General features: G+C 38.3%; 8 protein-coding genes and 1 long non-coding RNA gene across 29 annotated transcripts in view; 8 read left to right on the forward strand and 1 right to left on the reverse strand.

Annotated features, from left to right (window-relative positions):
- Window positions 1-2613: 2613 nt before the first annotated feature.
- On the forward strand, window positions 2614-4271 carry LOC122060026. The gene is made up of 3 exons (XM_042623159.1): window positions 2614-2897; window positions 3301-3365; window positions 3483-4271. The coding sequence occupies exons 1-3, from the start codon at window positions 2745-2747 to the stop codon at window positions 4120-4122; spliced, it is 858 nt and encodes a 285-aa protein (XP_042479093.1). The 5' UTR covers window positions 2614-2744; the 3' UTR covers window positions 4123-4271.
- A 989-nt stretch (window positions 4272-5260) lies between these two features.
- Window positions 5261-6811, forward strand: LOC122060130. Its single transcript, XR_006134265.1, has 2 exons — window positions 5261-5880; window positions 5986-6811. It is a non-coding gene; the product is annotated as an uncharacterized LOC122060130 (long non-coding RNA).
- Window positions 6812-10772: 3961 nt separating this feature from the next.
- On the reverse strand, window positions 10773-13585 carry LOC122059180 (calmodulin-binding receptor-like cytoplasmic kinase 2). The gene is made up of 6 exons (XM_042621861.1): window positions 13217-13585; window positions 12611-12837; window positions 12345-12513; window positions 12180-12269; window positions 11788-12083; window positions 10773-11279 (listed from the first exon to the last, which is right to left on the reverse strand). Exons 1-6 carry the CDS (start codon window positions 13467-13469, stop codon window positions 11013-11015), a joined length of 1302 nt encoding a protein of 433 aa, XP_042477795.1. The 5' UTR covers window positions 13470-13585; the 3' UTR covers window positions 10773-11012.
- Window positions 13586-20269: 6684 nt separating this feature from the next.
- LOC122060020 lies at window positions 20270-24631 on the forward strand. 9 transcript variants are annotated; one of them, XR_006134201.1, is made up of 12 exons: window positions 20270-20773; window positions 20909-21188; window positions 21305-21496; window positions 21626-21646; window positions 21759-22065; window positions 22810-22933; window positions 23028-23182; window positions 23304-23366; window positions 23870-23928; window positions 24034-24105; window positions 24235-24309; window positions 24468-24631. XR_006134201.1 is itself a non-coding variant. In XM_042623151.1 (11 exons), exons 5-10 carry the CDS (start codon window positions 21874-21876, stop codon window positions 24074-24076), a joined length of 636 nt encoding a protein of 211 aa, XP_042479085.1. In that variant the 5' UTR covers window positions 20280-20773; window positions 20909-21188; window positions 21305-21496; window positions 21626-21646; window positions 21759-21873; the 3' UTR covers window positions 24077-24105; window positions 24235-24631. The 9 variants fall into 9 exon arrangements, 8 of the variants coding, with proteins under 8 accessions (XP_042479085.1, XP_042479083.1, XP_042479084.1 ...); XM_042623151.1 differs by having other exon boundaries at window positions 20280-20773; window positions 24235-24631; XM_042623149.1 differs by lacking the exon at window positions 23870-23928 and having other exon boundaries at window positions 20313-20773.
- A 5829-nt stretch (window positions 24632-30460) lies between these two features.
- Window positions 30461-36924, forward strand: LOC122058683 (probable E3 ubiquitin-protein ligase RHB1A). Of its 7 annotated transcripts, none has more exons than XM_042621341.1 (7): window positions 30461-30671; window positions 30833-30901; window positions 31832-31891; window positions 34704-34833; window positions 35388-35820; window positions 35989-36098; window positions 36412-36924. In XM_042621341.1, exons 4-7 carry the CDS (start codon window positions 34768-34770, stop codon window positions 36430-36432), a joined length of 630 nt encoding a protein of 209 aa, XP_042477275.1. In that variant the 5' UTR covers window positions 30461-30671; window positions 30833-30901; window positions 31832-31891; window positions 34704-34767; the 3' UTR covers window positions 36433-36924. The 7 variants fall into 7 exon arrangements, with proteins under 7 accessions (XP_042477275.1, XP_042477273.1, XP_042477272.1 ...); XM_042621339.1 differs by lacking the exon at window positions 30833-30901 and adding an exon at window positions 34305-34465 and having other exon boundaries at window positions 34709-34833; XM_042621340.1 differs by having other exon boundaries at window positions 30462-30671; window positions 34709-34833.
- A 2349-nt stretch (window positions 36925-39273) lies between these two features.
- On the forward strand, window positions 39274-42446 carry LOC122059948 (G-type lectin S-receptor-like serine/threonine-protein kinase SD2-2). Its single transcript, XM_042623045.1, has one exon. It carries the CDS (start codon window positions 39433-39435, stop codon window positions 42130-42132), a length of 2700 nt encoding a protein of 899 aa, XP_042478979.1. The 5' UTR covers window positions 39274-39432; the 3' UTR covers window positions 42133-42446.
- Window positions 42447-46978: 4532 nt separating this feature from the next.
- Window positions 46979-53124, forward strand: LOC122060219 (protein DETOXIFICATION 35-like). 3 transcript variants are annotated; one of them, XR_006134281.1, is made up of 9 exons: window positions 46979-47466; window positions 48500-49125; window positions 49794-49850; window positions 50146-50384; window positions 50706-50824; window positions 50963-51049; window positions 51898-51983; window positions 52398-52633; window positions 52759-53124. XR_006134281.1 is itself a non-coding variant. In XM_042623411.1 (8 exons), exons 1-7 carry the CDS (start codon window positions 47146-47148, stop codon window positions 51976-51978), a joined length of 1530 nt encoding a protein of 509 aa, XP_042479345.1. In that variant the 5' UTR covers window positions 46979-47145; the 3' UTR covers window positions 51979-51983; window positions 52759-53124. The 3 variants fall into 3 exon arrangements, 1 of the variants encoding a protein (XP_042479345.1); XR_006134282.1 differs by having other exon boundaries at window positions 52762-53124; XM_042623411.1 differs by lacking the exon at window positions 52398-52633.
- A 587-nt stretch (window positions 53125-53711) lies between these two features.
- Window positions 53712-59339, forward strand: LOC122060220 (protein DETOXIFICATION 35-like). The gene is made up of 7 exons (XM_042623412.1): window positions 53712-54252; window positions 55302-55927; window positions 56712-56768; window positions 57072-57310; window positions 57698-57816; window positions 57956-58042; window positions 58917-59339. Exons 1-7 carry the CDS (start codon window positions 53932-53934, stop codon window positions 58995-58997), a joined length of 1530 nt encoding a protein of 509 aa, XP_042479346.1. The 5' UTR covers window positions 53712-53931; the 3' UTR covers window positions 58998-59339.
- Window positions 59340-65720: 6381 nt separating this feature from the next.
- LOC122058852 (AT-rich interactive domain-containing protein 2-like) overlaps window positions 65721-68857 on the forward strand; it is an 11769-nt gene continuing 8632 nt past the window's right edge. Inside the window, exons 1-4 of one of the 5 annotated variants that reach the window (XM_042621545.1) lie at window positions 65721-66183; window positions 66269-66458; window positions 67285-67353; window positions 67809-68753. In XM_042621545.1, coding sequence (XP_042477479.1) covers window positions 67324-67353; window positions 67809-68753 — 975 coding nt within the window. In that variant the 5' untranslated portion in view covers window positions 65721-66183; window positions 66269-66458; window positions 67285-67323. The other 4 variants (XM_042621546.1, XM_042621548.1, XM_042621547.1 and 1 more) reach the window with 4 other exon arrangements.

A 68857-nucleotide genomic window follows, 5' to 3' on the forward strand; every position in this document is an offset into this window, starting at 1 on the left:
TTTAGTTTTCTATCTTAAAATTCATATTTAAAATGATTTTAAAATATAAAAATGAAAACAAATGAAAAATCATATCATGTTTTAAGATCGAAAACGTATTGAGAATATTGTTGTTAGAGTGTGATGATTCATTTGATGTCCCATATTTTATTATTAGTAATTAGATCTTATTTTATCTTACCAAAAAAAAAAAAAAGATCTTATTTATATCTAAATATATAATTATAACACATATTTTTCTGGGGAAAAAAATATATATAATATTATAATAATAACATGAATTGTTGCATACTTGGATGCTTAGAGGCGGTAGATCATAACTTAATATAATATGATCATTGATGGAAATAATGTTTTTATATTCTTTTGTTTCGATTTATCAAGGTAAGATACTTGCATCATGGCTGATGATCTTCACCTTAATGGTTCGATTCTGATATAAATACCAACATAGTGATACCCTTCTGTGCCCAATTGTGAACCATACTTTTTTTTTTTTTGGGGAGTTTGGGGGGGGGGGGGGGTTGTGGTAGAGTAAGTTTTGAGATCACTTTGGCTATGCTGGATATCGATACAAGCCTGATATCCCACAATGAAATGACATCTCTATCTCTAATAAAAAGAGAAGAAAGATAGACTTAAGGAATGCCGACAGAAATTGCACTCCAAACAAGAAACATCAACATATACATATACAAAGGTTGACAGAAAAAATCATTTGCTTTAACCAAAATGTTTTTTACTTTAGAAATCGATGATCTAATCACCTAAGCATTTTGATTAAGCCTTTGGATGCTATAATTTGTTTCATTTGACTTTGATTTGTTTCAAATAGGACCACCAAAGTTCAAGTAAAAGTTATGTCGGCATGAAAAGTATGAGGACGAATTTTCATCCTTCCTAGCCTAAAAGTGACTTATTGTAAATAGTGTTTTAATAAGTAATGATTTTTTTTTTCTTCTTAACGAGTATCCAAGTGGTCCCATATCAATCGTGTGATTCATCATGTAAAGAATTATTTTAATTTTTCCTCCAATAGTTCGTGTTCTTAAATAACATTGGGGAAATGGATCCTTGTCCAGGAGCCTGCCTATGCTAGAGCTCTCTCTGCTGATTGTTTTTTCCCCTTCAAACATGGGACATGGATATGTTTTTTCACTGAAAAGAGGTAAAATATATGCATATGGGAGTTTTGGTATAAGTCCACACTCCCTGACAAAGTTCACCCCCACCCCAATAAAATTAACATTCTAGAATAATTTTGAAAGTATTATGTTGTATAAGGAATAGCAATTCGCATGTTATTTTTCTTTAAGTTTTCCATGACGCTAATACATTATCATACCTCATATAGATATTTTTAATAAATTTCCTTCTTTCTCCTATCCTAACCATGTGAGTCCCATATGGATCATAGATTCATAGATATGCAGATTGTTGTGACATGGGTAATTCCCTGCCCCCACTTTTGCTTTGTGGTAATTTTTTTTTTTTTAGTAATAAATTTTGGAAGTGCATGCTGTCTTTATTGCACATTTATTTTATTGGAGAGAGGTTTTTGTGCATAGTTGGATGCACACAACCATTAAATGGAGGTGAGGGGATGTAACGTAGATCCTCATCACTCAATCCAATGGTTGTATGCATGGTTTTTCACACTATTTTGTATGAAATTGTTTCATCAAGCGTCATTGATTCCCTCTCTTTAAGTTAGTTGCCTAAATTTCTACCAAAAAAAAAAAAAAAAAAAAGTTACTTGCCTAAATCTCTTCCTATATTTATTATTACTATTTTTTTTTGTTTTTTGAAAAAAAAATTTCCACAAGCTCGTGTGAGAAAGAATCTGTCTACCACTTCAATTAAAGAGCAAAGAATGATATCATCCACATAAAACCCACATGATCAAAATGAGAGAAATTATGTCAATGTGGACCACACATCTCATTATATATGTAAGAAGACACATGCTGAAATCTACGATCCCGCGTCATGTGTTTTTTTTTTTTTTTCATTTGTTTTTGTTGAAGGAAGTGGTGAAGTATTTTCATTTTATTCGATTAATTAAAGCAGCTCCGTTTTTCCGGTTTGATGGCCGGATTAAGCTGGTTCGACCCGATTCTAAAATTTATGCCCCCACCTGCCACAATAATTAGACCCCACTCTCGCCATGTAGGCTTCCTTAACCAGGCTCACCAGGGAATCATATTTCATTTTCAATTTCTTTCAGAGGATCTATAATCGCACGTTCTGTCCATCTTAGCAACTCGTGGATCTTAATCGAACATTAATGAGATCAGCTTAAAATGATGGACGGTCGGGATTGATAATCCATAAAGGGTCCCACTTTGCGTGACGTGGAACTACGCCGCACAGTTGCTTGATCCTGGAGCAGCTCACTCAGGTAGAAAGCCAGAAAGGTACATAGCCGTATTAATTAGTAAGTCCAAGGGTATTATAGGAATTTAATTATTTCCGTATTTTGTATTTGCTTAGTTAATTTATAATTTTCATTTACCAAAAAAGGGTTAATTTAGAATTTTCTATAAATATTTTTCGAATGAAATTCGAGAAGTGAGCAAATTAAGGTTATTATGTCGTCGACTATTTAAGGGATCTGAGACTGCAAGTCTGCAAAAAGAGAGAGAGAGAGAGAGAGAGAGAGGGAGGTAAAAAGGAAGGAGCGAAGCAGCGAGAGGTCTGGTGTCTGGATCTCTCTTTCTCAGTCTCAAGCGACGCCTTCGAATATGAGGATTCGAAAGCATGCCCAGAGGTCCCAGGCCTTGTGTCTCCCCTCTTCCGAGCTTCCTTCACCAAACCCACGCCGGAGCTGGAGCCCCTCGACCCGCGTGTGCGAGCTCAACCGCTCGCCATGGGATGTGATGTCCTTCACTTCGGAGGTACGACCCTTCTTGTCTTTCTCGGCCATAGCAATATTTCCAGGTCAGGAATTTGAATCTCTACGGCTTATCTCACTTTGGTCTTCTTCTTCTTGTTTTGCATGATCTTTTTATACTTCCAAATGATTAGATCTCAGAATACCCTCTCTCAACTTCTTCTTGTTACAGATAATCTACAGTTTTTTCAGTGTTTCCCCTCCTGAGTCTAGGGTTTCCGTATTTGGTTCAATCTCTTCCATTTGGGATGAGGTTTATTGAAACCCTAATTTCCTTCAATCGGTTAGGGTTAATTTGTTCCTTAGATTAAGAAATAATGGGTTCTTTGGTTATCGATTTTGCGGTAGCATTGCTATTTCTGGGTTTTGGTTTCAGTTGCGGTCGCGTTATATACTTTTTTATGCAGGCGATGAGAGATGATGGCTTCAGCGGCAACGAGAGCGGAGGAGAAACATTTGGTGCAGTGGAGAGGTGAGGATTAATTATATCCCCATCTTGAAGTTGTTAGAAATTTCGATATTCTGGAAGCAAATTAGGGTTCTTATTCTTATAATCATATTCCAACTCGTATCACATTATCGCCCGCAGCAACAAGGGAACCTGGGAAGAAGACGATGATGGTAAGCTAAACCTGGAAGGAAGGAACATTTCGGACATTTCATGGTCGTCATCATCTCCGACGGTGGCCATCTCGGTCTCAGGAAGGGAAAGGAGGAGGAAAGAAGGGAGCTTTATATGCTGCAATAAGACGGATGGGAAGGGATGGAAGTGTAAGAAAGAGGCAAAACGAGGGCATTCTCTATGTGAGCACCACCTGTTACAGCTCAAGTCTTACTATACCAATAACAAGAGTGGGAACAATCGTAGTAGCTTCTTGTCTGGCCGGGGAGGGAAATCCGTTGAAGCTCATCCATCTGCTGCGGCGGCCCATAACGGCTATCGTGGAAAGAAGTCTTCTTCGAAGACGTCGTCCTCCAATTACTATTACTACACAGGTTTTGGTCCTTTATGGGGAAAGGGAAGAGGAGAAGACAAGAAGAAAGATATGGAAGTCGATTCTGGACCTTCTTCCTCTACTACTCCATCACTATCGTCCCGTGGTGATGGTGGTGGTGATGATGATTATGATGACGACGATGACGATACTGAAGACGATGATGATGGTAAAGTTGATAAGAAGAGAGCTCGAAAGCCTGTCAAGACTCGATCTCTCAAGTCACTGCTTTAGTTTGAGGAAGATAGAAGAGAATTGCTAAGGAGGAAGAACTAAGAAGGCAGGAAAGATGATGAATTGTTGTAAACTTTGTCGAGAACTTTTGTTTTCTGGGCTTATTGAAGGATTTTATTAGAAAAAAAAAAAAAAAAAAAGGCTTATTGTAGGTTTAGTTTACACGTTCTATTTATTACTAATTCGAATTAATTTTAATAGTAAAAGTAGAACAGCTCCTTAAAAATAACCCTACAAGGATAGGCTACGGGGTCTTTGTCCTCAAAAGTAGTCTACCTACGATCATATTAGAACCTAAGCTATTATATATATATATATATATATATCTTTTTTTACCACTTTGACAGTCTTCTAGTTGCATCTAATGAATAATTTGATGATGAATCTCATTTAGGGTTTTCGAAACAGAAATGGGGAACTGGATTAACTGGCAAATATGGGTTTCCATATTAGATCTGCATGTTTAATATGGATTGGTTGATAGGTTAGAATCGGATTCTGCCCATCCGGAGTTAGACCGATTCTGACTGATTCCTGATTAAGACCGATCTGAATCGGATTCAACTAGGACCGATTCAGATCTTGACTTCATTCCTTAAAAGAAGTAGAACTAATAAACATTTCTTTCTCAATTCATTGTGGACTCTGAAGTGGTAATACCTCAAGGGCAGAATGAAAATCCATTCAAACAATTGATCATAAATTTCAACCACCTTTTGGGTTTTGAGTGGATAGAGAGAGGTATTAGATTTTTTTTGATAAATTATTTTTCATCCACATCTACCTTAGAATGGGTCCCACTAGTTCCTTATGGTAAGTGTGTCACATGCACAGTAATACCTCTTTGGCTCTTCCTTCCCTTCGCGATCCTCACAGATAAAGAACGTTCGTCAGATTGGAATCTCACGATCGAGGATATCAGTAAAACATCGTGAACCATTTAAATATCTTTTTTTTTTTTTTTGTTGGAGAACAGTTGAGTGACGTGTCTCAACGGCAGCTTTCCCCTATGGAACTATTTCAGTAATTTGGCAACGGACCAAGGGCAATTTAGTAAAAACAGTGGGGTGGGGTTTGGGGTGGACCGGTGGAGACGTGGAGACGTGGAGTGGACCTTGAGAGAGTAACAGAACTGAAGTTTAAGAAAGCTGATTATGGAATGGAAGGGATCTATCTCTCCATCTATCTCCAAGGAAGCAAGAGATGGAGATCGAGAGGGAGTGAGACTGTGAGAGTGATTGAGCCTTGGATTCCACTGAGGAGTCCCTTAGAACTAATATGAGGATCCAAAAGCATTCTCAGATCTCCCCAATCTCCTTCTCGCAGTGTCCCACCGATGTGTGCAGCAGCAGCAGAAGCAGAAGAAGAGTGGGTCTTGAGACATATGTGTGTGAGCTCAATAGGTCTCCTTGGGATGTGATGGCCTTCTTTCCCCAAACGGACGTCCCTTAGTCTTACCAGAAGACGAATACCTTTACCACCAGGTTTTCTTTCTTTAGATCGATCGGCAAAAATGCCCTCTCCTGAGTCCTGACTCATCCCTTGCGCGACGACCAAAAACGTCTTACTTTATCCGTCTCTGTATTATTTTACATTTGGCGTCTAGGGTTTCCGTGTTTGCGACTGTCTGTTCTCGGCCGCGTTGGAATTTGAGTAAACCCTAAGTCCCATTGTTTTCATATTAATTTCTCTTGGTTCACCTGAGGGTATCGTTGCAGGAATTGGAAGCGCGGCCCAATGCCCTGTCGCTGTGGAGAGGTCAGTATTCACATTATTCTTGCATTTTGATAGACTATTTTAGGGTTTCATCAATTTCCTTACCGTTATCTTCGCCGGATTTTTTTTTTTTTTTTTTCAAAATAGGAAGAGAGAGCAACAATTGAAAGAAGGAATGGCGAGCTGCAACAAGACGAAGTGTATGAGAGAGGCGAAAGAAGGGCATTCGTTGTGCGAGCAGCACCTCACGCAGCTTAGGTCCTGCTCTTACCACCACAATCCCATCCACTCTTCAACCACCAAGAAATCTTCTAACAGAGTTGTGGCGTCGTCGACATTGTCTGAGTTCTATTACTATTCTGGGTTTGGTGGGCCTCTATGGGGGAAGAAGAGGGGAGGAGCTGTAGCAGCAGGTGGAACAGTAAGAGTTGCAAGAACAGATAGCCAGAAGAAAGAGAGAAAGTGAGTTGTTTCTGGAGAATCTGTGCCTTCCCCTCCTCAAATCACTGCCCCATTATCTTCACCATCTTCATCCCATCTTGATAATTATCTTAATGGTAAGGCCGATGACGTTGATTCCATTTACGAAGGCGATATTAGAAGGAAGAGAGTTCGTAAGCCGGTGAAAGCTAGGTCGCTTAAATCTCTTCTTTGAATGATAGAAAGGTTTCTCAGAGGTGTGACTCGGGAATATAAAACTTTTTTTTTTTTTTTAAGATGAAATATATAAAGTTTGAGAAAGAAAAAGAAAATAAAAGAAAAGAAAAGAAAAGAAAAGGGCATTTGATGATGTACTCCACTTTTATAGTTTATTATTGTGGTCAACCTCAACCATCGCATCGTGTTTTGGTTGAACTATTCTAACTTTAGAAAACTATTATGATCTTTTTTTTTTTTTTTTTTTACGACGGGGTTAACATTATGATCTTTTTATGGTATTAGTATCGGACACATATCGGGATTGATACTGTTATATTTTATTGATACTGGATTGGTCATGTTCAGAACTTGAAAACAACTCTCTTATGAAGCTAGAACCTTGTGCATGGGGTGTGACTTTTTTTTCTTAATAAATTTTGTGAGAATATTGGGATGAATGGAAGAAAGAAAAAAAAAAAATATATATATATATATATATAGGAATACCTCAAATACATAATAAATGATGAGAAAATCGTTTGAGATGGCATGAATATATGCTACTGAGTCATTTAAATGTTCTAATACGAAATGGTGATTTAATTAAAATTGAAGGAACTATAAAAGAACAAGAAGTTGGTCTAAAGTGTCTAGCATAAGTAATGAGCACACTACCTGCTAGGGATTCGGCTCCTCTCCAACCACCATTCAAGCACTGTGGCATGTATACCTACATCTGACAACATCTTGGAGATGTATATTTTTACCCTTTCAATTTTTACATGAGTCGTTGGTATTAAGGAAGATCTTTTTTCCCATCAATGCTATGCCCAACAATATGTCAACACTATATTTGTCCTTCTCTCTTCCCTCCCTTGGAAAATTCTCCCCTTTCCCTCCCGTTGCAGTCCCCCCCCCCTCCCCTTGATGATTTGAGCCGGCAATGCTAACCTCTTCTCATTTTTGGAGTGAGTTATAAATTTTAATTTTTTAAATCAAATATCTTAACCCGTTTTTTATTTATTTTTATTTTTAAATGAGAGACGAGTGTGACTGACACGAGTGTGCGTTTTTTCTTTCTTTGTCCTAAAGACGACAAAACTTCACTGTCGCAACAATAAGATTGAGAAGGTCGTCTAAGGGCAAGGGGGTGAGTAAAACTGTAAAATCCAAAGACCTTTTGCTTGAACGTATTAAAAATTTTTACCTATTATCCATCACCTATGGGGAAGGGAGAATCTCCTCACCATTGCTGAGGTAACTTGTTATTGAATTCTTTGTGTCATCACTAAGACACTAACTCACACTCCTATATATGCTTTAAATTAGCTTTTCCCATGCTATTCAAATGGTTTAAAATGGTTTAGATGTCCACAGTGAGGAGTTTCTCTCTTGCAATTACGTGAAAAGATACTGGGTCAAGGACTGCCCGGAGGAATACTCTTTCAAAAATACAATAATTTAACTTAGGCCCGACTTGGCACTGTAACAGTGATTTGATTGAAGATGATGATGAAACCAGTGTTGATTTTGTCTCAACAAAGTGCCAATGTGGATGAGACGCCAGGAATGGTGCCCCAATTCCTCTTCTTGGACAAAGTAGAATATTGGTGAAGTCCAGTTGGGGTACCCGCATATTCTATCACTGATTGCTGCACAAAATTTGTATGTAATGAAAAGTTTTTTAATGCTTGATTGTAGAATTCTCTTTCTTATCACTATGCTTGTGATGTATAATTCCGTTTCACCATTTGCCATGTGACAATACATGAATTATTCAATGTGATAAGTACAATACAAAAATCTCAACCACGGTATTAATCAGTCCATTTTCATGTGAATGCATCAAGCATCCGAAACGGAAAATGCTGCAACTTTCCTATTTTTATTTATATGAATTTGTATTTACTTAAAAAAAAAGGAATTACTATTCACCAAATATTGGGTTTTCAGCTCAGTTGAAGTGCAAAATATTATTTGTTCTAATTTCAGATTTTATGTTTTTATATTAAAGTTCTTTTGATAGTAGTATAGTTTAAATGTGAGCAAAGTTTTGAGTTATAATTTTAGTTTGGCTTTGGTATGATTTTAATTTGAGTCCATATGCAGGGTTGATTCACAACATTGGCCAGTGCCACACTGTCTCTTGGTACTTATTTGTCGGTTCATATCTGGTTCCGTATTCTACTAATTCTTAACCACCCCCACCCAACCCAAACCTTAGTTTTCCATCATCTAAACCTAGTCAATTGGGCCTATTACCATACTAAAATAGGATGTTGATATAATCCACTATCATCACACTCTATGGGGGGATAGCATCTCAAAGGTTATAGAACAACACAGTAGCACCATCAATATTACAATCCAAGCTCTAAACAGTTGAAGTTGAACCTTCCCCCTCTCACCATGATGGGCTCTGGATCGACATTTCAATCTCATTAATTTAAAAAAAGCACATCCAATACACGAGGCTCTGCCCACAACTGTGGGCTCTTAGAAGGGTCACAATGTAGGCAGCCTTACCCCCTATTCAATCTAATCATTTTGCAGAGGGTTGTATGTCCTGTATTCCTTCTCTTAATTTATACTAGTAGTATGTGAATATATCTCATTTAGTTGTTTCTCTATATCTACTCTTATATTTTTCTCAAAATTATCATCTAGTTAACGTTACTTCCCAGCAAAGATCCCAATTAGAAATCACTTCTACTCTCTCCCTCCCCACAAATTTTTATTTCATATGTGAAAATTTTATTATTCCGTCTAACCAAACAGGCCATAAGGTTTATTATGATTGTGCAGATATAAATGTGGATTAGTACATATAAGTTTTCTTCACCAGATGGAGAGTTATAATTATTCTACCTCTACTAGACAAAGGTCTAAAATGTCAACCCCATAAATCTCATTTTATACCGGGGATTGATGAGGAGATTTTCTTTTCACCATGGGTGAAGTAAAACTCAAATCTACTCCTATGTATGTAATGACCAAAAGAAGCTCTATTATGGAAGATGCAGTTAGTGGTTCTTTACTTCAACATTTATTCTGTAATGAGAGGTAAAGCTGTGAGAGGTTATCTAATTGTCATTCTTTCGGGTGGATTTGGTGGGTATGGTTGGAATATCTTACTCGTCTTACCAAAGATTTAAGCTTTCAACCTCTATTTGTGGAGTTTCAATTCCAAATTAGAGTATAACTAACGTCTAATCTTTTAAGGTTAGGGTATGAAAAACAAAAGATAATATTGTCATATTTGTTCGGTACTCAGATGGGGAATAAGTAGAATTTTTGCAAACTTTACAAGGAACGGTGTTGTCTCGGCACCCACCCACTGCCACCCAAAACTGTAATCTACTTTGCTTTTGAAAGGTTTTTTGTAATTTAGCTATGCCTTCAACTATTTCCCTGTGTAAATTGCTAATCATCTAGATAAAGAAGCCATCCACCATGTATAATGCGTGAACTGCTGCTTGCACAATTGGTCGGTGGCTTGCTTTGTAGAGTAAATGTCCTCCTAGCGTTCCAGTGCCTAACACACTGGTAGTAGTATTGGCTAGTAAAAGTTGACGCCTGAATGTTTGAGAATCGATTTCAGCCATATGCAGATGTGTATAAGTGTGCATGTATTTCTCCATAAAGAGTAAGTTGGCCGTTGGTCCTGTAGTGCCTAGTAGGGGCCTTTTGGATAGATTACCCCCCATCCCCACAACCACCTCCCCGGCCAAAAAAAAAAAGGAAAAAAACAGAAGAAGAAGAAGAAAGGAAAAGGAAAGAATGTCCTAAGGAGCTAGGTTGAGGTTCAACCAAAATAAAAAGAGCTTGGTTAAGGGATTGACTCTCCTATTTTACATTTGTGCCATATGGCCGGAACCCTCCCCCTCCCTTGTAGTGGCTAAACTTAGATAGGGTAGAATGGTACACCCAGAAAAAATGAATAAAATATTTAAGAAAAAATGTTGGGTATGCCGCCGATATCAAGTATGCTACCACCCATTGTGTCTATCTCTCTCTTCTCTTTTTTTGAAATGACCCCCATATCCTTCCTGAATGATACTCCATCATGTGTTCCTATTGGTGCTATCCGTTAGCATACTTGATATCGACGGCATACCTATCCCTCTCCCAATATTTAATATAGGCATATCTTATCGGACGAAATTACCATAATACCCTTTTCAAGTACAGTCAACTAGCATGAATCATGATTATTATTATTATTATTATTTTTTAACATATAACCATACAAAAGAACCTTTCACCTAGAAAGAACAAAAAGTTTGCAGAATGAGTGGAAAAATAAACTGTCTTTTTCTTGTTCATATATTTCTGTATCATATACTAACTACTTGACGTCTATTGTTAAAGGAAAAATTACAGAAAAGAAGTCCTCTACATTGATTTAGCTCTCTTGAACGTATTATATTCAAATGGCTGCCTCTGCATACTTTCTGGATTCACTGCATCATAGCTACCGTTCTTCGCTAATGTCAAAGGCTCACAAAAAGTCGGGATCTCATGCAACCAATTTCTTAATATTCTTTCCTGAATGAACTCCTCTGGGAACGAAAGGAGATTGAACGACTGTATTCTGAAGCACAGAGTTCTCTGTAGTCCTTACGGATGCCCCATAAGATCTCACCACATCTCTTCATGCTCGGCCGACTCTCTCTGGTTGGAGCCAGGCATTGTGAGGCCAGTTCCAGAATCTTCTCCAGTGCTAGGTTTGTTGCAGCATTCCTTTCTACCATTGGGTCCAACGTCATAATCCCATCTCCCTCCGTAAACTTGTTCATTGCCTGCAGTTTCACCGTCTTAGCTCATTTAGATTTATGGGTTCATGTGTTATGCATTATGGACTAGCATCTAGTCATCACGTGACTTTGGAAATCAGTGGATCAATGTTGATTGACAAGCTTGATTGGATGAAACCCAATTGAGAGTAATTTCTATATAATCGAAGATCTTTTGTGTAAATTAAGTCTCTGAATATAATAGATATTAGGCCTTATTATGAGAGAGGTTCAATTACTCTTATTTCAGGGTCGGTCTTTGTTCCTTGTCTATATAACTATAATTATGTCTTATTAGTAGCTATCATCGACAACTTGTATAGAGAAAGGAATAAGCAAGACTGAGAGAGGAAAAAAAACATTTGATGAGTTCTTGGACATGTGATATGGATCCAGGTATAGTGCTTCCATGTCTCTATGCCTAAACACAGTCGGGCACAAAAAGATTGCGCTGAGCAGGTAGCATTCTGTTCGGAATTGGTAATAGAATATGAAAACTAAGAGAAAGGGTTACCCATCTCGTAGTAATCCGCTCCTTGAATTCCCTCTTCGGCTCAATCGGGCGTCTTCCTGTAACGAGTTCGACTAACACCACCCCAAATGAATAGACATCGCTCTTATCAGTGAGCTGATAAGTCCTCAGATATTCAGGGTCCAAGTAGCCCGCGGTTCCTTTAACCTGGGTGGATACATGCGTGTTATCACTGTCCGCAGCGAAGCGAGCAAACCCGAAATCAGCTACCTTGGCTCTGAAATTTTCAGTGAGCAGGATATTGGAAGATTTGATGTCTCTGTGGATAATTGGGTGATCTGTTCTTGACACAAATTTCATAATCTCATCTCAATCTTTCTCAGAGAATTAATACTAGAATTTGTAATGAGATTAAATCAAACTATTAGAAGTACCTGCATACATATGTAGATAAGTAACTGCGTGAGCCACATCAATGGCGATTTCCAGTCGGGCAGCGAAGTCCAGAAATTTTCCATTCAAGCCTGTACAAATGCCTCGAATAGAATGAAAACAAAATAAAGAGCAAGAAAGAAAGACCAGAAAGAATGGATACTAACCATCCAAGAGTTCTCTAAGTGTTCCGTTGGGAACATATTCAACCACCACAATCCTTTCGTCTCCATGCTCCAAACATCCAAAGAACCTAACCAGATTCAAATGATCTACCCGTGCCAATGTCTGGATCTCGTTATGGAATTCCACGCTCAAATGCTTATCATAGAGACTCTGCAAATTAAGATAAAGGATAAAAAAAAAATCCCCATTCCAATCCAAACTAATTCATAAACCCAGTAATTTATAATTAATTAATTGCTCTACCGACCTTCTTGGCACGTTTAAGAGCGACGAGGGTGCCATCGTCAAGTCTTCCCTTGTAAACCGTCCCAAATCCTCCCTGTCCAATCTTGAGGGAAGGGGAAAAGTCCCTGGTAGCTTTGTAAATCTCCGCCATTGTGAAATTTACTCCCCCAGGTACCGTCTTGTCATCCGCATTGTAGGATCTGAAGAAGATCCCTCGACTGGAACTACGTTTTCCATCCCCACCAGCAACTAAAGAATAATAATTTAGTAAGTAAAAATCTTAACTTATCTTGATCTTCCTCTGCTTTGCTTCGCGTGGAAGAAAACTTCAAGTCGCAGTAATCAATTCTACGGAGAAGTCCCTTAAATTGAGAGTTTGGTTAATCGAAATCCAAATTATAGATTAATTCCGAGCTTCTGAGAATCAGGGGCATCGGAACTTCCCAAATGAACCTAAAATATACTACACTACAACGATTAGGCCCTATTTTAGTGTCCAGAATCCAGATAAAGTCAATCGACTATCCAAAACCTAGAACAAGTGCAAGAAAAACTAAAATCGGGGAGAACATTCCCTCGGAAATTCTCTAGTGTAAATTCCAACTGAAGAAAGGAAAATTACTCATACCAGAAGAAGCTCTAAATTGATGAAAATCTCGGTCATCATTAGAAGATGTAGTCTCCGGAGGAGTAAAGCACGTAGATATCGCTTCTGCAACAGTCCTGGCGGCGATCACCACAATATTCCTGGCCGAAGCCGATTTCCGAACAGAAGAGTCATCGGAACAAGTCGAAGAACGTGAGAATTCCGACATTGTTCCCCGGTTCCCTTCGCCGGAACTCAAATTCCAGCTTACGTACGATATTGCAGTGCTTCGCATCGTCTGAGACTGAGAGTATAGTATACGCCGGAGCTCCGATTGCGCCTTGGAGTGGCGACGTAAGGAAGCTGTAAAGAAGTCTTCGATTTTTATCAGTAATCGGACAACGGGTGGTGAGTCTAACGTACGCCTTTCAGTTTTCGCTGCTATTCGAAGCCACTCTATTACTAGTGGCATTTGATGCCAATCTGACGGTTGATGATCACTTCAACGGTTTATTTCAATGGATGAAAATAAGACACTTTGGCGATAGAAAGCCAGACGGGTTCCAATCTGACGGTTCATTTACTGTTATCATTAAATGAATATGGCTGAGTTAGTTTTGCATTATTTGGGTTAAGATTCAATATCAATACATGAGGTAAGGAGTAAGGGACACATAATTAAAAACCAGGTTTTGACTCGGTGGAATCACCTGCGTTGGATAAAAAAAACTTTAAACCTAGTCAGAAGTCATCAGGATTTATCTCGATTAAAAAATTAATTGAACCAAATTCATATCATCCAAGTTTTAATAAATTCGATACTTTTCTTTGAGTAATGTGAAACTCACCAAGTATAGTTTTTATTTTATTGTTGGGATTGTTGGGATATATTTGATTCGCTCATTTGTCAGGTTTTAGAAAAATAGGTCAAATCAAAAAAATCAAGTTTTCCAACCATGGTTTGCAATCTCGATGTTTTCTTCATTTTTTTGTTATATAGTGAGTCAAATCAAAACCAATAGCTATTGGACCGATCAGTTTAAACATGTTTATCAATCTCTCTCAATGGTCTCTTAGCAGTCTTTTATTGGTTTGGTCCAATTTTTTATCATATGTAAAGAATAAAAGTGTAAAAATATATATATATATATATATATATGTCAAGGGCCTTTTTATTTTTATTTTATTTTTCGCTTTTGGTCCAAATGGTCGATTTTCATCTATTAATGATTTTTAAAAAATCAAAACCAATATCAAACTGATAAAGAGTTCGATCGATGGGTTGAATTGGTCCGGTTTCATTTTAACACTTATGCTGATGAGACTTCTCAGATTTGGAGAGTAAAGATTTGGATTAGAAGGGAAAACACAGTGGTTAATTCTACAACCGTTGGATGCAATCATAGGAGAATAGCGTGTTTTTGGTGTAGAAGGATGGCGTTAGGTGTGGATGGTATTACGCAGTCTCCTGTACGCCTAATATAAGAGTCAAAATCGATTAGTAGTTGGGATTTAGGATTGTTCCAAATAAAAGGGATTACAAATTACCAAAGCAACTAGTTAGTTAGGTTGGTTGGCAGGTCAACGTGGTACCAATGGTGGGCCGTGGGTCTTCGATTGGTAGCCCAAATTCGCTCACCCAGATTGAGCCTCAGCCCTCATATGGACATTCCAATTAGGGAAAAAGAACCTAGAGAGGGCGCGTAACCTCTGAAATCCTTGTGTCTAAGGTTTCAATTTTTCATATGGTGCGACGGTCATTTTGCACCCTCGTACCTGGCCCAAAGTGGTTTTTTAACTCATGAGATAACGTAGTTGATGAGCAACGAACTTGGTACGAGCCGTAAATTCGAACGTTCTAAATTTGACTCCCACTAGGCACACCTTGAGCTTCTCACACGGGGTGTTTAGTGCTCTTCACTGCTTTCAGTGAAAGATGAATGGTTTTCATTCAACCTCAGTATGACCCGGTCCATGAAGTTGTGGGGTCAGTATAGACCTGCAGGACTAGTCAGGTAGAAGGCTTGGATACCCATCGTTAACAAAAAAAAGAAAGAAAAAAAGTCTCATTGTTTCACTTTTTTTTTGGTAGAATGGCAAGTAAGGATGTGAATTTGAAATCGAAAGCGTTTACCAAAATCGAACCGAGCCGTTTATATCAAAACCACAAAACCGTTTAGTAAATGGTTTGATTATGGTTTCAAGTTTTAGGTCGCTTAGCTAAATGGGTTGAAACCGAATCGAGCCGTTTAACCAATGGTTTCAAACCCAATTGAAACCGTGAAAATCGAATCGTTTAAAACGAAACCGTTTAAAAACTGTGAAAACCAAAACAGTTTACTAAATGGTTGCGATTTCAGAAAATGCAACCGTTTAGTAAATGGTGCAGTTATGGGCTAGAGAAGTCATTTTACAAAAAAAATTCCTTCCGATTATTGTTAATTCATTACCTCCTATCTATTTTTTGAGGGGGGTGTGGTTGGTTGGTGGTAAGCCCTTATACTTCTTTCTTCTTAACTTCATAAAACTACATTGTAAAATGTATTTAAGATAATGGCAAGGGTTATCTGAGCCTATGGTGGGGGCCACAATTGATGGTCTTGGCACAATTCCATTGGCTCCACACTGGGGTAGGCACCACATTGTTTTTAAGAGAACCCTCTCCCCTAAGATAAATAAATAAATTCAATGTACTTAAGCATAGTATGCTATAAGCTCTGAGACACTTTTTTCTTGAAATGAAGACAAAAGGAGAAAGTTTTCCTCTACCACATGATAAAGTTTATCACACCATTCTATGTTTACAAACCCCTAAAAGGTTTTAATATGTTCTCAAAGATACCCTTTTACGCACATCAAAAACCCTACAGTCAAGAGATTCTGCTTCATCATAGCTTAATGAAAACTCCGTCCAAGATAAAAATTATCACAGAATCCTCAGCACTGCTTACAATATTTTTTGTAAATCATTTTTCATGAAGTGGACACTTTAATCATGCCAAATTTTGAACATAAATATTTGAGCTATCTGAGAAGCTTATATTTTACAGTGAAGGCCGTGTGTGTAGAGTAGCTTACATGGAATTCGCAAATAAATATTTTAAAATAAATTAGATCACATACTTTAGAATTATTGATGTCTTGATCGTGAATGAATTTTTTTAATACAAGATGATGAGTGAATTCACCTTAGTCTTTTCTCACTCTTTTGCTTTTCCCACTTCCCCTCCCAAAAGAAAAAGGAGAGGAATTGACAATACGTAACGGGACTCAAAAATAAACTCAATCACAAGTGGAAGTATAAACCCCAGCTCCTCCCACCTAATCAAATGTGCACTGGGCGCGCAGCTACAGGAGAGGATCTGAGTCATTGGATGTGAGCCTCACACAATCAGTGGATGGGGATTTAGGAACTAAACAATCTAACCATCTGTTAGGGGTCTATAAATCTGATAGTGGACCTTGCATGGGACTGACTATAAGGCCAAAGCAAAGAGTGGGGAGTTTAGAGGGATCAAAATCATCTATTTTTCTCATCCATGTTTTTCCTTGTTTTGCTACCTGTAGAACGCGACACGTGGATAACAAAGAGATCAACGATCAAGATTGGATGAAGATTATTACATCCGGTGCGTTGGTCTTAAAATTGTCCACATGTCGCGTTCTGTAGGTAGCAAAACAAGAAAAATTAGGGATGAGAAAAATAGAGGATTATTTTCCAGTTTGGAGTGTGAGTGAGACTCAGTGAGAGATTTGTACGAAGAAACGCAGAAGGGCTGAAAGGAAAATAAATGAGAACACGTGGGACCCATTCTTATCCTTTAAATACAAAATCAGAAAGCGGGCATTCAATAAGTGCGTTCCAGCTGCCGGAGCGGACCCCAAATCAACATTCAAATCAAACTTATTAACAGTTCGGATTGTACGGCAGTTGCCAGGATAAGATCCCACAGCTGCTTTTCCGACACGTGTACGTACTGTCAATTTCATGACTCACAAAAGTATCCGGTTTCGGGTTAACATTCCCTTTGGGTCACTTTTTACATGGCTGGCTTTAGTTGGCGCGCGGCTCATATATCGTGCTCTATCCCGCAAAAATTTAGAAACGAAAATCTCTAAAACTTCAAAATTCAAAATTTCAAACTTCGATCACTATGGGCTATGTTATTTACCAAAAAAAATATCACTATGGACTAAGGGTGTTAATCAGTTCAGTTTTAATTTAAATAGTGTAGATCGATTCGGTTCACATTTATTTAACTAAAATCATAACCACACCATTTATTAAACGATTCCACTTTATGAAACTGTGACCATTTAGTAAACGGTTTTCCTTTCCATGGTTTCCAAATGGCGTCAGTTTCACGATTTTAAATGATTTCAGTTTCGATTTATTCCATACAGTTTGTAAAATGATTCACAATCGATTTACTGTGACCATTTAGTAAACGGTTTTCCTTTCCATGGTTTCCAAATGGCGTCAGTTTCACGATTTTAAATGATTTCAGTTTCGATTTATTCCATACAGTTTGTAAAATGATTCACAATCGATTTACTGTGACCATTTAGTAAACGGTTTTCCTTTCCATGGTTTCCAAATGGCGTCAGTTTCACGATTTTAAATGATTTCAGTTTCGATTTATTCCATACAGTTTGTAAAATGATTCACAATCGATTTGTTATAACTTGTAATCATCTCTAAACTGAAGATCATAAGTTTTTCCAAAAATAATTGGTAACCACAAATAAGATATTTTATATTGACAATGGTGTATCTTAATTTGATAATCTAGTGCTATTTCTTTGCATGGACATTCTCAAACATATAGAATTAATATCATACACTATCCAAATCTAGTCTTCTATAACATAAAATATTAAAATGATAGGTGGTTCGGCCAAAACACCCCATCTATGATCACATAATAACATAGCAACATATATGGATTACAAGTTCATGATCTAAAGCCTAAACTTGAACTGAATTGCAAAAAATCGTACCAAAGTAGGATGGACACTTAATTTAATTGTTAATTGTTAATTGTTATACGGATTAATGCCTCTGCTTTATTTAATTGTTATATGGATTAATTGGTCGGTTTAAACAGTTTAAAACGGTTTAAATGGTTCGGTTGAAACGATTTTAATTCGGTTTGAAACCAACTGGTTTCGCAGTTAAAACCGACCCGTTTAGTTAATCGACCTGAAACTTGAAACCATAATCGTACCATTTACTAAACGATTTTACGGTTTTAGTGCAAACAAATCGATTCGATTTCGATAAATGGTTTCGGTTACAAATTCACATATTTACCATGGGCTATGTGCATCAAAAGCTAGCCTATAACGATCGGCTCAACTGGACTAAGTAGTAAATCGTCTGATGTTGAGTTTATACCAATTATTATTTGGAGATTCATAATGTTTGATTATAGTCTTTTTTTTTTTTTAATCCCGAATATTATCTGGGATCCAGGATAACACTAGAATTTTATTAAAAATTAAACTAATAATAAAAAGACAATGGGACATAATCCACTTTACCCCAATCCAGGAGAGACTAGTCACTCTATCATCCTCAAAACCCAAAAGAAAACTCTTATCAAATAAATTATTACATTTTAAAGACTAGTAAACCAACTTTGTCATCTTGAATGATGCAACTAAGATCACTTGGACGATGATCATCACCATAGAAAATTAAATTTATTGTAGATTCACAAGCAAAATTAGCTAACCAATCCACTGCTTGATTGCTTTCTCGAAATGAAAATGAGATGTGGGCTCTCAGAAAATTACAGAGGTTGATAACTTTCTGAAATCAATACCAATAACTCCACAAATTACATGCTCTTTGGGTAACCAGCTTCACAATCAAGGAGGAATCAGAATTAACATAAAAATCAGAGAGGCCCAATTCCCCATACAGTCTCAATCCATTTATAAGGGCTCTCAACTTAGCCATTGAATTTAAACACACCCCATAGAAATTAGAGAATGCCGCAAGAACATTCTCGTTATTTTTATAATAATGCCTCCTTCACCACTAATGCTCGGATTTCTCTTACTTTTACCATCCACATTTAGTGTGTTTGATTGTAGCTTGATCGGACTAAAAGTTTATAATTTGATTATAGTTTGATAACCTCGTTTATTATTTGTTTATGATATATTTGCAAACCAAATCTTATTTAAGGACTGATTAGAACTTGATAGAACTGATTAACTTGACACCGTTTACAAATCGATAATCAATTAATTGATATAAACTTGCCTATGCCTCAACAAATTTTTTTTTTTTTTGGGTAATATTTCCATGCGTAACCTATGAGGCCTTCTATTAACTAAATGGTGCAATAATGATACAATATTATAAATTAGTGGGGGCCAATTAGGTTCAATCAAAATCAATTAGGACCAACAGATTAGCAACTCTTAATCCCAACATTAATTTGGGGAAAAATTACTCTTTTGAGCAAGATTCTAATACTTGGGAATGTTTAGCTAATACCATTTTGATATCAATTTGGATTAGTTTAGATCGGATCATATAAGACATATCTACCCGTAATTTTTTTTTAAAATTTTTTTTATTTTAAATTCATCCTTGAAGCATATATGTGGATCAGGATCAGGATCAAATAGGTCAAGCTTGGTACCATTTCGATCCTATCGAAACTAACAGCTTAGTTCCATTATTTAGAACCATGCTTTTGAGCCAAATGAGTATGCTGGGGTGTTCAAGTGGCCTATTGTTTGCTCAATCGGTTGGTGTCTTACCAGTAAATTGTTATCTTTCTAAAGTCATGAATCAACTCTTATGTAATTTGGAGTTATAAGATAATTTTTACTTAGATTAAAAAGTGGGAAAATAAGGCTAGAAAGCATCGTGATCCTATGCCCAATTATAGAGGGGCTAAATATCCACTCCACCTTCTATGAAAAGTGAAAATCCTATTCCTATTGATGCTTCTGCAAGCTGCCACTTGGGTACCACTTTGCCTTTCATAAACTCCTTCCCCCGCCACCCCCAAATTTGAGTAATAGTCGACTTCCCGCGGTTGTACGAGCCTACCAAAAAATGCCAACTGGAGTCGACTACCGGATCAGCTAAGCCGAGCCGAGAGGTGAGAGGCTTTTCCAGCACTGTGAGAGAATCCGAGGACTAATGATAACCGGGTGGATCCCGTCAACCGGTGGACTTGGTCGGAAAAAGGATTGACCGTACGGAGGTAGGGAGGTCGTTTTGGCTTTCGACGGCAGTTTGGTAAGCATTTAGTGTGTTGCAGCTCTTTCTTCATCTCACTCACTCTCAGGGGCACACACTAAGTTAAGCAAAGGACTACGATCTGTGAGGTTTTCCTCTTAGTAGGAGCATAACGATTGTCTCACTCCAACTCTCTTCTATCCAATCCACTTCGATGCTACAATTCTTCATATATCTCCTATTCTCTGATGTGCGCTGAACCAGAGCTTGGAATTTCATTTGTTCGATGCCGGAAACCCTTTCTAGCTCATTAAGACGGTGGAAATCGGCTGCATTTTGTGTATTTGTGGCGAATCAATCCTTTTTTCTTCGAATTCGAGAACTGGAAAGAGGTATTTCAGTTTACTTGTTGAATTTTGCATGCATTTGGATTTAGACCTCTGGATCTTCGGAAATTCATGCATTTTTGTTAAAAGTGTAGATTTCTGATACTGATTTCTGGTATTGTTTACTCCGATTGGGTTTAGTTTGATCTTGCATGCCTTTTACGGAGGTAAAAGATTGGCCTTTCTTCTTAATAGTGAATCGAATGTAATCTTTGAATTTTGTTGAAATGCGGGGTACGGATAAGAGTAGAAAATGTGGCAGACGTGAGGTTTCTTCATTTAATCCGGCGTCAGTTGTCGGTAGAACATCGAGAAGAGCTTGAGGATTTATTTACTCTTTCGAATTCAGTTTCGGACGGGGGCAGAATCGGCGGTTAATTTCTCAGAATTAGAATCTGAGAAAGGGAGAAATTTAGTTCCGGTAAGATACTCCATTTTTGTTCGTACCTTCCCAAAATCGCAACGAATCTTCAATGTCTTCCAGATTCTAAACTGATTAAATGAGAAGCCAACTGATTTCAAATTTTGTTTTTCCAGGTTACAACCACAATATGATGTCATCTTTTGTCTCTAAATTCAGAGGGACATAAAAGTTCGGCATCTTTTTTTCAAATGAAACAATTGCCATCCATTTATTTCCATCAACCAAGTCCGTGAATCGGACGAATTAGATATCATTACTGCCTCTGGCTTGGCTCAGTGCATTGAAAATTCTTTACAGTGTCAGAGGTAAGAAATTCCAGTTGATGCAAGTAGGTGAATTTCATTTATGTCCAAAACTTTGTTAATAGTCTTAATATAGGATTACTGCAAATGTAGAAGTCGTCACTTATCTGCCAGGATCCTTTTTGTCGGCAGGTTGATTGATGGATCAAGGAGGTAAATGAATTTTGGACAACGAATCATGAAAAAATCTGTAGCTGTCTGACTTAGATCAATTGGTTTTTTTTGTTCTGCAAACTCTTCAATTTTCGAAATTCAATTTATATAGATTTTCGGTAGTCTAATGGGAGGTCAAGTTCACTGGATTGCTCCTATCCTGAATCCCTGATCAGCTGGATCTGCTTAATTTATAACCTGAGGAGGAATCGACTTTTATCAAGAAAATGCTGGAAGCTGAGGTGTGCTCTTCTCGGGTACTGTGCCCTTTTCGTGAAGAAAGTGGTGATGAAGAGCTCTCTGTTCTTCCCCGGCACACGAAAGTCATTGTTACGGGAAACAACCGAACCAAGTCAGTCTTGGTGGGTCTGCAGGGAGTTGTTAAGAAGGCTGTTGGCCTTGGTGGCTGGCATTGGCTGGTATCCATCTATTCTTTTGCATGTTCTTGTATGATCGTCATGCTCTTTTTGGTTCTTTATATTCATTTGTGGTTGATTTCTCTCTCTCTCTCTCTCTCTCTCTCTCTCTCTCTGTTTGGTTTATGCTAATTGATTCTATTGGGGGGTAAGAAAATATATAATTTGATATAACTTTTATTTGTGGTTTCACATTCTTCGTTGAACTTTGTTCACCAAAATCTAGGATACTGTGTTTATCAGTAGAGGCATGATGGGGGTAGACACTGTTCTATTGTATGGGCTGTCGACCTTGCACAAAGACAATTAAATGGGAAACTTTCATCCTAAAGTATAAAAAAATTTTTAGGATACTTGGAAGACCTGTATGGGATGAATGATTCAATCAAACTGTTTCCATATATATTGTGAAGCCCCTGAAAATCCGGAGGTTAGCCTTCCTAATCCAACTGTGTCTGCTTGGGGTCTGCAGCCCCTATTCTTTTGCAAATTGCATGTACTAAATCAGGATTCTAAAGATCTTGTGATTTATGGGATTTGATTGAAGTTTCGACATTTGAGCTTCAATTCTGTATTTGATTCTGATTTTCTCTGTATTCCTCTTACTAAATCTTACAATTGGGTTCCTTTGTGCTCACAAATGGAAGAACATCTAAATTTGCAATTCTCCGTTCAGTAATAATGCTTAGCTGTACTGTTTTTTTTGTTGATATCTGTTATTAAGATGTTTTGTTTATGGAGTTCCAGGTTCTGAAGAATGGAGTAGAAGTTAAGCTACAAAGGAATGCTTTGAGTGTGCTAGAACCACCCACAGGAAATGAAGAAGATGATGATGACCATGATTTAGATAACTCTAGTAGCTCAGACATGGGTAAGAAGTAGAATTATTTGTGTAAGCTGATGTTTAAATCATTACTCCGCGAATGCTTTCTTGTGGTTGAACTCTTACTGTTTCTTACCATAAGGTTTCTGCCATGCGTCTCCTTGGGCAGCGAGTAGCATTCAGTTCCACAGATCAAGCAAGCCAAGAGTGAGGCATACAAGACCCTGTATATCTGCCAAATCAATTAATAGAAGTCATTGCAGAGAAATACAATCCAATATCCACAAGCCCCAGCTGGTAAGAAATCGAAGAAAAGCAATCTCCATATAATATTATGGCTGTCGTAGGATATAATCATATACTATGCTAAACTGTATACAGTTAATCTCATAAATCAAAGTTTGTCTTGGATCATCAGAGGGTGAACTTGGCAAAGCTGGGAACGAATTCATTGTGGAGATATTGGAAACGATTCAATCTTGTATGTTTCACTAACCTTTTACGTCTCAACCTTGCATGATTTCATTATTTTGTACTACAATTCTAATTTTATTAATAAAGAGTGGTGAATGCACGTGCACATGCAATATGTATGCACTGATGAATTTTTTGTCCGAAAGGGGACGAAACCTGTCCAAGATCGTTTGTCTAAGATCCTGTGTGCGGCTTAGTAGCGCGTGAACGTTGGAATGGTAATTTAGAAGAAATTTCCTGCTTACTGGTCAAAATGGCTTTATTGAACATGTTAAACTGACATCTATAATTTGGTGGAGCACCTCTCCAGTCACAATAGATTTTATTATGGTGATTGGTGAGAATTCATTAATCGGACTCCCAAGTTCCCTAGACTTGTGGTAATGTTTGATGATTCATCCATTGTATACCCCAAAATGCCAAGCTTGTGGAATCCAATTCAATGCAGTTGGGTATCCACTATCAGATTAGCTGCTATTTGCCTCAAGAAAGTTGTTTAATGCTATGCAGTTGGGTATCCACTATCAGAGTAGCTGCAATTTGCCTCAAGAAAGTTGTTTAATGCTTAGGTGGCTTCCCAATTGATTTACAAAGCTTAGATGGCTTTGCCCTTTTTTGGTTTATGATTTCCTTTTCCTTTTCCGGGAGTTGAACTGGGGTGAATTTTACTGTAGGCAAGGAACAATCTTCTACATCCCTCAAGGGAGCAAATGGTAGATGCTGTGACGCGGCACTTTTCATCACAGGTTCCTCTCTCACCCTCTCCCTCTCTCCATTTCATGTATCATTTTAATGTCTCGCAGCTGATAATTATTTTATTTTCTACCAAAAGAAAAGAGCTGATAATTATTTTATTGACCATCTTGATACACCAGAAATTGGACGAGATTGAAGTGATTGTGGGATTCATTCATGCAGCAAAGAAATTGAAAGCCATGGACTCGTAGGTGGTGAGCACTGGAATACTTGAACCCAAGAAGAGAGTTTATCTCCCCCAGCTTGTATAATACATATATTAGTCTAACCTCCAAGTAGCACATTTGATTTGGCTCTTGTGAGTACTGATGGGCCAAATCCAGATTCTAATGTTCTGCTCTGTTATATGTAGGCTTAAGCTAAGGTGGACCTTTAAAATTTAGGCAGTCGTTCACTGGTGAACGCCTGAAAACTTTTGAATTGGCCATTGTACAGTAATGGTCCTGTGTAATCCCACTTATCATTAGGCAGTGCATGTGTTTATTGATTATTAATGGCTCAAGTTGTGTTTTATTATATCTAATAGTTGGATTTCTAACCACAACCCCCTCTACCCTCACACCCCCTCCCCACCCCACCCCACCCCACCCCCAAAAAAAAAAAAAAAAAAACAAAAAAAAAAAAAACTGTTTATGGAGTGAGCTTAAATTGATATCTGAATGAGATTGTAGGCTTCATCATTGTTTATAAACATGATTTCTATTCTTATTAGTATGCCTTTGTTCCACTGGTGCTTCCCTCCTCTTGAGACAATGCGTTTTCTGGGTGTGGGACCTAGCCAGGCTGTCGTTTGATGTCACAGGATGTGAATGGGCCTAGATATTTTGATTCGACGGGTCAGCGGCTAAGTAGTACAGTGAAGTCACGACAGGTGTTTACCTGGGCGCGACCGCACTGGAGAGTGGAGAGGAAGACTTGTTTGACAAAAGAGCATGGCATTGCGGAGATCACAAGCCAGGCCAGAGTCCAGACCCTGCTCTCTCAAAAACTGACTGCACATGCCTGGCCTTGAGCCATCCCCTTAAATTGCACAAATTCAACATCTAGATAAAGAGTTAATGATGCTTGAGATTTTCAACATGGTTGCAACAGAGTACCTTGGCTACACTCTAACCGGCTTGGGCAGCACCATTGTCAAAAGCTGAGAATGAGTCCAAATTTCCTTGATATCTAAACCATCAAACACTAAGAAATATGAAAATAAATAGACAATAGATCCACACGACATAGAGATTTAATAATGTTCACACACTGTTAAGTTTGTCTCGAATTTTTTATCCGTTTTGAAGATTGATCCGATCCAACATATTTTGGTGGTTACTCGAATGGGAAGTTTTCTGAGATCTGTGACGGAAGCAGAGGGGTTGGGCCGATAGGTCCAAGCCTGGAGCCCATCACTGGTCTCGTATGGGGGTGCGGGTATGGTTCAATTGGATCGATCACAACCCGATGGGTCGACCAGTTGACTTGGAGTATATATAATGTATTGTTGCTTGTTGAGAAAGTCATAGTATTTTGGAGATTTTTCGAGCTAGGGTTTCAGGGCGAGTTTTCTCGCCGCTGCTTAGGTGTAATATCTTTTCTGCATAGTGAAACATCTTTTTCTTCGTCCAAGGATGTAGCACACCACCATGGTGTGTGAATCTCGTTAAATTTCTATGTTGTGCGGATTTATTGTCTCTTTATTTTTCGTATTCTTGGTGTTTGATCTGACACACACCAATGTGATGTGTTACGTCTTCAGGCAAAGAAGAAGATGTTTCACTATGCAGAAGAGAGATTACACTTAAGCAGCGGTGAAAAAACTCGCTTTGAAACCCTAGCTAGAAGAACCCCCAAAATACAATGACTTTCTCAACAAAACAACAGTACATTATATACTCCAAGTCACGGACTAACCCGTTGGGTTGCAGTCGATCAGGTCGAACCATGGGCCAGGGCTTGGGCCTATTAGCCCAATCCCTCTTTTTCCACCATAGATCTCAGAAAACTTTCCATCCGGGTCGCTACCAAAATATGTCAGAGTCAGTCAATCTTTAAAACGGGTCAAGAATTCGAAACAAACTTAACGAAAGCCTTCCTTAATCCTTATAGAGTAGCTTTTGCTAACATCTCTAACTCCTAATTTATCATCATGTGGCTTATTTCAATCAAGAAAATACGACCTTGAAATAAAATGTCATAAACCCATCTAAGTTATTAAACAATCGACCAAAGTCCTTGAAACAAAATGCCATAAAACCCTCGCGAGTTATTAAACAAAAGCCCCTGCGAAAAATAGGATAATTCAAAGTGGACAGTGGTGGAGGGTAGTGAGGATAAAGATCTAGCTCGTTTTGGATAGTAAAAGAAGTGTCAAACTAAGACCATGATCCTTAGCTTTACTCCCTCTATATTTTGAAGGAGAGGGATTGGCACACCACCCGTGGTAAGATAATAGGGCTGTACCAATGGGGATGCGGGATGCGGGATGAAATATCATATTAGAGGGGTATGGATCATTTCAGTAGGGGGCGGGGGGGGGCGGGGGGGGGAGGGGGGAGATATACAATAGGCTTTAGCTTGAATATGTTGGTCTCGAACGTTGATTGATTAACAATCAAGCGTTTTCGACGCAAGGTATTAGCCCAATGGTCGTCCAACTGGAACCAATCTAATACTATGACTGACCATTTATAGCTTGATTGTAGCCCATTTATGACATATTTAAGTACCAATACATTATCTGATTAGTCAATTAGCTCGATTAAGGTCTGATTACCTTGAGCCTGTTTGTGATTGATAAATGATTCACCTAATAAAAAACACGTCCATTCTTTGGCCTATGAGGCCTAATTACCTAAACGGGAGGAAATAATGCGAAGTCTTTAAATTGGTGAAAACTGATTAAACTTCACTAAAACTGACCGAGTTAGACCAGTTGACACCCCTAAGGGAGGGTGAAATTGGAAGATGAGTTTATGCTAGTTTCTTTCTTCATAAATAGGTGAGATTGGGACTTGTTTCTTTTGATTTGTGTTGGGTAACGGTGGGTGAAGGGTTAAGGAAGAGTGATAACCCAATAAACTGATAATCCATAGGCTGTAAGCATCATTTGGCCTTTATCAATATAATTAAGTGGTTAGAGTCTTGAAACTAAGAAGATTACCTTAATGGATTAAGTTTGCGTGTGTGAGGATGAGAGATTAGATACTAACTTCTCATAAATCACGGAAATAGTGAGATCATATTCTGCTTTCCTTTAGTTGGTTAATTCCTCTTCCTCCCAAGTCGCTGGAAGCTCCACTCTGAGATGCTTTTTGGCAGCCTTCCATTGGTCTTCTCAGACGAACTGGGATCATTTTAGTGACCAACTCACCTAAACAGAGGTTGACCTAATTTAGAATTTAGAAATTAGAAAAAATGTAAAAGCCCATAATTACCCTCGATGCCTAGTGGGTTGTTCTAGCATGGCCCACGGGGTATATATTTTTAATGTAATGGGGTCTCCTTGAGGTGAGAGTGACTCATTCTGTAGTGGATCATTATGTCCACTTGGCAGATTCTTGGACCGCCATATTTCCCATTACCCATTACCCATTACCCATTACCCATTACCCACAATAATAAAATCGAAAAAAGTACAAATATCTATCTTTAAAGTGCAAAGAATACAGACTGCACAAGCAATTAAACTAAATGAAGAAAGAATTTTATTTTCTTACAATTTATTTTGGGAAAAATGATAGAGATCGCTTGCACATTCTCTTTCCTTCTTATACACACATTCTTTTTTTTTTTTTCTATCCCAAATTCCCTCAAAAAAAAGCGGGGGGGGTGGGTGGTGGGGAACTCTCCTTCATTATGTGGGTTTTTTCTTATTTACGAAATGTTAGATATTATAATTTGGGTGAATGGCAGCAGCGCTTAAGCGGTCAGAAATTAACAGCACTCCAATCAATATGAACCGTTGATCTAATTTCCAGAAATCCTAACCCTCCATTAATATTATCTATTCTTAAACTATTACCGGCTGTTACACGTCTCTCTTTCCACCCCGCTATCTGCGGCTCCTCTCTCGTCTCCCCCATCGCTGGCGCTGGGACCAAGCCCCACACCCTGCCATCTCTGCCCCTCTCCCAGACTCCATCTCCCTCTTCTTCCACCGCGACCCCCGCCAAACAGACCATCATCGCCATCACCATCGCCGAAAAATCCATCCTCCCCACTGTCGTCACTGTCTCCCGTGGAAGTTCTTCTCCTCGTACGCCTCCGCTGCCTAGTGAACGTCCGAGGAGCGGTTCTATAGGTATTCGATCTGATTGCTGGAGGAGCAATAACAGCCGAGATTCCGGCCATGATGGAGAGATTGAAAGAATTACAACAGTGGGCCGAAGGCTGAAATTCGAAAACCCAATACTATGGGTCGTCGTCAATCCAACAGCATCGGCGATTGCTGAGACCTCCATGATTACGGGTTCTGAATGGTGATTAGGGTTTCGGAAAATTTAGGGGAGAGAATTCACAGATATATTAGGAATTCAGAAGAACCCTATTCGATCTGAAGAAGAAAAAGGGAAATTCTCAATCTCTTCCTTTTCTCCAACTTTTGTTCTTCTCATTGTCCTTATCCCGATCTTAACTCTCAATGCAACGTAAATAAAAGGTCCTTAGAGTTCAAGTCAATTGAGAATAGGGTTGGGAGGAGTCTTCTTATTCGCAGACATGGGCTGCCGGGTTCGCGAGGTGGAGGGGAGAGGGAAGGACGGGGCTGGGTTCCGAAGGGAGAGAGATCACCGGCTGAAGAGTAGATTTGAGGCATTTCGTCGGAGTTGCAGAGTAGTAGAACACTGCAACCTTCCCTCTGACTGTAACTTCTGGTAATAGGTTAAATCATTGTAAGACAATGGACGATTATGATTGCCTTTATAAAAAATCAACGGCTGAAAGAGATGTAGCTCTCGTATATTCTCAGTGCTCGAGCGCTGCGACCTTTTAGCCGTATAATTTTACCCATCGAGTAAGTGTAGAAGATTTCTGTACATGCAAATGTATGCAAATCAGTAAATCCATCCCTCAAAATACGAGAAATTTTAGCCCAAACATTTTGGATCGATCAAAATCAACTTAGTTCAATAATGGTTTGATTTCGGGTTAGGGTTTTATAGAATCAAAACTAACCAATCAGACCAAAGGCATCTATTAGAAACGAAAAGTGAATTAAACCGGGACCTATAACAACCCAATAAGAAACTGAAAATCCAAAGAACCAGAATTTTCTCAATAATAAAAAAATCAATAAGAACCTAACCAAAATGGAAACCAGGGTCTGTTTGATTTTGTTTCTGCATGTTTCTGTGTCTAGAGACAGTAGAAACAATTTTTTCTATTTTTTGTGCTAGAAACGATTTTTGGAATTATAAAAAGGTATTTGATTTTTTTTGTTTCCTAAAATATTTCCCATAGTGTAGTTGGGTTCAAGACATGAGTGAATGCACAATGTTGTTGGTATGCAGTTCACAAGTAAAGTCATGATGTTGTATGTTTTATTGAGATAAGCTTTAAAAGGATGAAGGTAGTCTGAAAATGTGAGCTTCGACACAACTAGGTTAGAGTTGCTGCTTTTGGATAGCAAGAATTTCAACAATGGGTTGGGGTTGGGGTTGGGGTAGGTCGAGTGAAGTAACGGATTTTTTACGATTTTTGTCCCTCCCACTTGTTTGTATAAACAGAAAAATAAGACTGCGTTTGGTAGTCATCTAAAAAAACATTTCTAATGTTTTTTTTTTTTTTTATAACAAGAATAAGAAAACAGAATATTTCGTTTGGTGTCCACGGTTCATATTTTCCTTTTATTTTTTTAAACGAACCAGGTAAAAATGCCAAAAACAAGAATGTTGGAACATGGTAAATGTTCCAACATTTGAGTTTCATTTCAAAACTGAATTTTGACACATATATGAAAAATTCTGATTTTGACATGAAACATCGTTTTTGGAACAGAATGACTAGCAAACACAACCTAAGTCTGACTTATTTCTTGACATAGAAATAGACATAAATTTCTATTTTAATTTTAAAAAACAAGTGAAACAAAAAAGAAAAATCAAACGATTTTTCAAGTGCACAAAAAATAGGAAAACATGTTTCTGAAAACAAAATCAAATGGACCTTGGTTTGAGGTTAATAGTAATAGGTCGAAACCAGACCAAACCAACCGATTCGCAACCTTGCTTGGAAGGCTGGACTACATTACATCATGTCCATGTACATGTATATGTACACTTGTGATATGTTCATGTACATTTCTATGATGGTGGCTGAAGAAGCGTATAGAGTCCATACCCAATTCTGCCACGAAAGATTCTGTTTTCTATATTTCGCCCCTCAAGTATGCAACTATTTTTATCGTGAAGTCCCCACTCTTAACAACGAAGTCTTCCTCCTCGAGAGAGAGGAAGAAGAAGGGTTGCAGAGGGGATGAAACCTCTGCCTTTCTCTTCCACTGAGAGCAGAGGTTTGGTAACAGAAGAATTAAAACCAACTTCGTCAATTCGATTTCATCTGTAATAGAGAGGTGAGGAGGCAGTTACCTTCTTTTGCTCGATTTTCGGTTACTGTTAAGATTCTGCGCTCTTGCTTTTTGATCGAAGGAATGTTCGCCTTCATGAATTGATCAATCCCCTTGTATTTTCTTTTGTTATTGCTTTGCTCTTCTTTTCTCGATGCTCTGCTTAGGGCTCGTGCTCGTCTTCGTCCGGTAAATTCACCAAAAGCTGATATAGTCGGAAGAGTTACAGAATTCGGGTTCGAATTCGTCCCACTTTTGTTCTTCCCTTAATCCAACAAAATGGATAGCTGTTATCGGTATTCAGTTTGAATAGGTTTGATTTGGAATTGACTAGCCTGTGCGTGCTTTCTGAGTTTTAGTTTGATTATGTTCTTGTTCATTCGTTCTGAATTGGCATTTTTTTGATTTTGTTTGGGTAAATAAATTAATTGTGCGTCTTCTTAGGTTTTCCATGTCGTCCTCCTTTTATTGATTCTCATATTTTGCTTTTGCTGTAAACACGGCGTTTTGGAATTTGTTCTAATTCATGTATTTTCCTTTAATTGAGTGGAACTTGCCTCGTTTCTGGTTCTGGTATTTATGGTGTTTCCATTCCCTGTAGTGATTTGGATACTTGGATTTTTTGATTGCTACTGGTTGGTTATCAATGAATTAGTTGAGAAAAGCACAACTTCATAGCTTAAAGGATAACTATTTGGGTGGGGCAACTTTCTCAAGGTTTTGATAGCTAGTTGAGTGTTATTTATTTATTTATTACACAAATATAAGAATAAAATGTTTAAGTATTTTTCTTCATGAAAAAGTATCAATAGCTAAGGCAGTTTTTAAAGTTTTTTCTATGTGAATTAGGACAATTTTTGAGGTTGCTCACATATATTCTTTTTAAATAAGTAGCTTCCATAGTCAGTTTATCTTATTTGAATCATAAGTTTTCCTTATGAGTAAAGTTTATGCGGTAGGTACCATATTGAAGGTTCATTATAATTGGACAAGTTTAATGAATCGTTATTGGGTTAATAGCTCAATTCCGAATTGTTTGGATCGAGTCTCTGCAGATTTTATTTGTTCCTAGTGAGGCTAGAAAGTAGATGGATTTTCCCGAATGACAGCACATGGTAGGTCACCCTAAAAGCGAAGAGATTGATTAGTGGAATTGTGTGTAACAGGTGAACTTACTTAGGAAAAAAATATCTTAGTGGTGGAAGCTATCTGGAGGACAAAAACAGGTACTTCCTCTTTTTTACGTGGAGGGCTTGATGCTGCATCCATCTTCAAAGTATTGTTAATGTCAAATTTATCTTGAAGCATTATTTACTGAAGGTTTTATGAATTCAAGATTTTTTTTTGGGGGGGCGGGTGGGGGTTATACTTATGTGTCTAATCACAAGGATTCTAAGTATGTTTAATGTCAATTCTCTCTCTCTTTGTTTCCTGAAATTGTTTGATTGCTTCATTAATTTTACTTTTTATTCTTTTCCAATGACTTATCATCAGGCCCCTTTTTGAAGCATCTCCTGTACATATTAATAGTTTCTTCAGAAAATAACCAGCTTCAGTCACCCTCTAATTTAAAGTTATCATTGGGTCAATCATCAGCTATGCTGTCAGGAGAGAGTGTTTCGGTCCCTTCCCTTCCCTCTCCCACTTATTGATTAGGGTGTGCCCAACCTTGTTATAACCTTTAACAAGGAAAGAAAGTTGGAGCCCCTATCACTTAAAGCTCATTTTTTGTCTTTCTGTAGGAAATCCAAGAACAGTTCAAAGCAATACCATTGAAACTGTCTAGATTAGGTTGGGATAGATAAAGGTATACCACGTTAGAGATTCTCTTTCTATATGTCTAACAGTTATATCATCCTCTCTTCTTCGCTTGCTTGCCTCCCAGTCCTTTCCAGATAGTGAAATTGTTAAACAATTGGCTTATATAACTGCTAGTTAGTAATTGGTATCTCTATTTATGCATCAAAGACGATGGATGCATTCTCCATAGTTCCAGCATTATGGCAAACCTCTGTCAAATATATAGCAGATTTGGGTGCTCTAGCCAACTGAATCCTATTTCGGTATTACCTTCTCCATTTCTTTGTTCTCATAAGCAGGAATACCCCCATTGGCTTGCTTTTGTAGCAAATTCTATTTGTTCTTCACCGATTCAAAGATGTTTTAAAAGGTTTTCCTGGCTCTGGTGCTGAGGACTTATGTAGGCCTAGGCAGTAGTCATGACAAACTGCCCATATTGTGTAGAGTTCTGGAGTCCTAGGCAGAAAGGAAACTAATGAGTACTAGGTTGTTTCTAAGCTTTTCCTGGCTTGCACTAGCCGCTCTACTACTGATGACCAGTCATTGGGTTTACTGAGTGTATTGTTTAATTGAATGGTGACCCTGTATATCCTTACTCAAGATGGCAAACGGTTCGTGATAGGCAAAGCACTTAGTGTTGGAGTTGAAACAAGTTTTTATATGCATAAATCTATATTTGGAAGCTAGAGGTCCAGTATATTGATTAATTGCTACTGTTATTTTTTATGGTTTTCATTATCTATCAAGAATTCTATCATTTCCTCACTCCTTGCAAGGTGTACATCTGTTGCTTATTTAAGGTTTGTGTAGAAGAAATGGACAGAAAAGAAACATCGAATTACTAATACCTAAAAACATGAATAATAAAAAAAAAGGGAATTATTATTATTATTATAATTAATGTCATGAATGCCTGCTATCTTCCAAATGTCACAAAACATCTATTCTGCCATGTGGACAGATGATACATCCATTTTGACTGTTGGATAGAGATGACATGGTCTAGATCAGTCACATGTCAAATTTGAGAGTCTACTTCAATCAAATACCCCCTTTTGTATTGGCACACATCCCGTGTATGTCCAGACATGTGCACCAGTGTTCGACATTACTGTGCACTCTCCCAACTCTAAGTGGGAACAGATGGTTTAGATTAAAAATAAATAAAAAGATAAGCCGTTCAGATTTATCTTGTGATTTTCAGAAATATCACCTTTCATTATTACACGGATATATATATATATATATATTAAATAGAACATGGCACATGAGATATCTTCATGGGGAAGCTGTCCACAAACCATTGCTTGCAGATGAGTAACTGCACAAGGACTTCGTAGGATTGTTGGTGACACAGTGACAGGATCCTGTTTGTAGTTAGTGGATATTCCTATGTATCCTAATTATATTTTTGCACCCTTTTTTCTGAGTGGTATACTGGCATTTCTATTACTATGCTTTATCTTTCTTACTTCAGATAACACCCATTCATTGACATCCGTCATACACTAAGAGTTCTATTTCCTTCTTATAGAATATTACGTTGCAAAGATAACATTTTTGAAGTAACTGTATAACCAATATGATGTTTATTAGAAATAAAATAATTTATTGTCAGATTCTGATTTTCATTTCCATATCCCCTCAACATGGTTAACTGGAAATTTTCTTAATTGTAATGTAGAAATGCTGTGTAACTGGTTATTAAATTGTTTCACCTTTTTTTTTTTTTTTTTCCTGCTTTCTGTCCTAATATCCATTTTCACTAGCTCTTGGGTACTTTGCCAATATCACCAGCTTGGTTATTGATGTTTCCTGTTTTTTCTGCATTTGTTTTAGGATAGGCAGAAATAATATACAAAAGATTTAAAAGGGAATCCACATCCAGAAAAAGTCCCCATGCCTTTGCTTCCTAATTCTTCCATGATTGGACAAAAGAGATCACATGGAATTAGTGCAGCCACCTATATACATTTACAAAAGTTCTCGTTGCATTTGTTGTGCTTGCATTTGATGTATGTTTTCTACATCTATTCTTGTTGTACTTTGATAATTATTTTTGTTTTTTCCTGAGCTAGATTATTCAGGCCTCTAAAGTCTGTTTTTAATATTGTTTGGTAATCCCTAACAACCGTCTGCATTCACTTTTTCTTTGGGAGTGAGGTATGTGCCATGCATTCAGTTAAGGGATTGTTTCTCTTTCCTCTGATGGCATTTATTTTGTTCTTTTTTGGAAAGGAAAGGGAAAATAATGTACCAACTGCCAGAAGTTTCTGCTACATATTGGAGATAATTGAAGGAAATGGGAGGTTGCTGCTGTTGTTCTTCCAGAAGATCTCACCTTAATGCAGCACCAGTATATTACTACGTTAGTAGTTTCTGCCCTCTAGAAGCAGATTTATTTTGTATTATCTCCTTTAGATTGCGCTAATTTTCTATGGTTTGGGGAATGGGTCTCTGGATATCAGAATTTCATATGTTGGTTTTTATGCAGTAAAGGGTCCATCTTGAGTCTGTGAAACAAGAACAGAGCTTGTAAACACAAAATCTAGACACTTGTTATGGATGTTGGTTCAAGATGCACCACTGAATAGCAACATTGAAAATTTTGAAGTCCAGAGGCTAGAACTACAAGATCTTTTTCCATGTGGACCTTCTATCTGAAATTTTTTTCTGAGTTCTCAGAACTTAAGGTTTTCCCTCATATTATTTCTAAATATCTTCAGATAATAGTTGATTGATTTGGAATGGATTTGCCTCATCCTACAAAGCTTTTATTTGTTGTTGCACACTGCCTTCTTAATGTAGCCACTTGACTCTAGAGAAAATTAATTACTTGTTTGTCTAATAAAAGAAAGGCATTTTATAAGATTGCATTTTCATTGAGATATTCTTATTCAATTTGATCCCCCTTATCTGCAGTGCCCACGAACATCAGAGGAGCGTGAGCCCTTATCATCACACCATGGTGCAGCCTCTACACTCTCTTCTGGGCTTCTTGTCCATACAAATCTGGAAACATCAACACCTGACACTTATCGAGCACCACCTGCACCCCTACCATATGATATGGATTTAGGGCGTCCACAAACTCCTCCAGTCACTCAAGGTGGTAGTGCTGACAAGAGTGAAGATGCACTGCAGACAACAGATACTGAAGCCGTCAGAGAAACAATCAGTGGCAGTGGTTTTGAAACATCAGATATGTGTGAAAATTTGAAAGAATCAGGCTGCAAGATAGAGAAAAATTCTGCACTTGCCTCTGCAAAGGAGTCTGAAGTTGAACTTTCAAAGTTGAATGAACCTATTGTTTCAGCAGCTGAGGAGGAGGATGTTTGCCCCACCTGTTTTGAAGGTAAGGACTATATCTTACTTTTGGCTTGTTTCTTCTCAATTCCATCATGATCACACGAGGGATAATCATATCAACTGCTTCTTTGCTTCAGTTGATAACTTTCTAATTCTCTTGTTGTAGTTGAACTAGAAAGGCTGCCTTAAACCTTTAGACGTTTCTTCCCTGCAGAGTATGATGAGGAGAACCCAAGAATTATCACGAAATGTGAACATCATTTTCACCTTTCCTGCATTCTTGAATGGATGGAAAGAAGTGACACCTGCCCTGTATGCGATCAGGTAAGCTTTGGGTAGACTTTTGTTCTTGCAGTGTTTTAGATGACAACATGTTCCCCTTGAAGAATGATGAGCTAAATTATTCGTTTGCTTTGGCTATTCATTTGGTTGCTAACCAGATCCTGCTCATCAATTGAATAGTTCTCAGCATACAAGTTTTTCCTTTCTTTTCTGAAGCAGCATTTCTCTCGTACAATCTCAACCATCTGATTTAGGCCAACCTCCCTTTCTTGTTTCTTGCATTCTTTCTATACACTAAGCGAGCTTCTGAAAGCTATCCATTTATGAACAAGCTCCATTTCTTTTAATGTTGCAGTTAATGGTATTCAACCAATGATGAAGTTGTAGCAATCTGAGACTTGCCAGATGGAGTAAACAAGATCTATAGTAGCACGAAGGGGTACAGAGACATTGGATTTCTTGATTAGTGGTTGTCAGAGTCAGATTCAACTGTAGTTGTCATGTTGTTTTGAAGGACTTGCGCTTTTGAATTACAAAAATATTTTTGTGCATGCACACGTTGGAGTTTTACAAAAGACGGAGACCAACCGTGCAAGACATTGAAATAATCTGCTTCTCGCAGTGCCTTCTATCAACTTGATTGTTGGTGCGCTGATGCAGTCAGCAATATAGAGGCAGAAGAATTATCCAAGCTGTGCATGCCTAACGAGATGGGTCCCTTTCTTTCTTTCTATTTTTTCCTGTAGAAAGTGGTAAATTCTACATTTTCTAATTGTTTTCCATTCCAGGAGTTCCATCATCTCTCTTCTCTGTACAGCTTATGCTTTCGGTTTCCACACACAGATGAAATGGTTGGTTGTTATTTGCAGTTGTTCATTCTCTCTTTCGGGTGGCATAAGGTAGTATGAAATGATAAATAAGTGAAAGGTGTGTGATATCATATGGTTTTTTTTTTTTTTCTCTGATAGGTAGGCCTTAATAAGAGTTGCACTCATGATCCCTTAATTTTGAGTTGAATCTCTTGAGGTTCTTTTGGTTTTGAGGAAAATTAAAAGGAAGGGAAGTGAAATTTCAAACCCTGGGCTTGAAAAGTAAAATAATTTTTTTTTTCTAAAAAATATCATTATTAAATATGATAATAAATTTAAGTAGTTTATATTTTATAGAATATCTATTTCTCGTCTCTTCACATGAAATGACTTTGTTGTCTTTCTATATACAAAACTATTGTAGTTCATCTCATTGGTTTGCACTTTTTATGGGATTTAGCTCCTCTGTGGTGAAATACAATGTTCGGCATGCATCCAACGCTTAGAAATGCTTTGGGCTGCATGTGATCGCTTTGGGATTTGTGTCAAAGTGTTTTTGGCCATTAGATGCGCGTCAGACACTGTGGTGCGCCACAGAGGAGCTCACTCCTCTGTGGTGCAATACAATGTTCGGCATGCATCCAACGCTTAGAAATGCTTTGGGCTGCATGTGATCGCTTTGAGATTTGTGTCAAAGTGTTTTTGGTTAGTAGATGCGTTTCAGACACTGTGGTGCGTCACAGAGGAGTTCAATCCCCTTTTATGCTGCTTGTAGAGAAACTTTTCCCAAAAAAAAAAGAAAGCATACGACTTGGAACTCGGGTAAGCAATAAAGGAAAAGGAAGTACGCATGACACTTTTCACTCATTTATCACGAACAGTTTGTTCAAGGTTCCAAACTCAGCTGTGGCAAGTAACCAAACCAAACATAAGGGTTATGCTTGTGAGACATAACCTGATGTTTTCTCTCTCCTCCATCTCTTTATTAAACGTGTGGATCCTCTTCTCTCTCTACATTAAATATATCATTTCTCTCTTTGCTATTGATTTGGCATATAAGATTTCAATATACAAGTGAGTGATCCTTCTCTCGTATATCTAAAAAGAAATGTTTCTTATGGAAGAGTATGGTCCTTGTGCGTGTAGAAGCAATAGGCATCATCATTATCGTATTTTATGGGAATAAGATAGTTATTTTGCCTCCATATGTTTGGGCATAGGTATCACGCTTTCCCATAAAAATTAATTTTTCATATTTTAATGGGAGGACTAAGGTTGTAGCTCTCTTACAATGGGCCGCATCAGACTCCTAGATGAACCCTCCCCAAATATATATTTTTAATGGAGAGATTTAAGGTTATGGTTGATTTTTATAATGGGACCATCGGACTCCCAGTATATAATTTAATGGAATAATCACTTCTTCTTTGGTTAAAAATGGAATAATGACTTTTCACTCCATTCCCACTGTTTGTCCGTATTAGTATATCCTTAATTGCTACTATTTCAAATGAGGATTCTTTGTCTAATAAATGATGTGCCTTCAAAGGTTTAAATAAATAAAAAAGAGTTGAAATGTTTGGTTGTTTGGTGCAAAGCATCCCAAACAAAAGCGAGGCTGCATTAAGAATTTAATATAATCTCCCATCCCTAAACATGATTTAATAATTCCTCTCTCTCTGTCTCTCTCTCTAACCCGCTTATCCACTTTAAAGTTTTAATAGGTATATATGATTACTTGGGGGGAATGCAACTTCAAAAAGTCCAAAGTGATGTCTAATCAGATCTGAAGCCCCCATGTTACCAGCATTTAGTATTCCTCGACAATAATTCCCATCATAATAATTACTTAGAATGTTATTGCTTGATCTCCCACTTATTACTTACCTATCTTCATTTCTCCCCCGGCTGATACTGATATGAATATCAATACATATCGACTGATACGATACATATTAAACAGTTTTACCTTAATTTTAAGAAAATTAAATCATTTTTTGGATTATTTTACCCTTAGCACTATTATATTGACCAAATATCGATATTTGATATTAACAATATCGATACATTTCGACCGATAGAAGTATAGAACCAATATGATATCGGTGGAGCTTGATACTGATGCGACATCGATATGACTCGACTGATACAACTGAAAAAAGAATGATTCAATCGATACATATCGGTATTGATATTGAACGATACCTGTACCGATATTTTTAAAATAAAACTGGTGACTCGTGTGAGTTTTACCGCTATTTCCTTTTATGATATCACCCCCTATGAACTTCTTAATTGCCCCCTGTGTCCCAAACCAGAAGCTAAAGAGAGAGATTCTCATTTCTCAGCCCGAGTTTAAGGGTATTGTAGTCATATCATCGCATATCTGCCAAAATCCATCCTCCTTTCTTTCCCGAAACTATCCCTTCTCTTGTTCTCTCTCTCTCTCTCTCTCTCTCTCTCTGGGATTATCCTCCATTCCTCCTCCTTGCGTACGATTTTTGGTTAAATCTTTGATGCCGATCTCCGAGAACAAATGCTCTCTGTCGTTCTGAAAACTTGGGACGATGGCTCAAATATCATCGCGAGCAACAGTTCCTCCCTTGATATTTTCTGCTGCTATTCTCTGCATTTTAGCGGAGATTGAGTTCGGCTCTGGCTCCGGGGTCGAACTCAACAACAGTACAAGGTATCGGGCACTTCTGACTGATGGAATCATTATAGAGAAACCCGAAGATCGAGAGCTCAAGCTCAATCTCCCTTGCGGCTTGAAAATCTCGAATGGTTGCAGAAAAGGACGGTTTGAAGCTGGTTCTAGTATCTCTTCGGAAAACCAAATTAGGGCTAAATCACAGACCAGGTATATCAATGGAAGGAAGGAACAAACAATTAGGTTTTCTCAAAGCTCTGTCATCTCAAGCAGAAGCCAGAAATTGGAGTTAGGATCTGTTATCATCGCAGGGAATTCGACAATTTTGAGTCCGAACCATACTTTCGAGCTTGGTTTTTTCAGCTCGGATGGCGGATCCAATTGGTACATCGGCATCTGGTACTTTTCCATACCCATCAAAACCTACGTTTGGGTCGCAAACCGAAAATCTCCTGTCAAAAACCTTACCTCCTCAGTAATGCGATTGACCGAAGACGGCAAGCTTATGATAAGCGACTCGGGCGATCGTAACATCTGGTGGACGGAAAGTGTTGAAGCAGCAGTGAGTGCACAGCTCCTAGAAACTGGAAACCTTGTCCTTCTGTCGCGCAAAGGGACGACCGTCTGGCAAAGCTTTGACTTTCCGGCAGACACATGGCTTCCTGGTATGAACATTACTAGCCATATCTCTATAGAGTGCTGGAGAAGCGAGTCTGATCCGTCCCCTGGTAATTACTCTCTCCGTCTAAAACCTCCAGAGTATGGCGAGTTCGAACTCGTCTTTAATGGCAGTAAGAGCTACTGGTCTACAGGTAAATGGACCGGAAATTCCTTTACTAATGTCCCTCAGATGCTTGTGCGGTACATTTACTCCTTCCATTTCGAGCATCCTTTCACGGCCGCAGCATCTTTCATGTACACCGTAATCTCTCAGGACAACAGTTCACGGCCACCGCTGACTCGATTCACCATTGATTCCTCCGGTGAGCTGAAGCAGTTCACTTGGTCGACGCAGATGGAAAATTGGAATATGTTCTGGTTTCAGCCTGATAATTGTTGTAGTGTTTATGGACTCTGTGGGAACTTAGGATTTTGCAGTACCGGTACTCAGAGGCCGTGCGAATGCCTTGCTGGATTCACACCCAGCGACAAACACGCGTGGAACTCCGGGGATTTTTCCGGAGGTTGCCGTCACGAGGATGACTACCTGTGCGATGAGAGTAACGTATTTGAAGAGGTTGGTACAGTAGCTTTTGATGATGCCACTGGTGTGATGTTCTCTGGAAGCCGGAGCCGGAGTTTCTGCGAGTCCTCATGCTTGAAGAACTGTTCGTGCATTGGTATAACCCACAACGCAGAGACCGGTCTGTATCGGAATGTTTATGGGAACATACTCAATCTCCGGAATCTGACATATGGTAGCACAACAGGGGAGGTGGTTCTTTATATCAGGGCTGGGAAACTAGGATCGACGCAGAAGAAGAGTAAATTGACAATGGCGGCTCTGATTGGCGGTATTTGTGGGTTGGTGGCAGCTGTGGCAATGACAGTTTTGGCATTACTGGTGTTGCAGAAGAGGAGAAATCGAACAAAGGAGAAAGAGGCTGTTCTGGTGACAAACTTGAAGGTGTTCTCTTACAAGGAGCTTTCTGCAGCGACTCGAGGATTCTCAGAGAAGCTCGGGCATGGCGGATTTGGGACTGTTTTTCGAGGAGAACTACCAGATTCCTTGCCCATTGCAGTGAAACGGCTTGAACGCCCTGGTGGTGGTGAGAAAGAATTCCGAGCGGAGGTCTGCACAATTGGGAACATCCAACATGTTAATCTTGTGCGCCTGAGAGGCTTCTGCTCAGAGAACTCTCACCGGCTCTTGGTTTATGATTACATGCCTAATGGACCTCTGAGTGTGTTTCTGAGGCGTGATGGTCAGAGTTTGGGTTGGGATGTGAGATTCAGGGTGGCAGTTGGGACGGCCAAGGGTATTGCTTACTTGCATGAGGAATGCCGGGATTGCATCATACATTGCGACATCAAACCAGAGAACATTCTTTTGGATAGTGATTTCTCAGCCAAGGTGTCGGATTTTGGATTAGCAAAGCTCATAGGCAGGGATTTCAGTAGGGTTTTGACAACAATGAGAGGAACATGGGGTTATGTGGCGCCGGAGTGGATTTCAGGGGTTGCCATCACTGCCAAAGCTGATGTTTACAGTTATGGGATGACATTGCTGGAGATCATAGGCGGGCGACGCAATGTGGAGAAGCCACATTCTCCGGGCAGAGAGGGGGTGACGGAGGAGAAGTGGTTCTTCCCTCCCTGGGCTGCAAGACAGATAATTGAGGGTAATGTGGCTGGTGTGGTGGATGAGCGGCTTGCTGGGGCTTACGACTCTGTAGAGGTAGAGCGGTTAGCACTGGTGGCTGTGTGGTGTATTCAGGATGAAGAGGACGCAAGGCCCACAATGAGTATGGTGGTGAAGATGCTAGAGGGAACGGTGGAAGTCACAGTACCACCACCACCACAGCTGTTGCAGGCGCTAATCTCTGGAGATTCTTTTCATGGAGTTGGTGTTTCTGGGTTGAAGCCATCAAGTGGTGCTGGTGCTAATTCTGATTGACAAAGTCCGGCCTTGCCAGGCATAATCACAACATTGCTGGGGAGCTTGTCTTACTCTTACAACAACCCCACCACACCCCCACCCCCACCAAAAAAAAAAAGAAAAAAAAAGCTTATCAGCATCTTATTAAGATCTTCATTTTGGTGGTAGCGGGAAGCTTCTAACTTCAGCATCTTGTACTCAGTTCTCAAGCCTTAACCTTGGCTCACCTGTCCAACATATTTAGTTCATCCTTCTCTCACCTTGGCGAAAGGCTGTTTTCTCAATCAAAGTTCCATAGTTTGACAAGAATTGGTATCATGATTGTTAATTTAGTTTACTGTGACATTTCTCCATTTGTTTGAGAGCTTCAGGGTCATCAAAAGCATGCTGATCGTCGGTCCTAGACTTCAATGTAGCAAAGGAATCCATTTATTGGAGATTTTGAACATAATTTGGCCCCATTTCCTATAAAATTAGTCATACTTAGTATCAAATACTTGAGATTTAATAAGTTTTGAAGTCATTAACTAATAATTATCTCTGAGCTAAGAAGAGGATAAGAATTGGGATAATTTAATGCCTTGCCTGTTAACTAGATATTAAAATTTCTAGGTTCCTTGACGGACTCCTTTTTTTGTGTTCCTTCAGACTGGGATTTGAATTTGAAGAAGAGCTTTTTGTTCAACAGTCAAAACCCAAATCATAAGCCCATGTAAATCAAGACATAGGACCAGCCATCCATTATTTGTCTAACAACAATAACGGCAGCATCCAAAATCAAATCTCAACTTAATGGGGTCATTTACATGGAGACTTTAAGCAAGGACGAGTGCTAAGATCCATATAAAAGGATTGATGGGTTATGATTTACTATAATAAATGTCAGTTCTTAATCTGACACATCACTGTAAATCAGCCACAGGCTTGTAAAAACAGATTATAATAAGGCACCGACTATTTACCTGACGTACTATATGGATCGGTTTAGCCAAAGCATTTTACATGCATTACAATATTACATCCACATACTAGAGCATAAACAATGTAAATGCACCACTAAAACAAAGAAAGTGGATATATGTATTGTATTTCAAGCCACCTCACACCACCACAAGGGCAGCAAGAGAGATGGAATGAGAATGAAGGGGGCCAGCATCTTTCCACCACAAAGAACCAAGATTTGTCTAATAGTTATGGTTCATTTTACTGTGGACCTTTCAGTGACATTTCCAAACCAGCCCTGATATCCCTAAGATCCCACACAGATCGTAACTTGTGGGAAGGATACAGATAGCGTGCTCACTAGCCTGGGCTAAGGAAGCCCATTTTAATACATGGGTAACTATGCATGCTCACTAGCCTGGTCTAAGGAATCCCATTTTAAAACTTGGGCCATGCCCATGGACTAAAAAATGGGAATCCGGCGAATTTTCTGATTCGAGTCCTACTCCTATTCCTGGTGATCCATACAGGGTTTTCAAGGTTCAGACGGAATCTGGCCAATTCCCGACTGATTCCGGCCGATCCAAAATAATAGGATGAACTTTTTTTTGTAAAAACATATTTCATTTTTTAAAAAAAATATTTACATTTTCTTTGCGACCAAATGAAGCCTCTCAGGTCTTGTGGGTCTCATTCTCTCATTTACTTCCACCTTTGGCATGAGAAGAACGTATTGAAATGTAATTAGGTTGGCGAAATGCTTAATGGTAATGAATTTTCATCATTAAACTCCTTAGACCAAGAAGATTTTATTTATTTTTTAATTTTTTTATTGTTATTGTTATTTTTATTTTTGGGTGAGAGACCATTGTGATTTGAGTTTGAGCTTTTATGAACATACATTGGATGTAAAGGTGTCAAAACCTAGCCCAAACCAATAAAATTAGTTGAAATTGATGGAGAAAATCCAGATCAAACTTAATCAAATTGATACTTCTCGGATTGGTTTTAGATTGAAGTATGTTGGTACCAGTTGAAAACTAGATTGCATTGAACCAAACAATATCTAGACTGATCAAGTTGAATGTAATCGATAAAAAAATCATTAAGTATAAGGTTATAAATAGGTGAATTAATTATCCATTGATTTCAATATTACTGAAAAGATTTCTGGTTGTAAGAGAATTCTTGCAAATCAATAAGTATGAGGTTATAAATAGGGAAATTGATTTGGTCTTGCTCTCAATCATTTCCAAACAAACACTGATATATCCTAATTGAAATTGGACTGAACTAAACAAACCATTTGACACCCATAATTGATTGGATTAGGCTCTAAAATTTGATGTGGCTAATTTAGACAATGACCTCTCTATCCAATCACCAAAATAGCCACATTAGCTGTCCCAGTGAGATGAGATGTAAATAGGGGTGTTAAATCCTAAATTGAACTGGTTAAATTGATCAAAACCAGCTGAAAAAACCAAATTGAATTGAACAGTTTTCTAATAGATCCGACTTCGTTTGGAGTATTACGGAATTGGCTGAAAACCAGAACACACCAGATTGACTAAAATCTCTGGACCCAAAAAATCAGACCAAAACCGACAAGTACTCAACACCAATCCAAAAAGTTAAAAAAAAAAAATGTTTTATCACCCATAATTCTATATATATATATATATATATATGCTAGTGTGTGTCTATGTCTAGACATAGTAAGTGTGAAAAGACCGTGCTGCCATGTGCTAAAGATGCTCTCGTGTGCTTCAATTTGATTTTTGCCAGTGAAATAGAATAAGAAAAAATGAATCCAAATTGAACTGAAATTGAAACCTAACCTCCCCGTATTGATTTGGTTTGGAATTCATCCTTTCTCATTCGAAAACTGATTCTGTTTGATTGTGATAGAAACCAAACTAAAGTGATGGTTTGACAAGGTTCTTACCATAAACGTTTTGGAAACTCCTATGATCCTTCCCCACCACAAACCAAACCAACAAAAGAAAAATTCCTTTTCGCCTAGAAAAAAATGTTGCATAGAGCCAAGGATAAAAAAGGAACAAATTTTCGTTCCTTGTCTATTTAAGTGTCACCTATAGTTCTTTTTTTTTGGTAGAAAGTGAGACTATTTATTCATGCGTGTCCAGCGCTCAGTATCCATGTTACAAACATCAGATAACCAAGGAATGGAGAGAGGCCACGTTGTCTCACACGCACAAGACAGGACCTTCCTGGCTTGGGAGTCAGCTATGTTGTTAATCTCCTTGGGAATAAGGTGAAAAGAGCAACTTTTAAATAGAGTACTAAGGTGCTTAATATCATGATCTATGTTAACCACCTCACAAGAGGGGGGGGGGGACTAACATTGACTGTGATATAAAAAAAAATCAAGTTCTTGCAGTCAGATTCCACAATAATATCATCGATGCCTTCTGAAATGCCATACAACAGCCCATATCAAAGAGCAAGCGCCTCACCTTGTAGGGGAGAAGAGAAACATGCTGGAGATAAAATAGCCACCAATAGGAGTCCCCTTCTATCACGGATAACCCATCCAATACCACATTTGCCTTCCTTAAGAGAGGCATCAGTGTTCAGTTTGAAGTGAAGGGGCCTTGGTGGAGTCCACAGAAGGCTTCCTTATTGTTGGGGAAAGAGAGCAGTAGATGAGTGCTTCTTAATCAGATGAATCTCTAAGAACTCATCGAATTGTGATTTAGCATAATGAATAACCTCTACGGGAGAGAGTTCTTTGCTTTGAAAGAGCAAGGCAATTCTAGCTTTTCAAAGAGCCCAACAAATGAATGAACCAAGGCCTGAAACTTCTCGACCCAACTCTTTGTTTGAGGCTGACATGGCACCCCAATGCTGAATGAGATTTTGAAGACTGAGATCGTATTGAGCTGGGGCAAAGGATAACCGACATCCAAACCAAACAGCTCTCGTGAAAGGGCACTCCAATATTAAGTGGGTTGTGGTCTCAATAGAAGCACCACACCTATGGCAAGATGGGTCAAGAGGAGCTTTTCTTTTGAGAAGGCCCGCACCTGTAGCGATACCATTGGAACAAGCCTGCCATAAGAAGTTCTGGATTTTGGGAGGCCTATGGCACGCCCAAACTTGCTTCCAATCAACATCAGGGGAAAGCCTAGGCATGGAGGTGGAAGAAAATGTCGTGGATGTTCTTTGAGGTCCCGTTGATTGCAAAGGAAGTGATAATCGCTCTTAGTTGTGTAGATACCATTTGGAGTACCTTCCCACACTCTCCGATCAGGTTGACTAAACATGCTAAGGCTAATCTTTATAATAACTGTTGTGTCCTTCGGGTGAAAAAAACTGTTGAGCATGTCCAATTTCCAACTTCTTGATGAATGGTCAATCAAGTCCGACACCCACATTCCATTAAGAGGATTAGAGAAAAAGTGCTGAAGGCCATGATTCGGATAGGCTGAAATCCATTTATCCTCCAAGACACTACTGCTTTCTCCATCTCCTACAATTAGTCTCACCTATAGTTCTTACACCGGTTGAAAGCATTGAATATTTGAATGGGAAGTGGGAATGGAAAATTAATATCTGAACTAACTACATATTTGATGTCGACCATCCCCAAAATTTTCCAGTAAAAAAAATATATATAATTGTAGTGTTTTCAATCATTAATTATTTTTTATTAAAAAAAAAAGATGTAGTACAGATCTCCACCCTCCATGGGTGTGGGTCCCAATCTCAGATCCAAACTGATTGTTTTTAATTATCACGTGGCATTCTTGGTGCGTTATGGGAGAAAAAATAACCCAAAGTTGTGAAGTGCTACGATTTTTCAATTCCCTATAAAATAATAAGAAATAGATCAATCAGTGCCGAATTGTTAGACCGAATTGAAAGAGTACTTTTGTTTTTTATGTTCGATATGAGAAAGTTGAAAGAGACAGCGGAGTAAGGAAAATAATGCAGCGAACCATCTAATGAACGAGTGAAAGGGAAGGGAAGAAACGAGTTGAAGATAAAGTACACTAGAAATCGGGAAAGAGAGAAACAAAGGATCAATAGGTTTGAGGACCAGTTGTAGATCGATTGCCGGAGATGGAGGAACCATTGATTAACGGCAGCAGCGGCGGCGGATCCATCGAAACCTGCGAACTTCTTCATCCTGCACCATCCACGGTAGTGGAATTGGGGAACGGTGATTACCTTCCGGTGAAGAGCTTTGGCGATGTGAAATCTATGTTTTGGAAAGAGACGGTGAAACTGTGGGTCATCGCTGGGCCTATCATTTTCAACACTCTTTGCCTCTATGGGCTTAACTCTTCCACGCAGATCTTCGTAGGTCACCTTGGTAATATCGAGCTTTCCGCCGTCGCCATTGCCTTGTCTGTCATCTCTGTCTTCTCCTTCGGCTTCCTGGTAAGCTAAGCCACCTTCTCTCTCTCTCTCTCTCTCTCTCTCTCTCTCTCTCTCTCTCTCTCTATATATATATATATATGGTGATTCGTCTAAACCTCAGCCACTGTATGGGTCCTTCTACGGCGGGCCGCGGATCTCAGCTCCGCTGTATGTAGGGACAGTGCTTGCCAAACTGTTTCATCTATTGCAATTTAGAGCAAGATTTTAAACTCAGGATCGGTCCCAGTCGATACCGATACAGATTGGATTTGGTGTCGGTTGGAATCGGACTGGATCGGATATATGTCTTTTTTTTTTTTTTTAATGATATTTTGTATCATTTTATTTTCTACCTTACAAGTGGATCGATACGGATTGGATTAATATTGAGAATCGGTCTTATCCAATATCGATTCAGTCCAAGGATCTGACCAGCTTGATCCGAATTTTAAACCCCTGATATAGACTATAGGGTACAATTCTTTAAAAATAAGGTGTCCAGGGCTGCCCCTAGATGGACTCAAATTCTCTATGTGGCAGTGAGATCTAATAGTGAGAAAACCCGACATGTATCCCAGCTATTGGATCCTCACTGCTACTCACTACCTGCCCACAAACAATGTTATGCACATATAGTTGCAATAAAATCGAAATAGCTGGGCTAAGAGAAAGAATAAACTCCTCCATTAATGCACAATAAGGTCGTGTTCTAAACAACAACCATCTAGTGCAGTTAGTGATGAATTGTGGTGTATAAAAAACTATGCTCACTAGGAGGTCTTAAGTTCGAACATCTTAGCAGCTGATCTATTTTCCTCCGGTCATATTTTGGATCCTTACAAGTCTTTTTGCACGGGTCAGGTAGGTCGGTCCTACTACCTGATCTGGACTCTGTCAAGTCCCACAGAGATACTCATAATTTAAGCTTTTCATTGCCTTGTATGTTTTCTTGAACGAAAAGTATCTTTAAACTTTAATGGTTTTCTCTTATTTTGTATGAACTATTTTTTTTTTTTCTCATTGAACTAATATCTCTTGAGTTTATAAATGGCAGCTTGGTATGGCGAGCGCACTAGAGACTCTATGTGGTCAGGCATTTGGTGCAGGGCAGATGTACATGCTTGGCATTTACATGCAACGCTCCTGGATAATCCTTACAGTCTCCTGTGTTCTCCTTCTCCCAGTTTACATTTTTGCCACCCCTATCCTAGAGCTCCTCGGCCAGGATCATGATATAGCTGTTCTCGCCAGCAAATTTGCTATCCAAATCATTCCTCAGTTGTTCGCACTGGCCATCAATTTCCCTATCCAAAAGTTCCTTCAGGCCCAAAGCAAGGTTGGGGTGATCGCTTGGATTGGCTTCGTCACCCTTCTCCTTCACGTATTCTTTCTCTGGCTCTTCATCTATGTCCTTGGTCTGTCTACATTTGGTGCAGCCTTGGCTTACGACATTTCGGGCTGGGTGATTCCTATAGCTCAGTTGGTTTATGTGGTGGGGTGGTGCAAGGATGGATGGAAGGGCCTATCTTGGTTGGCCTTCCATGAGATTTGGGCCTTTGTTAGGCTCTCCGTGGCCTCGGCCGTCATGCTTTGCCTTGAGGTATGGTACATGATGACTCTGATTGTCCTCACCGGCCACCTTGCTGATGCAGTCATAGCGGTTGCCTCCATCTCTGTCTGGTAAGCTATCCAGGAATTGTTGCGAGTTTTTAACTTCCCCTGTTCTAATAACTAATGTATACTTGTAGGGTTTTCTTTCCCGTCACTGTGCCTAGTGAAGTATAACACTCTTTACCACATAGAACTAAACGGGTTAGTCTTTTCTGATATCACAATGGGAATTGAAGAGGAGGAACAGGTGTTTCGAAACCGAGTGCTTTCAGGTGCAAGTGCTCTACTGCACTTCACCCCCCCCCCCAACGAACCATGTTAAGAATAAGAAATTGTCCTCAGTACATGTGGACAATTACAAAGGATGCCATTTTGTATTTTATATTCATATTTATTTGATTACATTTTGGCAATTTTGCTAAACTTTGAATCAAAGTTTTAGCAACTTTCCTTGCTTACTTTGAACTTAAATTTGGCTATTGAGATGCACATAGGATTCTCTATCACATGAACCAAACTATATACTGTCAAGTGGTAAATAATGAAGCGTTGTACGTCACTAGGCACCCGTACTGATAATATAAATTGTTTTGAGTGCGACCATTAGCCATAAAAGAGGGCCTAGAAAATTTATTTTCGATTCAACTTAAATACAAAATCATTCTTGTCTAACCATGACTTCTTGTCTTTTTTGGGTAAAAAACCATAACTTATCTTCTTGTCAATTTCTATTTCAGCATGAATCTCAATGGCTGGGAAGCAATGCTTTTTATTGGAATCAATGCTGCTATAAGGTAATAGAGATTAAACTCTGATGATATATGTACCACAACACCTAAGCTTTGTGGGTTTTGTTACTCCTGTTTGGTAAGGGAAGGGCAAGGGTTTAATGGAATCATGTATCTTGTAATAATTGTGGAGACATACTGGTGATGTTGGTGTAATGTGTTTGAAGGTGGTAAATAGTTTTTCTTTGTTGTCCTAGTAGTTTTTCATTGTGAGGTATGATGGGTTTGTTCTTTCTTTCTTGTCTCAGGTGATTTTTCTGCATCTCTCATTGAGTTCTAATTGATCTTCTTCCTCTTTCAGTGTTCGAGTCTCAAATGAACTTGGATCAGGACACCCTAGAGCTGCCAAATATTGTGTTTTTGTTGTAGTTGCTCAATCACTTCTCATTGGGCTATTCTTCATGGTTCTAATCTTGGTTACCAAAGACTATTTTGCTATCATTTTCACTAGCAGTAAAGAGCTACAGCAAGCCGTCGCTCGCCTTGCCTTCCTCCTTGGGGTAACTATGGTACTTAACAGTATCCAGCCGGTCATCTCAGGTGAGTTACCTTCTGAGTAGATTAGTTGAAGAGAAATCTTAAAATTAATTACTGTACATAAATTGTTTCAAGGTGTTTAGAAGAAATGAATAGTACCCTTTGCTTGTTTGAAGCAGGATATGTAGAGAAATTGTTTCTTCATGAGTCAACAATGCTTCTGAGTCTCTGATATTCCAATTTTTTTTAGTAAGAATGTCTTAATTGGGAATTTATTTCCCCCCAATATTAAGGGTTTGTCCAAAAGTCTAATGTCCCATAATGTATCATCTTAGTTTGGTATAAATTAAGTTCTCAATTACATAGGTCTGAGTTTCCTTGCAGGTGTTGCTATTGGAGGTGGGTGGCAAGCATTGGTTGCTTATATTAACCTGGGTTGTTATTATATATTCGGGCTTCCTCTTGGGTTCCTTATGGGTTACAAATTGAATATGGGAGTGGAGGTACCTCCTAACCTCTCTCTCTCTCTCTCTCTCAAAGCTTTTGTAAATAAATTCTGGTCATGAATTTTGTTCAATGGACTGCATAGTGGAGTGATGAAGGTAATTGAATATCTATACTAATGGGTCCCATTGCTCTAGGGAATTTGGTCTGGCATGCTTTGTGGAACTGCACTGCAAACATTGATCCTACTGTTCATCGTTTGGAAAACCAACTGGAAGCATGAGGTAAATACTAGTTATTATGCATTAAATTCTTTTAGAAAACTAGCTTCACGTCAATGGTACTATACGGATGATTGATTAACTATGAAGTGAGTTGCTTATAATCTCATCAATGTGGGTTCACTTTTCAAGTGATGTCAAAATTTTGTGTCGGAGGGTCCAACCCAAAACCATAATGAGGCATTAGGTCGAAAGAACTCTTGAAGCATATAAAGGTATCAAGGACCTAAACGAACTGATATGAGATTATAACTCTATAACACCTAACATACCTCACGTGTGGGTAGAATGAGACATCGATATACATGAGAAAAGAACCAATTAACTATTGGCTCTAATAGACCGATACCATGTTGGAAGGTCCAAGTGTCCAACTCAAATCTTAGGCATTAGATGGATAGAGGCACCGAAGACTTGGACAAACCAATGTGAAACCATAGCCCTGTATTCCCAATACTTTTCCTTTTCAAATTACATGAAATGGGTAGTTAGGATTCCTTCTGAAACATGAAAAATAAAATAATCTGATTGAATGGCTACTGTTAAAAAAAAAAAATCCTGCCCCGAGGTCCCATGTTTAGAGGATTGAGTCATGACTCCCAATGGATGACACCAAAGAGATGAGTTTTGGGAAATTTTAGCTTCTGTCAATGATCTAACCGTGTCCTTAAAAAAATTTTGATTAGACCTTAAAAAGCTTCATAACCTTTTGTGTATAATAGATAATTGTAGTCACGTTCAGGGTGATTTATGGATTAGGCAATATTTTAGGTCCTGATTTCCTGAAAATAGATTCATTTGAATTATTGAGTCCTTGTATATTTTTGAACAATTTAAAATTTAAATTGCAGGCTGATCAGGCATTAGAACGCGTGCAAAAATGGGGTGGGAAAGACAATGAAGATGAAAAAGTTGTGGTGGATTCTTGTTAGAGAAGGTAAATTTTTTGAATGTCACAAGTCTTTTGACTTCGGCGGATGGCTGGAGCCTTGCAATCATATTTAATAAGTGTTAAACAGCCAATTATTTTAATTGCAAAGCACGAGGCCAGTTTTTTACGTTGCCTATTTATTCCCCGTACTGTTATTACATATATATATATATATATATATACATATACATATTAGGTATATGATCTAAGTTTTGGATTTGTAAGTGCATCAAATCTAATTTTCACAGAAAAAATTTGGTTATTACCCGAATTGCAATAAAGTAGCTACAACTTTGGCCAAATTTTTTTCAATTTTTACGCGTCTCTCTCTCTCTCTCTCTCTCTCTCTCTCTCTCTCTCTCTCTCTCTTCTTGAGAGTAGTATTCGTGGAGAGATATTCATTTGCTATTCTTATGCAAGGGTTGTTCGTGAGAGTTGTTCTCTTCCCTGTGGTTGTTGGATTGATCAAGTATCATAGTCTCGAGGAGAATTTGCATTTGTGGATTAACAGATAACCCTACACTCTACTATTAATTGAACTGAATATCCTAAGTTACATGAAGAGGGGTTGTTGCTTGGAGCAATGGCAAATGGCTCTTTCCGCTTGCGCAGTGGTGCGGGTTCGAGTCCTGGGAACTAGGCTCTCCATAAAGGGGGTAAGGTTGTCTACCTATATAGTCTTTGTGCACTGGGTAACGGCATTTTTTGTCCTAAGTTACATGAAGAAAAATACCTTAATTTTACATGAAGAAATATCAATGTATCTAAATTTTTTTTTCAGAAGGTTTATATCTCGCAACACACCAAGAAGAGTAACTTGGTCAACATGGGCCAGTCAAAGGTTTCCAATCCTCTGGTTTCATTGAGATGCACCGAGGAGGGCAAACTTGCATGTGCTCTTCTAGAGGAGTCCATAGTAGTTAATCAATCCGGAGAAATGTCTTAAACTTTCTTGGATTAATTAGGTATTTGGTGCCCTCCTCAAATTAAAAAAATTTCCTTGTATTTTTAATAATCCAACTATTTTTATAACTGTTAGACTTCTCCTAAACTTCACATTTTCTTCTTCACACTCTGCATTTGAGATGAATATTACCTGTTAAGTTTGTCTTGAATTCTTAACTCATTTTGAAGAATGATCTGCTCAGACATATTCTGGTGGTGACTCAAATCAGATTTTTTCTGAGATACGATTTGACCCGATCAACCCGCATGTATAATGTACTATTATCTTGTTGAGTAAGCAATTGTAATTTAGGGGTTTTTCGAACTAGGGTCAGAACAAGTTTTCTCATCACTGTTTGATTGTATTAGGTTACTATCCAATCTCTTGAGTTCTAGAGTAGGGGGGAATCATTGCCCCATCCACTCCCTCCAATCCCTATTGCAATCCTCGAATTTATGGATGTTGGAGACACTTTACATACCCTTGATCTACATAAGCCACAACAAATTAGAGTTAGATGTTCATCGCACATTCAATGGCTGAGAACACTTGAGTTTACACTTTAACATATGGGCACACATCTTAAGGAGTTTTCAGCCATCGGATATGCATTGGGCACGTAATTGCGCTAGAGAGGATCTGGTTCCAATTGGGAGGGGGGAAATTTTTTTATGCAAAAAGCGAATATATTAAGGGGTTAGTTGCAAGGAAATCCAAAGCTGGGGGAATAAGTTGAAAAGACTCACACGCCTAGTCTCACCTATTACTATAGTGCCACGTGGCAGACGACAAAGAACACGAGAGAAATAAATAACCCAAAAGTGGGGGAACATATCAATCAGCGGAAATTTCGTCTTTGACAAAATTGAAAGAAGACAAGAGGTGTGATGAATACTGTGACGAATCAACTAATGAAACAATGATAAGGGGAGGGAAGAAGAAGAACCAACAGATCGGCCGGAGCAGAAAATCATCGTCGTCTGGTCGAGGAGCAGTAGATTGACGGAGATGGAGGAACCGTTGATTGACGGCGGCTGCGGCGGCGGCTACATCGAAACCTCCGAGCTTCTTCATCCTGCACCATCGACGGTAGTCGAATCGGGGAATGGTGATTACCTTCCGGTGAAAAGCTTTGCCGATGTCAAATCTATGTTTTGGAAAGAGTCTATGAAGCTTTGGATCATCGCTGGTCCCATCATTTTCAACACTTTCTGCCTCTATGGGAAAAACTCTTTCACGCAGATCTTCGTTGGTCACATTGGTAATATCGAGCTTTCCGCCGTCGCCATTGCCTTGTCTGTCATCTCTATCTTCTCCATCGGCTTCTTGGTAAGTAACCCATCTCTCTCTCTCTCTCTCTCTCTCTCTCTCCTGGTTTTTCCCTTCTCAGATCTCAGCTCCGCTTACATGTGCGTACGGACAGTGCTCCAAAACTTTTTGCACAATAAGGTCGTGTTCTGCAACACAACACGAGCTTTTCTACTTTGCGGGAGCATTAAAAAAAAGTATGGGAAGCATTCCTATGGGGGAGTATGGTCTTGTATGCGTGCGTAGTTGCACAAAAAAACATTAATAGAGGGCGAAACATTACAAAGATGCGAGTGTGCAGATCTTAAACACGCCCTCTCTCACTAATTGCATGTGGACTCCACAGTCTCTGGCACCTATCTCAGTTGTGCAAATGCACCTGGATGTATGATCAATTTTTTATTTTTTTATCAAAGAATTTATGAATAACATTTTAATAGATGTATTTAAAACTTGACATCATTTTTTAATTGCCTCTTATTATTTTTTTAAAATAATTTAATATAATATTTAATTTAAGTATAAATTCTTCATGTATTAATAGACTTTTCAACTAATAATTCGAGCTTTTAAATTAAAATCTACTATCCTTATTTTTACAAAAATTATTATTATAATGTTTTTTTTTAATGATAGTTTTATAGGTTTATTCAAAATTTGACACCTTTTTTTTATTTTATTTGCCTCCTACCCTATTCGAAAAAGCAATTTGATGCAATATTTAATCTAGGTATAAATCCTTCATGTACCAATTGGACCTTCCAACTAATAATTCGGACTTTTAAGTGAAAATCTAACATCCTTATTTTTTTTTTTTTTTTTGGGTAGAACTATTACTATAGTTACACACTAAAAAGTTTCTTGGCAACGTGGCCGCACACAAACACAAAAGGAGCAAAATGATCGCACTTCGAAATGTGAAAATCTCATCTCTATTGGTGCTCCATGCATCTCTCTTCTTTTTTTAGTATTAAAATGAATGGAACTGTACACTTAAAAGGGTAAATGAATCAATATCTTCTTCTCTGTTTTTCCATTCAACTAATTTCTCTTTGAGTTATAAATGGCAGCTTGGTATGGCGAGCGCACTAGAGACGCTATGTGGTCAAGCCTTTGGTGCTGGGCAGATCTTCATGCTTGGCATTTACATGCAACGCTCGTGGATAATCCTTATAGTCTCTAGTGTCTTCCTTCTCCCAATTTACATCTTTGCCACCCCTATCCTAGAGCTCCTCGGCCAGGAACACGATATAGCTGTTCTCGCCGGCAAGTTCACTATCCAAATCATTCCTCAGCTGTTCGCACTAGCCATCAATTTCCCGATCCAAAAGTTCCTTATGGCCCAAAGCAAGGTTTGGGTGCTCGCTTGGATTAGCTTCGTCACCCTTCTCATACACGTGTTCTTGCTCTGGCTTTTCATCTACGTCCTTGGTATGTCTACCTCTGGTGCAGCCGCGGCCTACAACATTACGGGCTGGATGAGTCCTATTGCTCAGTTGGTTTATGTGGTGGTTTGGTGCAAGGATGGGTGGAAGGGCCTATCTTGGTTGGCCTTCCATGAGATTTGGGCTTTCGTTAGGCTCTCCTTGGCCTCTGCCGTCATGCTTTGCCTTGAGGTGTGGTACTTTATGACTCTAGTTGTCCTCACCGGCCACCTTGGTGATGCAGTCATAGCTGTTGCTTCCATCTCTGTCTGGTAAGCTAACAACTAATGTATACTTATTGGGTTTTTCTTTTCCGTCAACTATAACACTATTTTCCACATGATAGTATATGGGTTACTCTATGTGATAGAGGACCAGACAAGCATCTCATTGGTACAATTAGAGCCTAAATGAGTGGAGGAAGTCGCTAAAATTACAAAAGATGTCATTTTGTATTTTTATTCATCTCCATTTGATGGCATTTTGGTAATTATATTAAAACTTTGAATCATGGTATCTGCAACTTTCCATGCTTACTTTGGACTAAAATTTGGCACGACCCGTAAACTTGGACATCCTAAGTTCGACTCCCACTAGGCACACCTAGGGCCACACACGGGGGTGTTTAGTGCTCTTCACTGCTTTCAGTGAAAGTTGAATGGTTCTCATTCAACCCCGGTATGACCCGGTCCATGCATTTGTGGGTCAGCATGGGCCCGCGGGACTAGTCAGGCTAAACGCCTGGATACCTGTCGTTAGCAGCAAAAAAAAAAAAAAAAAAAAAGACTAAACTTTGGCCATTGAGATGTATTTAGGGTCCTCTATTACATGGAATAACCCATGTATTGCCAAGTGGTAAATAGTGAAACTTTATGCTTAACTAGGCATAGTGGCGCCTAGAAGGACTTATACCTACCATTAGCTATAAAAGAGGGCCTACTGTAGCTCCAGAATGGACGACAATGTGCTCCTGTCAAAATTTTCTTTTTGATTCGACTTAATAGAAAAAAATTCTTGTCTAACTATGACTTCTCTTCTTGTTTATATCTATTTCAGTATGAATCTCAATGGTTGGGAAGCAATGCTGTTTCTTGGAATCAATGCTGCTATAAGGTAAAAGAGATTAGTACATATACCACAACACCTAAGTTTGATGGGTTTTGTTACTCCTGTTTAGGAGGGGGAGGGGAAGGGGAAAGGGAAGGGGAAGGGGAAGGGTTTAATGGAATCATGTATCTTATATTGATTGTGGAGACATACTGATGATGTTGGTGTAAAGTGTTTGAAGGTGGTATATGGTTTTGTTTTGTTGGCCTATTAATTTTTCATAGTGAGGTACCATGGATTAGTTCTTTCTGTTTTTCAGGTGATTGTTCTACATCTCTCAATGAGTTCTAATTCTTCTTCCTCTTTCAGTGTTCGAGTTTCAAATGAACTTGGATCAGGACACCCTAGAGCTGCCAAATATTGTGTCTTTGTTACAGTTGCTCAATCATTTCTCATTGGGCTATTCTTCATGGTCCTTATCTTGATTACCAAAGACTATTTTGCTGTCATTTTTACTAGCAGTAAGGAGCTGCAGCAAGCTGTCTCTCGCCTTGCTTACCTCCTTGGGGTAACTATGGTACTTAACAGTATCCAGCCGGTCATCTCAGGTGAGTTACCTTTTGAGTAGCTTAATTAAAGAGAAATCTTAAAATTAATTATTGTATACAAACTGTTTCAAGGTGCTTAGAAGATATGAATAGTACCCTTTACTGGTTTGAAGCCGGATATACAGAGGAATTGTTTCTTCATGAGTCAACAATGCCTCTGATATTCCCAATTACTTTAGTAAGAATATATTAATTGGGTATTGGTTTCCTCTCATTATTAAGGGTTTTTCCTAAAACCTCATATCCCATTGTTCTATTTTTTGAATTTTTACTTGTGATTACCAATCATGGATAATGCATCATCTGTTTGGTATAAATTCTTTTCTGTTACAAAAAATGCATCTATAAATTAAGTTCTGAGTTACATTTGTTTGAATTTTCTTGCAGGTGTTGCTATTGGAGGTGGGTGGCAAGCATTGGTTGCTTATATTAACCTGGGTTGTTATTATATATTTGGGCTTCCTCTGGGGTTCCTTATGGGCTATAAATTGAATATGGGAGTGGAGGTAACCTGCTAACCAATCTCTTTGTCTCTCATAGTTTTTGTAAATAAATTTTCTGGTACTGAAATTGGTGATCAAAGGACTGCATAGTGGAGTGGTGAAGGCAATTGAACATCTATACTAATGGGTCTTACTGCTCTAGGGAATTTGGTCTGGCATGCTTTGTGGAACTGCACTGCAGACATTGATCCTACTGTTCATCGTTTGGAAAACCAACTGGAAGCATGAGGTAAATACTAGTTGATATGCATTAATTTCTTTTAGAAAACTAGCTTCACGTCAATGGTACCATATGAATGATTGATTAACTATGAAGTGAGCTGCTTATAATCCCATCAATTTGGATTCACTTCTGATGTGGAAATTTTGTGTTGGAGGGTTCAATCCAAAACCTTAAGGCATTAGATGGAAAGAACTCTTCAAGTATATGAAGTTACCAATGACCTAAACAAACTGATGTGAGACTATAACTCTATAATACCCAACACGTAGCCCCCGCCCCTCACGTGTAGGTAGAATAAGACACCACTGTACGCATGGAAAGAACCAATGAATCATGAACTCTGATACCATGTTAGTGTTTGATCAAACCTTAAGGCTTTAGGTGCAAAGAGTTCCTCAAGTATATTAATGAACATAAGACTTGAACAAATTGAAGTGGAACTATAACTCTATAACTCCCTTGAACAAATTGATGTGGAACTAAAACTCTATAACTCCTGACACTTAGTCATTTCAAATTACATGGGGCAAGGATCTCCTTTGAAACATGGAAAAATAAAATAAAAAATTAAGGTTGACCAATCATTCCCAATAAATGTTATTCTCCTACTTCACATTCTAATGTAATTATCTTCATTTGGGGCTACAATAACCTTCCACAAGGTCATGTGTATAGAGGATTGAGTCATGACACCCAATGGAAGAGATCTAAGAGACCGTGTCCTTAAAAAACTTCATAACCTTGTGTGTGTAATAGATGGTTGGAGTCATGGGCATGCTGATTTATGGTTTAGGCAATCTTTTAGGTCAGGACTTCTTGAGCACAGATTCATTGAGTTATGGACTCACTATTTTTGAACAATTTGAAATTTAAATTGCAGGCTGATCAAGCATCAGAACGCGTGCGAAAATGGGGTGGAAAAGACAATGAAGATGAAAAAGTTGTGATTGACTCTTGTTAGAGAAGGTAAAATTTTTGAAATGTCTTAGTCTTTGGGCTTTGGAAGATGACTGGAGCCTTGCAAATATTAGGTTATATTTAATTTGTGTTAAATATGCAATTATTTTAGTTGCAAATTAAACACTGCCATATTTTCATCATTTTTGTAGATGGTACATTTTTTCACCACCTCTTTATCCCCCCTTACAGTTATTCTAGATTAAAAAAAAAAAAATTCTTTTTTTGGTACATGATCCAAGTGTTGGATTTGGTGTGTCCATCAGACCCAATTTTGATAATTATATAACAATTACTTTGCATAATAATATTGGGCGTTTGATTGTTCTAAGGTTTAAACTTTAAATTATTTGCAATTAGGGACATAATTGGACATTAATTTTATTCACATGGTTGTTGCATAGCATGTTATCAGTAATGATGATTCTGGACACGTGTGAATGCACATATCTGTATTCTCTTTTTTTGGTAGAACACATATATGTATACTCGAACTGGATCACTTGAAAATCTTGAATAGATTATTGTCAATTGTTTAAGAAAAAGATTCTCAATAGTTTTTTGTGATTAGTCCCCAGATTTGAAAAGTTATTATCATTGCCATTAAATACTATGGACTTTGGTGTACTGATGATTGATGTCATTGGTCTCTATGTCAATTGGCTAGAGAACTGTTTAAAACTTCTCTAGATTGATTAGGTATTTAGTTCCCTCCTCAAATTCAATATTTTTCCCTTATATTTTCAATAGTCCAACTATTTTTATAATTGTTGACTTCTCCAAAACTTTACTTTATTTTGTTCTTCACACTCTGCATTTGGGATGGATCTTCAACTTAGCTAAAAGTTGACATTAGTGATGGCTTCAATAATTTTAGATGCCAATTGCATGAGGCAAAAAAACATAGTTTAGACACAACCTATACACACAGCTGGTGTGGAGGGTTCTCTCCAAATCAAAAGGAAGAAGACATTAGGTTTGAGAAGAGTGATGAGAAAACTACTCATCAAGCTCTTCTAGGCCACCAGCAAAAGCTACGACAAGCAGAATTCCTCTTGTTACCCATTCTTACTCTAGAGGAATATTGCCATGTACTCATTTTGTGGGTAAAAAGAAGGAATATATGAAAGGCCTTTGTAACGCCCTAACCCTATTAGTTTTGCACAATATTGTCATTTTTGGCCAATGGACATCAAGGCTTTAAAGTGTATTATGTCATGTTAAGGAGGCTAGGAGTTATTAATTAGTTCAATATCTTCTCCCTAGGCGATGTGGACTAAAATTTGCATACCTTCACCGATCTCCCAAACTCCTTAGTACTTGCCGTATTCTTGGTGCAAACATCTCATCGATCTCCCAGGTGGGTTTGGTACTTTCCGTATTCTTGGGTGTCACAACTTCCCCCATTTTGGCATAACGTCCCCGTTGTGGTCCCACACTCTGTCAGGGTCTGCTCTGATACCATTTGTAACGCCCTGCCCCATTAACATTGCACAATATTGTTCTCTTTGGTCCATGAGCCTCATGACTTTAAAACACATTGTGTCACGTTAAGGAGGCTAGAGGTTATTAACTAACTCAACATCTTTTCCCTAGGCGATGTGGATTAAAGTTTACATACCTTTATCGATCTCCCAAAATCCCTAATACTTATCGTATTCTTGGTGGGAACACCTCATTGATCTCCCAGGTAAATCTGATATTTGTATTCATGAGAATTTTTTTTCAATCAGACATGGAAATGGTGAGATAATTTAGGTTGCGTTTGATAATGCATTCTAAGTCAAATTTTGCATTCAGAGATGATAAAAACATTCAACCTAGAATGCATAACAAACGCAACCTCAAATAGCTGCATGGTGTTAACTCGCTTAGATCCAAAAGGCATATATCCAATCATGTTTACGTCTAGTGTAGGAAAACTGAATAAGGCACTCTACGATCATAATATACATTTTTAATAAATTTGTGCAATCAAACAATTAAGTGGTGGGGGTGGCGCTTGTAACATCATGGTCAGCTGCCAACCAGTGAGTTTGGTGTAAGTTTAGGAATCGAGGTCAAGTGATTACTCCCAAGTCCTACCCGTCATCAATGGCCGCCTACCACTTATTTTCTCTTCTCCATGCTCCCCTCCCCACTTCCCTTTGGCATGATTCTAAAACTTAGATCGGACCAGTTAGTATTGGCTAGATCAAGTTGATATCGGTTTTGATCGATCTTCAATCTGATTCTTATCCACTAATAAGGCATAATGGTAGAACGATAATAAAAATAATTTTTATTAGAAAAACAGAGATAACTCTATTCAGTACGATCTAATCCAGGGTGATCCACTAAGTTGATCCAGATTGATATCGATCTTGGTTGGTCCCACGTTTTAAAACCTTACCCCCGAGCACCCAATCCCTCACCTCGGCACTGGGGAGAAAAACAATTAAGTGTTGGATAAAATATTCTATTTCTTACTGTTTTATTTGCCTTACAATAGCAACCTAAAGCCTAAGGGCACCATTTTTAAGATGCATCAACTTTGGAAAGTTCATACTTAAGAGATAAGTTAGGCCTAAGATTGGGTTAATCTCTCTTCGCTTCCTTTTAATTATTTTCTTTTAAAGTGGGAGGAGGGTGAAACTAAATAAAATCATTCATCATGCTTCGTTTGGAATAGACAAATTATCGGGCTTTCACCTTTTTCGATTCTGATTTTTTAAATTGTCCATCGTATTCAACTTACTCATGGAATAAAAAATTCTTAAAAATTAAAAAGACAATACAATAAAGTATTCCTGGTGATGCACGTGCATTGGTGGGCTCCTGTGGATACCTGACCTTGGACTTCTCTAACAATGCTTATTTAAGAAAGGACAACGTTTTCTTTTACCCTTGGTTGAATGAAGGGAACTTCGCTCTCCCTCTTACCATTTAGGATTGCGATTTAAGATTTTCAATTAGGTGGGCTAGTAAAGTTTAAACTTTATTTTCAAAATCGATTTAATGGTATTAACTACAGATGAAATAAGTAGAAAGAATCTAATATTAATAGTGGAGATATTGAATTCTGTTAGTACATTTTAATGGTATGAAATATATATTATTATGTGTGGACCTAAGATATGTTGGTCTCTATTCTCACCCCTATAAATAGTTATCACTGGCCCATTGAGTGAATAACTAGAGAAACCTAAAGTGAAAAATGAAATAGGGTAGACCAGACTAACAAAGGCGTTCGTGTTGCAACAAAACATTATTTTGTTATAGCCATGAGTTCAAGTACGCCATTTTTGTCTATATAGTAATTGTATTGTATGCTTAACTGATCTCCATGCATGTATTGCATATATGTTTTCTATCATGCGATGGATCACACCATGGCCTTAGAAAAAGTTGATCCTTTAAAAAATATAATCTCATCCGTTAACAAAGCACCAACAAAACAATAAATCTTGATATAAATGCAACACAGACTGGTATGAAAACATTCAATTTTATGACACGGCATGCAAGTCATTAAGACACGGTTTTGGTTGGTCATAATTAGTATTATATGACAATGATTATGTAATTAATTCAAAAACTTTCTAAATCTAGTAATCAAGTTTTATGTCACTTTTCAACCATTTGAAAATTTTATTTATCATATATAGTGGTAATATTTAAATTTTTTTTATTAAACAATATTTAAAGTTAATCACATAATCATGATTACAAAAAATTTAATTTTCTTTTACCCGCAACCAAACAAAGTCTAACAAAATTCAAATAGTTAGCCTAAACCAAGTTTAGATAGGTCTTTGGTACGATACATGGTAATAAAAAGGTGTCCGATCTATTCTAAACCCATGGTATCAAGATGCATGGTATACATGAATCTCAGTCTCTTTTTTCCATGACAATGTGAACCCCCCTTTTAATGCTTGGTTTGAGGAATCTGGCCCAAATTCCAATCTTATCTACTTTAGAAGGAAGATTAATGCATCTACATGTTTAATTGGGGATTTCCTGTAGAAGCAAGAGTATACAATACCCCCAAAAAAAAATTGGATCTAAAAACTTTGAGCGATTTCTTTGTTGGTTATCCAAAATGATTGAAAAAATACATGATTTCTTATCCATAATATCAAATAAAATTTGTTGAAGTAGCCTATGCAAATTATTGAGGTTCAAGAATCTAGTGGGAATGTTAAACACAAAAACGTTAGTTTTTTTTTTTTTTAATGAGATTCGATATTCGATAAATATTCATGTGGCAACAGATACCGTGAGAAAAGTATCACTTAATGATCGGCCATTCTCGGTGTAAGGTATTTGACTGAATACTATGACTGAGTGATAACCAACTATTTATACCCCAATGAACCCATTTAAGGACATGTTATGGCACATTTAAGACCATTTATAGTTCAATTAGTAAATTAGTCTGATTAGCCCAATTTTCTTGAGCTTGATTATGGATCAGTAGATGACTGACCGAATAGAAACATGATCATGCTTAATTTACAAGACCCACTTACTTAAACAAACAAAAAATGATTTGTGACCTTAAATTGATGGGATTGATTAGGCCTGTTGAAACTGATTGAGGCCAACCAGTTGACACTCTATACTCATATACAAAAGGATCGAATATCTTGTGGTGATCGGATTTTTTGATATAGATTTTGTTAGATGCCTTGATAGTAGAAATTACTAGATTATATTTTTCTACTAACAGGTGGGACTATCTCATGGAGAAGTGCAAAACATTGTTAATTAAAAAAGGGTTTTTAAATATTGAGATCAAGTATCTCCATGCACGAGAGAAAGTGGAAAAAATATGTTTCTGTAGAACATATCAATATTAAGGTGATACTAGCCGATCCACCGACTAAAGCATTGACACCATATGCATATATAAGGATCATGTGATCCATATGGGTCTTGTTAGTTCAGTTTTATAATGAAATGATGTTCTATGAACAACAATAAAAATACTTTTATTTTGTTTTTCTACTCAGCTGTGCATATAAGGTTTAAATAAAATTCAAGGATGCAATGTTATTAATTTGATACAATTGAATATTATATGATGACTTGAAAAGATGAAATTGTTTATAGGGTGATTATTGTTAGGTCTTATGTCGATAAAATGACTTAATGAACATCTTGATCCATGTGTAATTACTTCATTTGACAAGTAAGGAGTTGTTAAATTAGAGGTTATAATATTTATGAGGATAAAAATACTGCTCATCAATCTGGGAGTGACATGTGGCTTGACACATGGGGAGTGAGCAGTTAGCAGAGGCTGAAATGACCTCCTAGGTCATCCCTGGGGAGGCTGACCTCCCAAGTAATCCATGGTGAGATCCATACCCACTAGGGGTGTCAAGCAGTCAGGTCGGGCTGGTCTTGGTCGGGCTTAGTTGAGCTTGGTCAATTTTTAGGGTTGCATAGTGAACGCCCGTTTAGTTAAAGGGGTTTAGCTACAACGGGTAGGGTACAATTGATAATCAACCGGTCTATCTCAGGCTCTAATTGGACTATCATAAATGGGCCTTAACCAGGCTATAGACTTATTTAACTTTAAATGAGCTTTAAATGGACCATCTTTAAAATTGGTCTATTAAATGTATTTGAAGAGGACTATCAATAAAATGAGGCAAAGATGAAAGAACTATCCCATAGTTAAAATGTGTTAAGCCAAAGATGGGCAATGCAGCTAAGTTACTATTAGGTACTTGGTCTTTAACCCCGGAACTCAAATCAATTAAACTATGCCTACAAACTCAAGTTTAGCAAGTTCAAATCAATTAAACTATATCTGAAAAAGATGAATATTCAGATTACAATCACCACCATCTCAATTGTACATATCGCATAGCTTTAACACTAAATACAAATAGTATTAAAAAAAAAGTACAAGTAATATTAAAAAGGGTCGGGCTAGGTTGGGCTTGAGGAGTCAGTTCAAGTCGGGCTTGTAAATGTGTCGGGCCAGTGGGGTGCCCGTCGGGGTAGGCGGTTGCACCGTGTACTACCTATTTATAAAAGTGTCAGGCTTAAGCCCGACACGTTTATTAATCAGGACGGTCTAGGTCGGACCATAAAAGTGTTAGACTCGGTCGGGCTATTGGTGCGGGCTTGTAATTGACATCCCTGGTACACACAATCGTAATATATTAGCTGAGCAGGGTATGAGCTGAATAGTGTATGAGTCGAATAGGATCGAACCATCGATCTGGCCTCAATCAGCTTACTGACGTGATCCTGAGAATCAAGGACTGTTCAGCTCAACAGATCTTACCGTCAGCTCAGAAAATCTTATTGCTTGGAGTTCACGAAAGCAATCTCCAAGAGATTTATCCAAACATGGATTTCTAACCAGGTCAGGCAACTTGCCTTACAAGACTCTCCCAAGAGATTTGTCCAAACATGGACTTCTAACCGGATAAGGCAACTTGTCAACAGGACTCTCCCAAAAGATCTCCTACCTAGAATGGACTTTTCGCCAAAGAGGGACTTTCCATAATCACCATATCCATCGGCCATTGCCTATAAATACTAAGGTACGCCCCCTTGCAGGAAATTGATCAATTTATAGTGAAACTCTCTTGAGTATTTATTATTAAAGAGACTAACTTAGGCATCAAAGAGTCTTCCGCCGAATCAATCCGACACTCTTCCCTGTCTATTTCATTGTGCAAAGGTCTTTCAAAGCACCTGAAACGATTTATGAATTCAACGAATATGGATTTTGTTTATAATAGGGAAGTGGATTTTGTTTAGAATAGGGAAGAAGCTCCAGGTTTGCCCGTGTTTAATTTATTGATAGTAATCTTCATGGTTTGAGGTACACAACACCTTTGTTTATATTTTGCAATTGTATCTTCAAATCTTGTTATGATTCTAGGGTTCTAGATCAGAGTCGAATTGGAATCAACGATGAATGATTCCATCTCCGATTTTGATTATTCGAACTTTGATCTTATGTACTTTAACTTTTCGTGGGAGATGTCATTACATGCAAGTGACGTGTAGATCCCTACCTAGCCTTTATAAAACTTTTAACACTTCTATCATTTACATATTCTCTTTGTATTGGTAGGAAACCCTTTTTGAAGGAAGCCCTTTTTAAACTCATCGATATAACCCAGAGCAGCGGATTAACAGGGCTGAGCACTTGCGATCACAAGGAAAGTACTAGAGAGGTAAAAGAGAGAGGGTTTCTCCCTTTATTTTTATTTATTTATTTTAGCTAAAGCTGTCCATTTATTTGTGAATACCCTATCTCAGTATCTCCACCTCAGAAGCAGGGGTTTTGGGTGGTGGAGACGCACAGAATCTTTAATTGTAAGATCTCTGTTACCTTGGTTTCTTGGATCGGCTCAATCTACGCGATAATTCATTTCTACACAACTTTGGCTTTCGGATTGGAAACAACTGTGAGTCTGTGACTCAATTGTCCCTCATCGAATCCAAACAGGTAACAATCCAATTACCCAATTCTATTCTGATTCTAAAGCAAACTTAAAACACCACCACCTCACTGGAGCCCTAATTTAGAAAACCAAGAATTGGGTCGAATCAACCGATTTGAATCGGGCTAGTTTGAGACCTAAACCCGATTCTCTGTGATTCGAAGAGGCTAATTCGATTTGTTTTTCTAGGGTTCAGCCAATTCCGACCCATTTTCTTGAATCTTGAAGGACACTAAAGAACCAAGCAACCCATGACATAAACAAAAAGGTGTGCTGAGCTGATGCCCATTGCCCATTGTTTGTTAAGAAGAAGAAGAAAAATGAAAAAACAAACAATAGGAAACCATACAAGGTTTCAAGAATTGGAATTCTAATTGGTCAAGATCGAGCCTGATTTTGATTGATCTGAAGCAGTGGATCTATACTAGGTTTCTTGGGTTAAGGCTGATACCGATCATTTTCGACTTAAATAAAATTGTAATCAAAATTGAAATCAACTGAACTCGATAGGTTTCTTGGGTTTAGACTGATTCCGATCATTTTTTACTTAAGTAAAATCAAAATCAAAATCAAAATCGAAATCAAAATCAGCTGGACCTAATCCAGATCCCAATTCTGAATTTAATAACCTTGGAACTAAGAAACCCACTTAAGTCTTTTCCCATTCACCCCCCACTTTACCTTTTTCCCAATCACCTTGTCTTGTGATGGTTCTAAGAACTAGGGTTAGGTTGTGGAGGTCATCAGGATTATGGCCTGATGGTAATATATAATCCATAATTCCATTTAATATCCTTCTTTCATTTTTGTACTCTTTGTCCAAACTTGAAGAGGGCATCAAAGGAAAAAAGAAAAAGGAAAGCACAAGACATGGCCAGGGAGAGTCACCCTCAATTGCAGGTACGTCTGTCCATCTGTATCTATCTTTGTGTAAGATCTACCCGGTAAGTATTTGAGGATAGGGTGTCTGTCTCTGTTCAAAATCTTAAAAAGCCCCTCTCCATTAATTTGACATTTTTGCAAGTAAGGGGCGGAAAGAGGGTCAGTTCAGTCAGAGAACAGAGAGTGTGGGTAAGTGTGTGAAACAAACGCGGGATGAAAGAAAATTGAAGGGTACTGAGGGGCCAGAGGAGCTCCTGTGTCCTAGATCATCGGATTCCCGCCAAATCATCATCTCTCTTCAACACCCAGATAGATTTAAATCGGTATCTTTCATTTTCTTTATTTTTTTTCTGGGTTTTTTGAATTTCTTTGTTTGTACTGTTTTTCTTGTTTTGTTTTTGTTGTTGGTTCATTTCAAACGTTCAGAATGAAAAGAAGAACACAAGTGAAGAACGAATTCTTTCTTTGTTTAGGGTTTGAATTCGAAATCCATGGCAGGATGGTCGATCTTGGCTGATGGGTCAGGTCTAAAATGCGTCGAAATACTTGGCAACCTTCAGTCGAATAGTTTGTGCTTGGATCTCGATGCTTCTCTGAAAGGAAGTCTTTCTGGTTGCAGAGATAAGTTCCGCTGTTTGTTCGCTCAAATTTTAACTGTTTTTCTCAAAGAAATCTCTGTTGGCGAAGAACTTCGGACCCTACCTGCAATGCTCGGAGATGGGTGCTGTGTGGATTTGTTCAAACTCTACTGGGTCGTGAGACGTAAGGGTGGATACGATAACGTTTGTAAAAATAGATTGTGGGCTTCGGTGGCAGAAGAATCCGGCTTCGGTTTGAGATTCGCTTCGTCTCTGAAACTAGTTTATGTCAAATATTTGGGTACCTTGGATCGATGGTTACAGAGAATATTCAAAGATAAGGGAGCAAGAGAAGTTTTGTCGGCCAGTGGTGAGAACCTTGGTGTGTTACCCGCGGAGCTACGGACTGAGTTTCAAGGTATGCTATCGGAGCTGTCAGATCAAATGAAGATAGATGGTGGACGCGTTAAGTTGGGTTCAGAGAAGAAAGAGCTTCTCTTGCCAGACTCAGATTGCATGCATGAGGTGCATAATGCGATGCATGTAGATGGTGGCAAGGATTCTGTTGATGATGACGATGAAGTTGTGATATTGGATTCTGCTGATGTTAAAAAAGACATTTTCTCTCGCAAGAGAAAGCGGGAGTGTTCATTTTCAGATATGCTGAATTGGGTTCTTTGGGCGGCCAAAAAACCTTGTGATCCTGCTGTTGGAACAGTACCTGAATGGCCCCAGTGGAAATCTCATGAAGGTAATGAATTCTGGTTGCAGGCTTTGTTGGCCCGAGAAGCTCTGTTAACGAGGCGGATTTGCTCAACTGATGCACATTCCATATTCCAGGTATATATTCTATTAAAAGAAATCATTGTTTGTTGTTGGTCTTTCTTTTTTCCTTTACTGTATGTTTGGCTCCTTAAAGCATGGAGTTCGGCTATACTCACCCC

This window comes from Macadamia integrifolia, chromosome 13 (genome assembly GCF_013358625.1).
Source record: "Macadamia integrifolia cultivar HAES 741 chromosome 13, SCU_Mint_v3, whole genome shotgun sequence".
Classification (NCBI taxonomy): domain Eukaryota; kingdom Viridiplantae; phylum Streptophyta; class Magnoliopsida; order Proteales; family Proteaceae; genus Macadamia; species Macadamia integrifolia.

What these genes read in the sequence shown, in the direction of transcription:
- LOC122060026 (XM_042623159.1), top strand. Translation starts at nt 2,745, where the DNA reads ATGAGGATTCGAAAGCATGCCCAGAGGTCCCAGGCCTTGTGTCTCCCC. An exon ending in TGATGTCCTTCACTTCGGAG is followed by an intron (nt 2,898 to 3,300) that starts GTACGACCCTTC and finishes TTTTTTATGCAG; the next exon opens with GCGATGAGAGATGATGGCTT. An exon ending in ACATTTGGTGCAGTGGAGAG is followed by an intron (nt 3,366 to 3,482) that starts GTGAGGATTAAT and finishes TATCGCCCGCAG; the next exon opens with CAACAAGGGAACCTGGGAAG.
- LOC122059180 (XM_042621861.1), bottom strand. Translation starts at nt 13,469, where the DNA reads ATGCGAAGCACTGCAATATCGTACGTAAGCTGGAATTTGAGTTCCGGC. An exon ending in ACTTAGAGAACTCTTGGATG is followed by an intron (nt 12,270 to 12,344) that starts GTTAGTATCCAT and finishes GCATTTGTACAG; the next exon opens with GCTTGAATGGAAAATTTCTG. An exon ending in TTATCTACATATGTATGCAG is followed by an intron (nt 12,084 to 12,179) that starts GTACTTCTAATA and finishes TGTCAAGAACAG; the next exon opens with ATCACCCAATTATCCACAGA.
- LOC122060020 (XM_042623149.1), top strand. Translation starts at nt 21,874, where the DNA reads ATGCTGGAAGCTGAGGTGTGCTCTTCTCGGGTACTGTGCCCTTTTCGT. An exon ending in TTGGTGGCTGGCATTGGCTG is followed by an intron (nt 22,066 to 22,809) that starts GTATCCATCTAT and finishes ATGGAGTTCCAG; the next exon opens with GTTCTGAAGAATGGAGTAGA. An exon ending in ATATCCACAAGCCCCAGCTG is followed by an intron (nt 23,183 to 23,303) that starts GTAAGAAATCGA and finishes TTGGATCATCAG; the next exon opens with AGGGTGAACTTGGCAAAGCT.
- LOC122058683 (XM_042621341.1), top strand. Translation starts at nt 34,768, where the DNA reads ATGGGAGGTTGCTGCTGTTGTTCTTCCAGAAGATCTCACCTTAATGCA. An exon ending in TTGCCCCACCTGTTTTGAAG is followed by an intron (nt 35,821 to 35,988) that starts GTAAGGACTATA and finishes TCTTCCCTGCAG; the next exon opens with AGTATGATGAGGAGAACCCA. An exon ending in CCTGCCCTGTATGCGATCAG is followed by an intron (nt 36,099 to 36,411) that starts GTAAGCTTTGGG and finishes TTAATGTTGCAG; the next exon opens with TTAATGGTATTCAACCAATG.
- LOC122059948 (XM_042623045.1), top strand. Translation starts at nt 39,433, where the DNA reads ATGGCTCAAATATCATCGCGAGCAACAGTTCCTCCCTTGATATTTTCT.
- LOC122060219 (XM_042623411.1), top strand. Translation starts at nt 47,146, where the DNA reads ATGGAGGAACCATTGATTAACGGCAGCAGCGGCGGCGGATCCATCGAA. An exon ending in GGAATCAATGCTGCTATAAG is followed by an intron (nt 49,851 to 50,145) that starts GTAATAGAGATT and finishes TTCCTCTTTCAG; the next exon opens with TGTTCGAGTCTCAAATGAAC. An exon ending in AAACCAACTGGAAGCATGAG is followed by an intron (nt 51,050 to 51,897) that starts GTAAATACTAGT and finishes TTTAAATTGCAG; the next exon opens with GCTGATCAGGCATTAGAACG.
- LOC122060220 (XM_042623412.1), top strand. Translation starts at nt 53,932, where the DNA reads ATGGAGGAACCGTTGATTGACGGCGGCTGCGGCGGCGGCTACATCGAA. An exon ending in TATCCAGCCGGTCATCTCAG is followed by an intron (nt 57,311 to 57,697) that starts GTGAGTTACCTT and finishes ATTTTCTTGCAG; the next exon opens with GTGTTGCTATTGGAGGTGGG. An exon ending in AATTGAATATGGGAGTGGAG is followed by an intron (nt 57,817 to 57,955) that starts GTAACCTGCTAA and finishes TTACTGCTCTAG; the next exon opens with GGAATTTGGTCTGGCATGCT.